General features: G+C 34.0%; 1 pseudogene; it reads right to left on the reverse strand.

The window, feature by feature from the left end:
• Positions 1-34,371: 34,371 nt before the first annotated feature.
• LOC120071159 lies at positions 34,372-35,334 on the reverse strand (annotated as a pseudogene).
• Positions 35,335-72,089: the final 36,755 nt, after the last annotated feature.

Genomic DNA, 72,089 nt, shown 5'->3' on the forward strand with positions numbered 1-72,089 from the left:
GACCATTGGAACTTCCACAATTGTTGGACGCATGCTGGCCACCATGTGCTTGGAACTACCTTCAGCTCATGCGACTGATTGCCCTTGTATCTTGTGGTCAATACTGGCTTTTGGCGCATCGCCTACACTTCAAAATTGTTTGCAGCTTGGTCGCACAAGCTACAATATTCCCAAGGTAAAAGGGTTGCCTTCGAAAATACAAAACTCAACAAACTATTAGTTGCCAAGTCTCCGGCAACGGCGCCAAAACTTGATGATAGAAAATATGGAAGTGCAATATATGATGCATGTCTTAGATTATGCGTTTGTTCTCATGCGTCGATGGTCATGCATTGGAATGGAAAGTATGCGTTAATCTCGTATGTAATGACCATGTGATCCTATCCCAAGTTTTCTTGGTCTCTCGCCAAGTATAACGAGATCGCAAGTTTCAAGGTCAAACTCAAGGACTTTTAGCTAAATGTTATGTGGTAATGTGTTTGCGATGAAGAATAAAAGAATGTTGAAGGTTATGGACTATGCACTACTCCTACTCCTAGCTAAAAGATTAAGCGGTGGAAGTATGACTGTGAGAGAGAGAGAGACACGACAACTATTAACGCGTAGTAAAATGCATGGGAAAATAGGTAAAATGGTGAGGATGTCTCATCGCAACAGTAAGCTCGACCGCAAGGGTAACCCTAGCCAACGCATGCTATGCGATCATGCTATACACATTTGACGAAGACGCATGCGATGTATATGCAATAATGTCGAGAGGCCTTATTTCTAAGTCTCTATTCTCGCTCACGTGCTCTCACACATAAACAAGATGACCGCATACCACCATATCCTACTTAAAAGGTGCATACGCTGTGTAGTAGCAAATGGAGCTTATTCCTAAGTCCCCGTTCTTGCTTATGCGATCCAATCCGCTCTCTCGAGTCTAGATTTGGTTTTTAGACTACTCTCTCAAGTATGTCTAAATGATGAATGATGCGCTCATAAGACAAGGTAATCGCATAAACATGGTTGACGTAAGATTATTCCTATCTTTAGTGAACACTTGCTTACATTGCTTAATGTGATCAACTACTTACCCTCCCGGGCAGTTGGTTGTTGTTGACTCTAGTCATAGACAAGCGTTGCTATAGCTTCACACTAAGAAAATAGGATTTTCTCACAACACCCGCGCAACGCACACCTCTCGGTGGTTTGCTACATGCTTCATATGTCTATGCCGCATGATTAAGTATGCGATACTCTAGCAGTCTTACTTAAGGATGCAATGAAAGTAAAGGATGCTAAGTAAATGAAAGTGGAGATGGAGTCGAAGGAAAGTATAGAAATACATTGATCACAAAATATATTAATCTCTTAAGCCACAATGTAATACAATACAAATATAGAAGAGAAATGGAGAGCCAGATGGAAGCAATGTCTTGCTTCCATCAGATGTGTGTCAAGGTTGTTGGTGGTGCCATGGATGGGCGGTGGAGTAGACTCTCTTGAGCTCTAACTCTGGCGAAGGCTCTGGTCGTCACTTGGAATGGATGAAGAAATGAAGAATGTTCAAGAATATCTTCTCACGCTTTTGTCTGGATTACAAGGATATGCCCTCAGGCAGAAAACCCCAGATAATTTGAAGTTATGCTCTATGACTTCTATTTATAGAGCTTGATTGCCGACAACATTAATGGTCATTGTCTGAAATTCTACAGCTAACAGCGTGATGGACCTGCTCTGAATCCCTACTGCTAACGGTGTGATAGGTGAAATGTTAACATCACCTTTTGATGCTCCCGAGGTATGCGTTCATGCTTGGTTTCCAAAGTATCAATGTATTCCACCACCCTTGCACTCATCCCTCTATTATTGTCATTACTCTATAGCCGCAACTTTTATGCGATGGACGCATGCGGTTAATGGCCACAACATCCATGCATCGAATGTATGTGATCGCGTATGCAACACCTCTGCAATGGCGAGATTCATCATATGCAGTCGTCTTCGCGATAGCCTGGCTTTCGCGTATGCGATTGATTCCTGCGTTTGCTACAAAAATAAACAATTGAACGCATAATGATGCATAAAAGTGGGTTAGCCGAGATTCTTAATGTTGATCGTCGCAAGCTCGTTTTCTCATGAAGTCATAGTATAATCGCCGTATCTTCTACTTAATAGCCTTCATAATTCTAAATAAAAGGCCTATAATGACGTGCATTTATGCCCGACATCACATACCTTTGTAGAACTTCTGAAATCTTGACTCTCAGCTGCAAACTTCTCCAAATCTCTTTGTAGACCACCTCAAGATCTTTCCCACTATTCTCTTGGAACTTTAGAATGAGTTTTGAGACTCAAAATAAGCTTGAATGAAGGGAACTTAGAGAAGAACTCACTGCTACAACCCACTTGAAAAACAACTTCTTCAACACGAATTTTCAGCAAAAACTCTATATTTGCATGCCCCAATTCCACTCCAATCTTCTCAATATATTGCAGGCTATCGTGTAAAGAAGATGGTTGCATGAGATGTAGCTCATGCTTGGAGTTATTTAAGCCAAAATAAGTGGGTTTGGTGTGAGCTAGTTGTAGGTTTAATGGAAAAAACCAAATTTTCGTTTTGTGTTGTTTTTCCAATTTTCCAATTTTTTTTCCAATTGATTTCAAAACTTGAAAATTTTATTAATTTTGAAAAATTAATTTTCTAATAAAATTAATAAATAATTATTTAAAAATTTAATTAATTCTAATTAATTTAATATCAAATATTAAATTAATTTTACAGAAATCCTCCTTCATATTTTTAATTCATATTTAAATATTAATTCTCCTATTCCGTTTAATTCTTAAAATTAAATGTGTAATTATATCTCATATAATTATTAATTCCCTTAATTCTAATTTGAACGTTTCAAATTAACAACTTACTCCTTGGAAGGGCTTGGTTGCATGAGGCCAGATCCTCACGCTACTCTAAAGCTAATCCATTTACGAGTTAGTCGGGGGACCTCGCGAACCTACAGATCATGGGCTCCAACGATCCGAGATTAATTGTCTAAACTCATTACACTGAATTAACCCCTATTCATTAATTAATGGGTCACTCCACTAAAGCTCATAGTTGGACTCCCCTCACTATAGATATATTATGTCCACATGATTTAACCATAATTAGTAAGTCGACCTTTCACAGGTTGTTCGTAATAATGACTGGGTTAAATGCTTGTTTTACCCCTTAGATTACGTCTTGTTCCTTAAGTTCCTACTGATCTTCTAATGAACAATTGGTTTGTGATCCAGTCACTAAACCAAATCTCTCTTAGCTCATTGAGAGGGTGAGGCCCCTTGTTCAAGACCTAGATTTAGTACTTGAGAGAATAACCTTTCTCCTATCCTTAAAACGGGTAGGCATGAATTCTGTCTTGTACCCTATGTCCCCAACTATCTATTCAGTCTTACGCCTGAAATGGGAGGCTTAATGAGCCGACACTGTTGAACCAACCTTCACCTATGAAAATCTAATGATAATCCCGAATAAACATGAGTTCATAGTTAGCTCAGGATTAAGATCGAGTTACCTAGGTTATCTAAGTGAAATGTCAGTCTTATACAGTAAACAACATTATAAAGTAAGAGTGATTTATTTCTTGGTCCGATCTTATGCATCTCATTTCATAGGACGCCTCCACTCCTCATGTCAAATACATGAACAAATCTAGATCACTTCGTTTGTAGTAACTTTACAACAACTTGTAAAAACTACAGAGTAGGCCTCATCTAATAGTGTTACCAGAATAAGGTATCTAAAATTAATCATGTACTATAGATCATTTTTTCTATTTACTCGAACTTGATCCATCTTTATGTCTCTACATAAAGTTTCAAGTGTTCATATAATAGCCATGTCTCTTAGTTTATTGGATTTATACTTTTATGTATGCAATTTATAAAATCAATAACAAGTTTATTGACTATAGAATATTATTATCTTTTTACAAACTGTGAGTTTTAGGACATAAAACCAAACATGTAGATGACAGTTGACTCGAGCTAGAGGATCATGTAGATGACAGCTAATGAGCTAAACGATCGTATAGACGATTGGAGTGGAGCTAAATGATTGAGTACACGATGTGATAGGAACTACATAATCATGTAAACGATACTTTAGTAAATTCTAAACGATTGTAGATTTAGAAAGAAAAGACACATGAGTGTAAGTGGTTCAGCCAAAGGCTTAAGTCCACTGTGCATGTTGAAGAACGAGTTGTTGAGGAAGAAGCTGAAGAAGAAAGTTAAACCACCATTTTTTGCTTGAGCTATTTAAAAGAGTTTAGGTAGTCCTTTGAAGCATTTTTGCAAGAGTTTGGATGTTGATACTAACAATTTTCTTATCTCAAACTATTTTTTGGTTTGACATAAATATATTTAAACTACTATCAGTGTCTATCAATGTTTAAATATATATTATATACTTTTGAAGTCTATCAATTCCATAGTTTATTGATAGACATTGATAGACTTCTATTAGTGTCTATCAACTCTCAACTCAATTACTATAATACTATAATGCTTCTATTTTTTATGCCAAAAAATGAATCAACCATGGATAATCCTAATATTGCAACAACTTTTACATAAAAAAATGAAATCAACATATAAATTTTAATAACCAAAACTGATATACTGTATCAGATGATAAAAAAGAAACACTGACTTTCAAATTGACCATTGATAAGTTCAGTATCAATATCTATGATCAGTTCATCAAGTATCTTCATTTTTCAGAATAACAATGATATACACTCAGTGGATATCAACACAATGGTATATCAGTGTGTATAAATGATAGACACTGATAGAAATCTATTAGTGTCTATCAATATATATCAGTGTTTGTATAAATGGGCATATCACATGTTTCAATATGGAAAAGGAATATAAACAAAGAAATACTGTTAGTGATGGTAAGCTCAATGATAGAAGTCTATAAATGTCTGTTAGTGATGATCTATTAAAAAAGAATATGATTGTAAGCTCCATCTCACTTGGGGAAAGAACTGTTCACTGAGCTCTAATACCACTTGTTGTCCCAGATGACTATGATCTTCATGTTCACAATCACAAAACACTCAGATTTAACGATCAATAACAATTCAAGAGTCAGGGGAGGTAGTATGTTGAGGCTTGAAATTCTTTTGTCGTTTACCAAATGGCAGCTCGATCTTGTAGACGAAGCTCAAAGAATTAAACGATAGTTCAATTATGTAAACGATTGGATGAAACGCTAGATGATCGTGTAGACGACAGTTGACTGGAGCTAGACGATCGTGTAGACGACAACTGATGAGCTAAACGATAGTATAGATGATTGGACGTAGAGCTAAATGATCGCGTACACGATGCGATAGAAAGTACACGATCATGTAAATGATATTTTAGTAAATTCTAAACGATCGTAGTGTCTATCAATGTTTAAATACATTCTGTAGCAAAAAAAAAAAAAAAAACCTAAGGAAAGTTGCAGCCCAACCAAAGCCCAACTTTTACATAAAAAATGAAATGAGGGGGATTTTTATCTTCAACATTTCATCTCCTTTTTCAGCTCGACTTCGTTCACTTTTTTTCTTCTTCTTCTTCCATCATGCTGCTTCACGTCGACTTGGTTATTTTCCATCATGCTGCTTTAGTCGCTTCTTCAATCGAAGTTGATTGATCTTCCCCAACATTTTTCTATTTAGGTCCTTTTCTTTAATCGACTTCGTCCACTGCTTTTTTTCCCTCTATTTACATCCCTTTTTCGTCCGCTGTCTTGGTCCTCTTCTTCTTCCTAATCCTTCCGCTGCTTATTTTACCACTATATCAACAACAAAAGGTATAACTCTTTTCTTTTCGTGATTATAGTTATTAAGTCTGATTTTGTTTACTGGTAATATTTATTAACCCTAAATTTTGTGTACAGATGGTAAACAACATCAAAAGGAAGACTGTTAAAGAAGAAGGATCATCAAATAAACAAAAGAGGACAAAAACTCAAAAGGGAGAAAAAGGGAACCTAAAACTAAAGGTATAAACAAACTATGATAGACATTGATAGGGGTATATCACTGTCTATCAGTGATATAGACATTTTCTCATATATTTTATGTTATCTATCATTCATACTATGTTTAGTTGGGCCCACTTACAGTTGGTGTTATGATATTTCTTTTATAGATAGATAGCGTTTTTATCATTCATAGGCTACTTACAATTATCATGCTTTAGTATATAAAGAGACAATTGACAGTGATAGAAGTCATTAAATGATAATAGGGAGTGATAGTTTATGATAGAATATAGACATATATCACTTGTTTATTGCTGATACTTGTATGTTTAAACAGGTAGAACAAGAACATGAACATCAAACAATAATGTAAAACCAGAACAAGCATTTGAAGATAACAATATGTATCTCATTAGATGTAATACAAATTCTTAAAAACCAATTAGATGATAGGAATTTAAATACTTTTAGAAATGGCCCTTTTGGACACTTTCTAGAAATAAAAATTGAGAAAATGCCCACAAGATTCATAAACTACTTTCTAAGAAGACAATGCATAAAAAAATAAGCCAAATGTCTTGGCTTTTAACTTTAATGGCATATAGAAGAGTTTGGATTGAAAAGTTTTGTTTAATCACAGGTTTAAGTGGTACTCAACTACCATCAATAGATTTAGAAGAAAAAGATCAAATTTCTGAACTTAGAAAAATAGCTTTTAAGAATGATGATTCGATTGATGGAAAAGACATTGAGAGAAGCTTTAAGTTCCTACATGATTCTAAAAGTAATAGTGTCAAGTTAAGTTGGCAAACCTCCTTCTCTTAGAGTCCTTTTTAATCCCAAGGCAAGGTCACAATTTTGTTAAATGGAAACATGTTGACATATTGGACAATGAAGAAGAATTTAAAACCTATCCTTGGGGAAAATTGTCATATAACTTGACATATCAATTTTTCAAAAAGGTTACTGAAAAGGATTCTGCATGCCTTCAAGGTTTCCCTTTGACACAGTTTATTGGGCATTTGAAATAATACCAAAACTTTCAACAATAGATATTGGATTTGGAAGAAAAATTTGCAATCAAAGTCCAAGAATAATATCATGGGAGTGCTTGCAACCTGATCATTGGAAAAATCTTGAAGAGAATATCTTTCAAAGAAATGATGTAAGTATTTTCTATAATTTCATAGCCTTGTTTTTAGTACTTGCAATGGTTTCAAACAAAAGCAGATAATAGTCTATCATTGATAGACGATGATAGATTTCTATCGCTGTCTATCAGCAAAAACACTGATAGACATATATCATAAAAAAACTTGTTAGTGTTTTTCTTGTTTTTGATCTAATGATTTAACATGTGTTTAAACTTGTAGTTTTGTATAATTCCACTAGTTTCAACAGAAGAAGAATCACAATCAACCACTATCAAATATTTGATAGATTTGGAAGAAAAGGAGAAGGAAAAGATAGAAAGTGAAAGAAAAAAAAGAAGAAGAAATAAATGAAGGAAGAGATTTAATTGGAGGAAAAAAGGAGCATGGGAAAAATATAATGGAGGAAATAGAAGAACTAAAAAATGGCCAACAAAGGATAGAAAAAAGCAGAAAAGTTTGAAACAAGGCCAAGAAGAGATCATCAGAACGTTAAAAACCATCATAGAAAGACTTCCAATTGAAAAGCTTTCACAAGAAGAACAAGAAAAAGAGGTTGAAGAGACCATAGAGAAAAACAAAGCTCCTTCTTGTAGCTTACAAATTCTTGAAAGAAATTATGAAATTGACAAAATGGTGAATTATGCTGCGAATTATGTAGCTCAGGTAAGTCTTTTGCAATGTGTTATTTTATTTTTAAATGTAAACATACATTTACTAACTAAACTAAAATTGTTTTTTTCTTGTAGATTAAAATTGGGAATAAAGGAAAGGTTTGTATACAAGTTTTTGTACTGATAGAGTGACATATCACTGCCTATCAACACATTTTTCTTCCATTTGTTTTGTGTCTTTTATTATAGGAATCTCATTCTTTTCATTATCTTTGTATTTGATTTATGTTTTTTGTTTTAGGAATCTTATACACAAACACAAGATCATTTTGACGATATAGAACCTCTACCTTTGGAAACCCCAAAGACACAATAATTAACAACAATGTTCAAGGAGGATGGAAAGGAAAATGTTTGCTTCTTCTCTTAAGCTATGTGTTTTCTTTGTTAAGCTACATATTGTCTCTGTTTAGCTACATATTGTCATGAAAGTCAATTAGATCTATCACTACGCGCCCATCAGTGATAGACATTCATGATAGAAGTAAATGAGGTCAATCACTGAAGTGATAGAATTCTATCATTGTACGATATACTTCTCTAACTTCCTTAATTCTCATGTTTACAGGAAAAAGAATTTGAAGATGATGAACATATGGAGAAAAATGATCATGTTCAGCAAAAAGGATAAGGTAAAACATATAGACACTATGAACGAAAATAAAGTAATAGGTTGTCTTCTTAAGTATTATAGAATTTTGAATCTATTGCAGGAAGTTGAGCTTGAAGAAGAAGAAGAATTTGATCTATCTGACAAAGAAGAAAAACAAAAAAGGGAGAAAAGATCAAAACTAAAAAAATGAGAAAAAGGTAAATATAATTAATTAAGGTGAATGATATTTATAAAATATTATCAATGTCTAACCATATACTATTACTTTATTTATTACAACCTGTTGATAAAGGAAAAAATGTTGTTGAACAAGAAGAGCATGTTGAAGAACAAATTGATGAGGAAGAAAGTGAAGAAGAAAACGAGAATGAAAAGAAAAAAAGACTTGAAAATAAAAGAAAATGACAAATAGAAAAGAAGGTAACCGAGAGTTGTTGTTGTTAGTCATGATATGTAGTTTTCAAAATCTAACATTTAACTTTCTTTCTTGTTACTATTATTTTAGGTTGTTGAAGTTGCAGGAAAAGGAAAACGTACAAAGTTTAAACCAAAAGTATTAGATGATGACAAGAAAATTGTTAATGAGAGGCCTTAGAGAGAAAGGAAACAAACAACAAAGGCAAAGGAAATGAAAAAAGCATCTCCTAAAAAGAAGAAAAAGACTAAAACGACTTCATTGATGGATAGTGCTCCAAGATTCAGCTTAAACATCTCTCAACTGAACTCTCAAACTCAATCTCAACCCTCTCAATCTGAATCTCAGCCTTCTCAAACTTAATGATAGAACTTGGTTTTATAATGTTATCGAAAAAAGACTACAATACTACTAACAATGAACTATGTTATTTTGTGAATTATATTTTGTGAATGTTACAACTGACGATGAACATTGATGGTAGAACTACATCTATAAGAATTCTAGTTTATACTAATGATGTTATCTACTGTGATTGTATCAATTTTATTAACTTTTGTATATGTGTTGGATAAAATTCTATCAGGTACATGGTGAATAAACCACTATCAAATATATATCCAATGTAATTCTATTAGGTACATCATGAATTCTATCATTGATAGACAATGATAGAAGTCCATAAAGGTCTGTTAGTGATGGTCTATTAAAAAAGAACATGATTGTAAGCTCCATCTCACTTGGGGAAAGAACTGCTGACTGAGCTATGATACCACTTGTTGTCCCAGACGACTATGATCTTCACGTTCACAATTACAAAATACTCAAATTTAACAGTCAATAACAATTCAAGAGTCAGGGGAGGTAGTATGTTGAGGCTTGAAATTCTTCTGCCGTTTACCAAATGGCAGCTCGATCGTGTAGATGGAGCTCCAAGAAATAAACGATAGTTCAATTATGTAAACAATTGGATGAAGCGCTAGACGATCGTGTAGAAGACAGTTGACTCGAGCTATACAATCGTGTAGATGACAACTGATGAGCTAAATGATCATATAGACGATTGGACGCGAAGCTAAACGATCGAGTACACGATGTGATAGGAACTACACGATCGTGTAAACGATACTCTAGTAAATTCTAAACGATCGTAGTGTCTATCAATTTTAAATATATAGTATATACTTTTGAAGTTCTATCAATCCCATAGTTTACTGATAGACATTGATAGACTTCTATCAGTATCTATCAACTCTCAACTCAATTATTATAATGCTATAATGCTTCTAGTTTTGATGCCAAAAAATGAATCAACCATAGATAATCCTAATATTGCAACAACTTTTACATAAAAAATGAAATCAATATATAAATCTTAGGAAAATTATTTCAAATGGTAAAAACTATTAAAAATATTTACAAGATATAAATTTTTTTTAGAACTATCAATGATAGACGCTATAGACAATGATAGACTTCTATCAGAGTCTATCAATGTCACTGATAGATACTAATAGAAGGCTATCAGTGTCTATAGCGTCTATCATTAATAGTTATAAAAAAGTCACTGATAGATACTAATAGAAAACTATAAGTGTCTATCATTGATAGTTCTAAAATTTTGCTATATTTCGTCATTTTTCTATAATTGATAAATTTTAATAACCAAAATTGATATACTATATCAAATGGTAAAAAAGAAACATTGACTTTCAAATTGACCATTAGACAAGTTCAGTATCAATATCCATGATCATTTCATCAAGTATCTTCATTTTCAGAATAGCAGTGATATACACTGATTGAAAGATATCAATGGATATCAACACAATGGTATATTAGTGTTAAATGATAGAAACTGATAGAAGTTGATGCGATGATGTGTGTATGCGATGATCATACAAGTCATTCGATCATGCTATACAAAAATATTAGTACTACATTTCTCAATGCATAATGCCACATTTCTTATTTCTAGGACGCATGCGATGTGTACGGAAAGCAGTAGATAGAACTTATTTCTAAGTTTCTACTTTTGCTTATGCGATCTAATCCGACTCTTTTAAGCCTAGATTCTATCTTTAGACTACTTTCTCAAGTACTTCCAAATGATGAATGACGCATACATAAGACAAGATGGTCGCATAAAATGCATAGCTTATGTCATGCTAGCTAAGTACTTCTCAACCCATTCATAAATTTAGTTACTCATGCATGGTGTGGAGAGACTGAACATAAATTGAAATGTAGTTTCCATTTTTTTGCAAATAAAATGTTGTGTACAAAATAACAAATGGATTGAGAAATAAGAAGCCAGGTAAGCAATGTCTTGCTTTTCGTGGCCTTTTACACTGCTCTTTATCACTTCAACTTTGTTCCAGTTTGCGGATTCTTGCTCTCGCAAGGGTTGGACTTTTCTCCTTTGTATTTTTTTTCGACAGTCTCTCGATCTGTTCGGAAAGCGATTTCTCTCAGCTTCGCCTCGTCTTCTTACTGAGCGATTCTCCTGGCATTCTCAGTTGGTGGGAAATATTTCTTCAAAAACTTCTCTATACTTATTCCCAGGAAGTAATCTCCCCCGGTTCGAGAGAATACACCCATTTTCGTGCCTGATCACAGAGAGAAAATGGAAACAAAGTTAGTCGAACTTCTTCGGTAGAGATATTCAGGAACACAAAAGTGTTGCAAATTTCTATGAAGCTCTGGAGGTGGGCGTACGGGTCCTCGCCACGCCTTCCTTCAAATTGTCCAGCAGTTTGGATCATCTGCAGTATCACCGGTTTCATTTCGAATCAAGATCCATCAAGAGCAGGCCTCATGATTCCTGGGGAGAAATAGTAGAGGTGGGGTGATGCATAGTCCCGAATGGGTCTATTGTGATCATTTTGTTAATAGAATTGGATTCACCATGACATTGTTTTCATTTGGTGCTCCATTTTCAGGCTGCTCCGCCATGTCATCTTTATCTGGTTTTTATTGTTGCCGGCTATCTCTCAATCTTCGTCGGAACGTCTTCTCAATCTCTAGGTCGTAATTTGCCAGAGATTGAGAGCTGCAAAGAAATCAGAAAAATTGTCGTTAGCACACTGAATTGTCGAAGTCCCCAGCAACGACGCCAAAAACTTGATGCATTATTTTATGCGGTGAAATTAATGAAATAAATTGTGGTGATGGAAATGCGTTGTGCAACAAGTTTTCTCAGCAGAATCCAAGTATAAATCCTACTGAGTTTTCTGGCAAGTCTAGGGTCGAACTCAGGGACTAAGGAAAACAGTATGCGACAATAATTTTAAGAAGACTTTGCGGTAACCAATAAATCAAAGAGTTGTTTTTGGGTTGTTGTTTGCGGTATAAAAAGTATGCGGCAGAGTTAAGAAAAGAGTTGATAATACGAAAGATACGATGAATATGTAGTGGAACGAGTTGAGAAGGGGTTCAACTAACACTTCCTAGCATTGCGTTCATGTTATGCGATCATGCAACACACATACAATAGCAAATCATCTCTCAACGCAAATGCTACAGTTTCTAGTTTTAGAACGCATGCAATATATACGATAAGTCTATAGGACCTACACATAAGCCTGTATTCTTGTTTATGCGATGACAATTGACATTCACACATACAAGCTGACCATATAATATCCTACCTATCTCTAGGGTGCGTGCGATGCATGTTAACAAACAGAGCTTATCTCTATGTCCCTATCTCTCGCTTATGCAGATCTAATCTCGCTCTCTCAAGTCTAGATTCTAATCTAGCTCTCTCAAGTCTTAGGTTCTTTCTTTAGACTCTCTCTCGAGTAGCTCTAAAGGGGTGTTGGGTACAACATAAGACAAGATGATCGCATGCAATGAAGATCCTAGGTCATATTAGCTTAGTCCTTCTCAACCCATTCGATAGATTTAGCTACTCATACGTGCTTTTAAGAGAGTGAACATATATAGATAAGCAAGTTCCATTTATAGATATAGAATTGAAATACAGAATAACAATGCGAAATAAGAATAAAGAGTCTGGTAGCAATCTCTTACTTCCCAAGGCTTTTACACTGTTCTTCTCTACTCTGCTCAAAAGATAATCTCGCTCTCGCGAGAATCGGCCCTCTCTCTGTTTTTCCATGCCTCTGGGTTCTCTTTCGAGCTTACCAGAGCGATCTTTCGATGTCTCTTCCCTTCTCCCATTCCGCAATCTAAATAAAAGAAAAACTATGAATAAGGCTACTTCTATCTAAGGGAAAATTATCTAACTGTCCGAACTGCTTCACTGAAGGTTGCCTTCCGTATTTATAGAGCTTCAGGGTGAAAAGCTTCTTCTCTCTTATGATTTCACTGATGGGATGACATTAATTCTCTGTCTGATGCGCCGAATATGTGTCACCGAAAAGTTGAGCGTACTTGCTACAGTAGTTCGTTAGCGGCTTGTCAACTTAATTCGAAATCGATTGTCATCAGCTTTCTGTCCCATCATAATTTATGATGCTTTTCACCTGGATGTGCCCACTAAGTTACGCCGGCTTTATGCGGCAACCTTCTTGAGCAGAGATTTGCGAGCGCAAATCACCGCATAGCCTTACGGTAACGCAATCTTTTGATGCGCTCGACCGTTGATTTCTTGTGATCGCATTTTTCGCCTTGCGTCAACGCATATTCTGCACAAAAATACATTTTCATACGATGGATGCATGCGACCTTAATACTATGAACTTAATGCTTTTTGGACGCAATCTTATATGTTTTTATCAATGCAACCTTACATTGTTTTACAACTTAGCACTATAATAACAAGCATTTCTGCCCATTATCAGCAATATCTTGTTTGTATTGACCTTTTACACTGCTCTTTATCACTTCAACTCTGTTCCAGTTTGCGGATTCTTGCTCTCACTAGGGTTAGACTTCTTTCTTTTGTATTGTTTTCCGGCAGTCTCTCGATCTGTCCGGAAAGTGATTTCTCTCAGCTTGCCTCGTCTCCTTGCTCTCTCTCAGTCTCTATGTATCGTCTCTCTCTCTGGCAGCATTGGGTATTTATAGATTTCAAGGTGAAACAACTATTCTTGCTAATGATTGAAATGATGACGATGGGCAACATTAATTTCCCTACTCTGTTGCACCATTTAAAAGTCACTAAAAGTTCAATGTACTTGCAACAATATGGTTTTTAACGGCTTGTCAACTGAATTCGAAATCGACTGTTATCAACTTTACATCTTATCATGATTTATTATGTTGTCGCCTTGATGTGATGTCATTATGCAATCGCTTTTGAGAAACTTCTCACGATCGCATGACTTACAATTGCAAATTCAAGCGTGCTGCCACATTGTGCCTTTGGATTGCAATTTCAGATGTGCCATCGCATTGTACCTGCACAGAATAGGCAAATTAACTGCTTCTATGCGATGAGTACTCACGATCGCAATTCCTTTTACTTTGGCGCTTTTAAACATAATATTGCCTATTTTACCATCGCTTTGTCCCATTGTTTTACTAATTTGAGCTGTAATAACTTGTGTTTCTACCAGTTATCACACCCCCAAATTTAAAACAATGATTGTCCTCAAGCATAAACTAAATATTTTCTTTAAAATTTCAATCGCCTTCACCCTACCTAGGCTTCTCAAGGTGCCTTATTCAAATTGCTGAATCAATGCCTTCTTAATTTCCATCCTAATCTCTTCCTAAAACATTTCTAATCTTTAGGGACCGCGAGCTTAATTTTCAAAAATATCTTTACTCATTTCCATGACATCGCATGATTTATTTTAAACTTTATCAAATCGGGGTGTTCAAGTGATTTTGACCCTCGCACGATTCAGATATTCGTTTTTTGATCTTGTGCTGATCCGTGTGTCCAACCTTCATTTTGGCTTGCCCCCACGAGTGTCATGTGAACATCCAACTACGAGCAAGGTGCTCTTTTTCAGTCAAAACTTATGCCCATCTCTTTATTTGGCAGTGGAGTTGCGATCACTTGGTTTCTGCGTTGATCACGATTCCCACCTTTGTTTTGGCTTAACCCCACGGGTGTCATGCGGACATCCACCTATAAGCCTGTCTCTTATACACATCTAGATGTGTATAAGAGACAGGTGTATGACATATATATTAGAAACCCACCTTAGGTTGTGCAATCATTCATGCATCATGTATTATAAATGTTATAATATTGCATGAAGAAATTACCTGAACGCATGCACATGCATCATGAAATATAAGAGTTATATTTCTGTCTCTTATACACATCTAGATGTGTATAAGAGACAGGTACACGATCATTGCTAAACAATCGTTTAGCTCTGAGAGTGTTGGTAAACGATAGAGCGAAGTGTTTGTTCTTTCGTGTAGACGATCGCAGGGAGTTTGGTACACGATGGTTGGAGACACGTTGCTTCACCCGGATGGTTCAAGACCCGGTTCGCCTATTTGAACCAGAGACTCCTTGGTTTTGTAATAGTTACCTTTATTTTTTGTGGATTTGAGAAAATTTTACCCAGTTCATCAATATTTGTTTATTATACATGTGATGTATGGTGTTTATATGGCAAAGTGTTTGACATATAGTTTAAAAACCCACCTTAGGTTGTGCAATCATTCATGCATCATGTATTATAAATGTTATAATATTGCATGAAGAAATTACCTGAACGCATGCACATGCATCATGAAATATAAGAGTTATATTTTGCATGCAGTGAACATTATCATGCATCATCCTTTTATTATAAGTGTTATAGTCTAAGGGTGTATGGATGCATGTTGTGCTTGTTTCGTTGCTATTTTTTTATAAACGTTATATAAAAGAAGTAGCAATGAATGAACAATGCATTGAGCATGACACTTAGGCTGTTTATAATCGTTATGAATGCTTTGCATGTGTTAGCTTTGCATTGTGGTTTTGGTTCTTTCCGTTTATAAGTGTTATAAAGGAAATTAGAACTAAAATTAATAAAAAAGAGTTGCATCGGACTTAGGGTGAACTCAAGTTTTTTAAAAGGGTTTTAAAATTGAATTGAGATAAACCTAAGTTCAAATGATTCTAAAAAGTTTAGTAACCTAGATTAATCTTTTAAAATCGGTTCAATAGGATTAAATTGATTGGCATAAAAGATTAAATTTGTTTTAAATCTATCTATAAGGGACCTTTTGTCTAAGGCAGTTTCTATCTAGGTTGGGGTTCTTAAGCTGACAAAAACAGAACACCCCTACCTGGGAACCTACTTGGAAAGGTGAATTAGATAGATTTTCTACAAGCATGTGACAATTGGTCAAAGACTCCATTAAAGAGTTTAATGGATGATGATCAAAAGTTGTTTAACTATTCAAGGTAAAAGTTACTCTAGGGCAAACCTAAAAGTCACTTAGTTAAAATCCTTAGCTGTGTTTTTTCTAAGTAATTTAAACACTAGGTTATAAAATACTCAGTGGGAAGAGATGTATCTGATATGTTTATGATTCCACTCACGTTTCTCCCTGAATGTTCACACTGTGAGATTCATGCTTGGCCTCGTGGTGCCCTAGGAGCATCCCCTTTCGGATGGTGTTTGCATGAGTCAATATCAAGGTGGATAGAGAGAGTGTTTATAGTAAGTGGGTGAAGTGTGTGTGTCATCCCGTCCTATGGTCTCTGTTATTAGTTTACACGGTGAGATCATTCTGTACTCCCTTGTGGCACCCTGGGAGCATCCCCCTTCGGATGGGTTTTGTGCAGTTGGTCAAGATCAAGGTGAACTCCGGAAATGGATAGGGTCGCTTTAGGTTTTGCCTCATTCGGATTTTTTTCCTTTGGATAGGTTGCTTGGGGCGGATCTCTAGGGCCTAAAATGGCGGGTTACACTTACGAGAAATTGTTAAGTAAATTAATGATCTCTTGGCCAAATCAATGATAGCTAGTTGTTATAGGAGCAAGAATTATTCTGGTATTAATGGCTAGTTGAGAACTTCTCAATTTAGAGGAGGGATAATTGACCTCCCTTCGGCGACTTTTGTCCTAAACCTTTGAAGTGTCATTGCGAAACTAGATGTCATACGGGGTTCATATTAGTTTTGCTAAAACCTTATTGGATGTTGTTTTGTTTTACAACAGGTATTTGTTTAAAACCTAATGTAGGTCAATTTGCTTTTCTTTTCAGCAACTCGTTAGTATTTCCATTTAGTGCTTTTAATATGACCGATTTCATACAGTGGAAAGAATCGTGTGAGACGTATTTCATGGCAAACGAATTTGTCATGGTTGAGGAATGTCCTCAAGTCCCGACCCTTGATGCACTACGAAGTGTTCGCAATGCATATGAAGTGTGGATGAAGGCTAATTCATTGGCCCAACTTTACATTTTAGCTAACATTCCTGATGTTTTGGCCAAAAAGAGTTGAGCACATGGTCATTGCACGCAAGATCATGGACTCGCTGCAAGTTCATTTGAACGTCAGTTCTTACTTGTCGAGCACAAAAGGATGGATGACGAAACCAGTAGTGTCAGTTGTTCTGACACTGATCCCACTACTCTCCAAAAGAGAAGGATAGACAGTAAATCTGATTTATTGGTCTTGGAGACGTGTTTGGTAGAGAATGACGATTCTGTTTGGAGCTTAGATTCGAGTGCTACCAACCACGTCAGTTCCTCTTACTAAGGATTTAGTCCTTGACAAACAATGGCAGAGAGAGAGATGACTCTACGAGTCGATACTGGTGAGGTTGTTTCAGCTATTATTGTAGGCAGGCTGGAGTTATTTGTTGACAAGAAACATTTTCTGTTACTGGATAATGTTTTCGTAGTTCCTCATATTAAAAGGAACTTAATCTCGATTTCTTGTCTCATTGAACAAGGGTATAATGTCTCTTTTTATGGGAATAAAGTGTTTATTTTCAAGAATGGAACGAGGATTTGTTATGGTTCAATGGAAAGTAACTTATATGTTCTAAGGCCGTTAGTCATAAAAGCCTTGTTTAACATTGAAATGTTCAATACGGAAACAACAGCTAAAAGACCAAAGGTTTCTCCTAAGAAAAATGCCCATCTTTGGCATCTAAGGTTAGGTCACATCAACCTCAATAGGATTGAGAAGTTGGTAAAAAGTGGACTTCTAAAGAGTTTAGAAGAAAACTCCTTGCTGGTATGTGAATCATGCCTCGAAGGCAAGATGAACAAACGACCTTTTACTGGAAAAGGTTACAGAGCCGAGGAAGCCTTGGAGCTTGTACATTCAGACCTCTGTGGTCCAATGAATGTTAGAGCTCGGGGTGGGTATGAATATTTCATCTCTTTCATAGATGATTATTCAAGATACGGGTATCTGTACCTAATGCAACGTAAGTTTGAAGCCCTTGACAAGTTCAAGGAGTATAAGGCTGAAGTTCAAAACTTGTTAGGTAAGAAGATAAAAACACTAAGATCTGATCGTGGTGGAGAGTATATGGACCTCTATTCCAGAACTATATGATAGAACATGGGATTGCGTCCCAACTCTTGACCCCTGGTACACCTCAACAGAATGGTGTATCAGAAAGGAGAAACAGAACCTTGTTAGACATGGTTCAGTTTATGATGAGTTTTGCTCATCTTCCAGACTCATTTTGGGGTTTTACAGTGGAGACTGCATGCTATATCCTGAACAACGTTCCCTTGAAAATTGTTTCTGAAACATTTTTTGAGTTGTGGAGAGGCCGTAAAGGTAGTTTACACCACTTCAGGATTTGGGGCTATCCGACACATGTGCTTGTGACTAACTCTAAGAAGTTAGTATCGCGTTTGAAGGTTTGCCTCTTTGTGGGCTACCCCAAGGAAATGACAGATGGATACTTTTATGATCTGAGTGAGAACAAAGTGTTTGTTTCTACAAATGCTATCTTCTTAGAAGAAGACCACATGAAGGATCATAAGCCACGAAGTAAGCTCGTTTTGTGTGAGATTTTCAGTGAAACTGAGACTATTGAGGGTTCAACAAGAGTTATGCTGGGGTTTGTGTGAACCCGGAATCCTAATTTCCCTACTTGAGTATGTTCCCTACTAAGACTAGTGTGTTGAGTAGGTTGATGTGGAAACTAGTGTGTAATGGTAGAGAAAAGGGTGGAAATTAGAAGAAAAGAGGGAATTTGGAAGCTTGACTTTTGGGGAAAAACTTGGAAAATTTAGCTAAGTATAAAATTTTGTGGGGGATGCGTTAGAAAGGATCAATGCGGCTGAAGGAAGTGAAGGCATGCGTTGGAAGGGACCAATGTGACTGAAGGAAGTGAAGGCATGCATTGGAAGGCTGGCATGCATCGATGCCAAGCACCCCTACCTATGCATTGAGCGGCCAGCTTATGCGTCGAACGCCCTGTCGAGCATCAAGCACCCAGCTTACGCGTTGAGCGCCCTGCCAAGCATCAATGCATCGAGCGCCTTGCCAAGCGCCCATGGGGCCAAGCAAGCCTTGCGAGTAATGGCCAGCGCCTATGCCAAGCGCCATGCGCCCATGCTGAGAGAGCCCTGCTATGATACCTAGTGAGCCATGCGTCGAGGATGAGCGGCCATCCTATGCATTGGTGATGGCTGGCTGTTGCGATGGTTAGGACTTGTGGTGACTAAGTGAGTTGGCTTGCTATGCATTGATTATAGACTATGCGTTGATGGCTCTATGTGTTGAACATCCAAGGGGTTGTGGACGCATATGAAGGATGAGATCATATAAAGGACGTCATCAAACATGTGTCTTCTTAGGAGGAAGCCTTAAGCCTTAAGGAATTGAGGTGGTTGCATAAGAGGACATGCAATTTGAAGCCCTTGCATTGGCTAGGTAGGAGAAGGACACTTAGATTGCGTTGATCAAAAGTTGTGTTGTTAGTGTGAGGAGGAAACACTTGGACATGCAGCCAAGTAGAAGGTGTCGACCTTGGAGAGTGTTTGGACGCCTATAAATAGGACCAAGGACTTTATTTTTCAAATCACAATTCAAAAAGACATTAAAAAGAGTGGGAAAGCTGAGTAAATATTGCGTTGAGAGCAAAATCCATGCGTTGATCATAGAACTTCAAAGGGGACGCATTCGACAGTGAAGTCTGGAAAACAACATCAACTTGGGACGAAGAGTTCTCCCAGGTTACTCGTGCGTTTGGAGTGATTCCATAGCTACTTGAAAGCTCTGAAAGTATAGTTTTCAGGGTAGGGCTGCTGGAGAAAAATATCTAAGGGATCGGGCTGGAAACTGAGAAAAGGCTAGAAGGGTCAGGCTGTCGGATAAGCTTGGGCCAGTCTTGAAGATTTTGTGATTCCAGCCAAACCACGAGAAGTTCTGAGCTAAGATTTTAGGGTGAGCTTTCTGAGACATTTTAGAATATTTTTGTATAAGAACATATCTCAAAATAAGGCCTAGAACTATGAGTAATCGAAGTGTTAAATTGAATCTGGATTCTAGGGGTGTAAAAGGGAGCCCGAGGTAAACAAGGAATTTCTAGAGAGAAAGGTTCCTAAGCGATCGAGGTGAGTGACTAAAACGTTTGATTAAAACATTTGACTAAAATGTTTTATTTACAATTTTTTAAAGAAAGCATGTTTTAAAGAAGATTATTCTCATGTCAGCTAGTTTTACAAAGTAATTTCCAAGCAAATCATGAGTTATGTTTTAAACGCATGCATGTGTGGGAAGTTTGTTGAAAAGCTATTTATATGTGTTGAAAAGACATTTAAGAAGGTATCCTAGCAGCTTGATACTGAAGAAAATTTGAGAAGGTATCTAAGCAGAATTACCTAAGGTATGACGGTACTTAGTATGGCCACGTGCACGTAGGTAGTTAGAGTTAGAGATTGAGCAAAAGAGTTCTCTCTTGACTAGCAGTTTGTGTTGGGATTATTTTTAACCACAGCAGGGTTATTCTCAACTGAGAAACAGTTTTAATGTTTTATGATTAAAACAACTTTATATGCTTTATGCTTGGAAAATGTTTATACTGCAGTACAAGGTATCGTAGAATCTTATATTTCAGTTTAAACTCTTTATTGAGATTTTTGCATGAGAATTAGTTGTCTTTCTTAAGTCACTCATTGGGCTAGTAAGCTCACCTAGTTTTCAAATGTTTTCCTTTCCCCCAGATAGCGGTCAAATCCTCAGAAGATAGCTCTGCATCTGCTCTGCCACTAAAGGATAAAGATTTAGGTGGTTACTGTAAATATTGTACACATGTTACTGATGTTCATATAGGGACTAGGGTTTTGGGCTTTGGGACTTGTGGATGTAGTGTTGTAATGACTCTAAACATGTTATGTTTCTGAATTAATAAATTTGTGGCCTGTAAGGCATTCCGCTGTATCTGAGTTATATCTTGGTATCAGAGTTATTCTGCAAGAGTTATTAGGCAGTAAGTGTCAACAAAAGGATTGATAATTGCTGCAGTCATGCCCTTTCCTAGGCTAAGAGGGTGGTCTAGGGTGGGGTGTGACAGTTTGTGTCCGAAAGTCTCGTGTCCAGTAGTTTGTAAACAACTTTGTACGAATACTTGTGATGTATAATATAAATGATATTTACTTCACTACTTGACTTTGCACATTTAGATTTTACCATAAACCAATAAACTTAATGTCCCTGGTTATCTGTATGTAACTTAAGCATGTATGTGGTGACATACAAGTGGATCATGTCTTGAGTGATAACTAAAATGGTCTGTAATATATGGATATAGGAGGAAAACCTTATCTTGGTAACGCTACGGATGCAGCCTGCTTTGTGGAATGGTCACAAGTGTTGTGACTTGTCACAGATGGTCTGATTCTGATCATTCGTGTAGGGGACATACGAGCGAGGGCGTCCTATACAAAGAGTTTGTATAAGACCTGACCACGAAGTGTTAATATCTCGTTATATAACATCGTTTATAACTAAGACTTCACTTCACTAGGATGACCATAGGTAACATGGCCTCAATCCTGAGTGAGTTGGGAATTCCTACCATTAAGACATGGATGAGATTTGAAAGATGGGCTTTTTTTTTTCCGCTTTTTCCCGAAAATTTTGCACCTTTCTTCCACTTGTTTTTTCCTTCCTTCTTATGCCTTATTTCCCATAATTTTTAATAGCTTATTTTAAAACCTGCTATCTTCCAAAGCTATATAAAGTAGTATTTCTTGTAGTTTAACTAAGGGGAGATTATCTCTAAAAAGAGATTTTTTTTTTAAAAAGAAAGTAAAGAAGGATTATCACGATTTTTTTTGGCACGGGATCACAATTTCTTTTAAATAGATGTTTTTAGTTTAGATAAAAGTTTGAAATTAAGGTATATCAAATCATTTAAATAAAACTAAAAATATATTTTTTAATTTAGAGACAGAAATTTGAATTAGAGGTTATTAGTTGTTTTTTAGTACAAATAGACTTATGAGTTATATTCGTGGGTTTAAGTTCTAAAAATAAATTCTCCACAATTCTCTCATAATTGAAATTATTTTCACAGTTTAAATAAGATTTTACCTAATTGGTGACATTTATAGATTCACAATATGTTATAACAAAAAAATCTAGAAAATATTTTTCTTCAAATTTTAGGGAATATAGATATATAAAGAAATTAAATCATTTGTAACTGCCTTTAACTTATCTTTGATTTTAAAATATTGAATATTATTGCTTTTAATTATTTTTATATTTATTTTTAAACTTTCACATCAATTTTTATTTTTTTTTTTATTAGTCATCACATTGACCAATTAAAAAGATTTGTCTCTTAATTTAATTTATCTTTTTTATCTTTACGTTCCTTTATTTGAGCTTCTAAATTTTGTAAGTTCTCTTATTCATAAATTAAAGTTATATTATTAAAGTTTTATAATTCAATTATCTTTTTAAGCTTCCCATAACACCACATCTGCAACGTAGGTAATAACAAACTTTAAGTTGATGGGCCTAAACTAATAATGATGAAATAGACATGTCTTGAGATATCTTGACAAGATTTTTCAACTTTTCCAACCTTTTTTTTATGTGGACCATTTTTATAAATATTTTTATTTTGGGCCAAATTTATTTTATGATTGTTTCAAAAAATAAAAATTATTAATGATCTTTGGATTGGCTATATATAGCAATTTCAAACTATTTTTGTTATTATTAAATTTTTAAATAAAATTAGGTCCAAATTTTGGACATTTTCTGAGTAATTAGTGTTGTAAATTGCACCCTCGGATGGTAAACCATCGGACGGGGAACTTTGATAGCACTGAACAATTAGGAAATGGCAGTCGAAAAGAAAAAATGGAACCTGTAAAAAAAAGCTCGTTGCAGGCTAAGTTGCAGATCTCACTCTCTTTAAGATGTTTCGCAGCTCTGCCCAAGTGTGCAAGCAGGTCAACGATGTTGCCACTCATCCTCGGAATAAAACAACCAAAAAATATCTCGATTGAAAATACACCGTCACCGATAAAAAAACTCACACCAATCATTTTGATTTGCTTAGAAAACAAAAACTGGAAACTGGAAATAAAGGGTTTGAGTGGGTGGAGAGAGTTGCTGGGAGAGGAAAATAATGAGAATGAGATGATGAGGAAGTTAAAGGCTTGCGCCTTTTAATATGTGCAAAGGACCAACAGAAGTGGACGCAAACAACGCCCAACCACAAAACGTGTAGATCCGTAAATCGTGTGGAGCCACAGAATGTGCGTGCTGAATACTTAATACACTCATCGCGACACATGGAGCGTTGAAAAAAGTAAAAAATAGTATAAAAATAATTAATAATAATAACTTTTTTTCCAAAAATAATCACACGCACGCCTCACCTTGCCACTTCTGACCGACCGTACAGTGGCGGGTTGCGCGTGTGGGATTTTTACCGTACTCACATTGGTCTATCTCCTCACTCCCTCGAAAATATAGGTACCCCTTGGGGTCCAAACCCAAGGTCCAAGGTAAGAGTATATGAAGGAGAATTCATCCGATGTAGGATTTTCAAAAGCCATTTTTCTTTTTTAAAACTCAATTTTCACCAACAATCCCCCACTTGAAAATTTAAATGAATAAAAGTATTTTTTTCATCAATCAATTTTAGTCTATACAATACTATGCATAAGCAAAGGTGTCTTACGATTTGAACCTTTACGTAGTGTAGATGATTCATAATATACTAGAGTAACCCTTGGTTTTGAACTCAATCTCTAACAACATCTCACACATAATATCATTAGGGTGTAGATCAAAAGCCCACGCTTTAAGGCCTAGCACGTGTATTCCAGTTTAGTGAACACTCTAGAGAGTTTGCCTAAAATACTCCATAGGAAGTCGCCCTCATTTCCACATTCACATAAATGAGTCTATCAAGAGTACTTCTGTAGCTAGGCATCCCACTTGGCATTAAGTATAAATCTCATTAAGAAGTTTTATGCATGAGGAAGACAACTTAAACTTCATGCTAGTAGGTGAGTGGCATGGAAGTAGGTGAATGGCAAGGAAGTAGGTGGTGACAAAGCATGGTGCAAACACTCCAAAAGTTGCTAAAGAAGGAGGTATCATGGTTGGAGGCTTTGTGAGATGAGAAGGAACGATTTCTTGGGCCTATAAATACCACCACAAGGTCTCTCTTTAGTTCATAGATCCTCTTGAAAAATATTAGGAAGATTGTTTGAGAGCAGTTTCGGAGGAAACCATGCGTTGAACAAGAGGTTCCAAGAGAAGGAAATGTTTTCGGACAGTGAGGTCTGGAAGTTGCATTAACTTGGGACGAAGAGTTCTCCCAGACTACTCGTGCGTTTTGAGTAATTCCAAATCCACTTGAAATGTCTATGAGTCTAGTTTTCAAGATAGGGCTTCCGGAGAAGAAACTCCAAGGAATCAGGCTGGAGAGTAAGGAAAAGACAGAAGGGTTGAGCTCTCGGTTTAATTTGAGCCAGTCTTGATGATTTGAGAATTCCAGCCAAACCATGAAGCGTTCTAAGCTGAGCATTTAAGGTCTGCTTTCCGAGATATTTTAAAACATATTTGTAGAAGGAAGTATCTCGAAATAAGGCTTGAAACTATGAGTACTCTAAGCTTGAAGTTGAATCTGAAATTTAGGGTTCAAAAGAGAGCCTGAGGAAACCAAGGAACTTCTAAAGAGGAAGGTTCCTATCCAACCAAGATGAGTGGTGATTTCCTTTAAATCTTAAGCATATCTTATAGATTATATGTATAGGCTTATGTTGTGAATGAATAACTAGCATGAGAATGAGAATATGTGAACGGGATGGTCAGGGGGTTAATAGACCTAGTTCCTGAGTTCGAGAGCAGAACCTCACAGGATGGTCAGGGAACCAAGAGGTTTAGTTCCTGAGTCTGTGAGAGGAACCTCGTATGGCATGGTCAGAGGGTCGGCAGGCCTAGTTTCTAAACCCATAAGTGGAGATCTATGTACACATAGGAAACATAAGGAACGTAAGAGAGTAAACATTTATGACTAGTATCAGTTTAACTACCTACCGTGTGTATAGGTAGAGTCGAGATCAGACTCACTATGAGTAGTATCAATTTAACTATCTACCTTCCATGTAGATAGAATTGAGAACATACTTATTCAAGGCTGAGGTTTGAATATAACCTCGTATTTATGATATGCTTATATTATTACGAGTTGAAATAGACTCTAGAAGTTGCTTACCACTCACTGGGCTTCTTGAAGCTCATTTTTTTTTTCATGTTTTTCTTCCTAGGTAGCGAAAGGTGAGGAGTTCTAGGGTGCTGCTAAGGTCAAGGTCCACCACAGCCACAGTCACACTTCCGGTTAAGAGTTGTTATTGTAAAATTTGTAGTTAAGCCCGAGAGTTATATAAACGTTGTACTGTTTGTAATAAAATGAGCTTAATTAAACAGTTGTTGTTTACATCTTTGGCTTAAAGTTTTATGAGAGTAAAGAGGTTCAGATGGGCAGTAGGTATCACAAAAGGGTGGTATCTGCAGTCTTTCAAGCCTCCCTTCGGGCTCAGGAGGCGAGCTCGAGGCAGGGTGTGACACAAGCATCGACAACTTACTTGACGGTAAGGAAAAACAATATCTTCTCCTTCCACCATTTGAAGTTTGCTCCTTCGAATTGGAATGGATGGTTGAGGTTGGATGTCATGATGTTGTTGTTGCTTGTGAGGGCCATTATAGAATTGGCAAATGGACCGCCTTAAAATTGTTGTAAACTTCTACCCTTGGACAATGAACTTTGACAGCAGCGAACAGTTAGGAAATGGTGGTCGACAAGAAAAAATGGAACCTGCAAAACAAAAGCTCGTTATAGGCTGAGTCACGGATCTCGCTTTCTTTAAGACGTTTCATAGCTTGCCCAAGTGTGCAAGCAGGTCAACGATATTACCACATCGTCCACAAGATAAAAACAACCAATAAATATCTTGATCGGAAATGCACCATCACCGATCCGAAACTCAAATCGATCAGACTGATTTGCTCGAAAAAAAAATCTAAAAATTGGAAACAGAGAGTTTGAGTGGGTGGAGAGAGTTGCTGGGAGAAGGAAACAATGAGAATGAGATGATAAGGAAGCTGAAGGCTTGCGCCTTTTATAGGTGCAGAGGGCCAAAGAAGAAAACTTAGATAACACTTAGCCACAGAAGATCAACAAATCGCGCGGAGCTATAGAACGTGTGCGCTGAATACTTGACTGCGCTCATCGCGACATGTGGAGTGTTGAAAAATATTAAAAAATAATTATTAATAATAATAATTTTATTTCCACCATACCCACATTGATAGGTCTCCTCACTCCCTCTAAAATATGGGTACCCTCTGGGGTCCAAAACTAAGGTCCAAGGTAGAAGTATATGAAGGAGAATTCACTTCCCAACTTAACCGATGTGGGATTCTCAAAAGCCATTTTTCTTTTTTAAAGCTAAATTTTCACTAACAATTAGTTCCATCCTCTGTTAAATAAGTTATTTGATAGACCTTGATTATTATAATATGAAATTATAATAATCTTTGGAGTTGAATAATTTGTGTTTTGATTGCAGAGTATTTCAGTTTGAGTTCAGAAGTTTGTATAGTTCATGAGGTTTGCGTTTGAAATGCCGCTTTGAAAACATAAATAGTGGTATATTAAACATCATATTTTAAACAAATAGAAATAAAAATATTTGTTCCACCAATTTGATAAAATGGTATACTTTAAATACATTATTTTTTGTCCATTTGACCATCTTGAGATGAATACTGATGTTGAACATGCACCAAATGTGTGAGATTAGAGTTCAAAGTTTAGGGGTTTGATTTAGGATTTTGTTTATTGGGGGGAAAAAAAAAAAAGAAGAAGAAGAAGAAAAGAAGGGTTAGGAAATTGTGGTTCCTTTTTCTTGTATTTTTGTCTATGTTTCGGTTGCCTTCATTATAGTTGGTCGCTTGTGTTTGAGATCATTTTATTTTACTAGCCATTTTAATAAAAATATGTAAAAGAATAATTTTGTAAATTTTGTGATAATTGTCTCTTAGTTAAAAATATTGTTTTTATATGAATGATTTGAGTATATCTTAATTTCAAATTTAAATTTAAATTTAAAAAATATATACTTCAACTTTTCGTCATAAACCTCTTTTAATTTTTTAAAATATATTATATTATTTTATTTAGATACCCTCCTAATTTTAACTTTAATTTATACGAAAATATTTTTTTCGTTCATTTTTTAAAATTTCGTTATCATCATCTCTTAGTTTAAATTATTTATTTATTTATTTATTTTGATTTGAATGATTTTATTAATCTTATCACTTTCAAAGTTTCATTTTACCCAAAAGATCATTATTTACTTTTTTTTTTTTTTTTTTTTTTTTAGTTTCATGATAATCCTCTCTGAATTTTTTTTTAAAAATTATTTATTTATTTATTTGAATTTAGATGATTGGATTATCATTTTAATTTTATTAATGTTATTATTTCATGATACTTCGTATGGTGAAGAAAATCTTTTTAATTTAGATTTGGATGATGTCATTATCTTCTAATTTTAAACTAAAATGTTACTTTTTTTTTATTTTTAATATTATTTCTTTTCTTAGACATAAACCCTAAAAATTATTTGCAATGTTTCTTCTTAATTTTTAAACTTTATTTCAAATAAATATTACTTTTTTATTTGATAATTTGATATAACACCTTAATTCCTTTGGTTTGAAAAATTCACAATTCAGTATTCGGTCCAGTCTAAATCTAAAATCAAAACTCAAAACTTAGTGTATATAATTAATCAAATCTAATTTTACACCCAATTATAAAAAGTATACAAAAAAAAAAAATGGTGAGAGGATGAGATTCATTTTAGTATTACCAAATATGGAAGAATAGTTGGAGTTGGAGTTACGACGTAAACATAAAGCTTCAAAAAAATGTTTTTAACAACATAAAGTAAAAAGGAAAAAAAACATGAGAAAGAAAGAGAGGAAGAGATAATCTATGAAAATTTGGAATGTAATGATTGAATTTCGAAGAAAATTTGATTTGAATTTAAATCAAATAAGAAAATAAATCAAAATTAAAATTAACTTTTAAAAAATGAATTGAGATATCATTCACATTAAAATGAACTAAATTTTTTTAAATATTTAATACCACTAGGAGAAAATTAGACGTTCTACTTTTGTTTGTGATTCTAAAAAATATGGGCAAAATAATATATCTAATGATTTTAAACCTAAAATGATGAGCTAAAAGGGAATCCAATATTTTCACTTTTAGATAGTACAGATTTTTTCAAATCCGAGGTACCTATTGCAAATTATGGAGGAATCTTCGAACACATAAACTTGGATGCCTTAAAAAGAAAACCATAGAAGTTTATGTATACAATAATATTTATTTATTTTTATTATTTTTAATTTTACAAAATTTATACGAAAACCATATTAGGATTATGAAAATTTCACCATATATTTCAATTCAAGGCAAAGATTGCTACAAGACTTACATAATTTGAATGTTGTAATCTTCAAAAAAAAAAAAAAAAAATGTAAGAATTTTTATTCTTATTATTTTTTAAAAATGGATGATTTATTTTAGAATGGTTTTACTAAAATGTAGGAAGTAAATAATTTTCAATCTAATACCAATTTTTAAAATTAAAACTGAAATCGGAGTTTTTGGGATTGCATTCCCACACATATAGAGATTTCCCTAACAAACAAAAGCCAAAGCTTAGTTAGCCTTCTGGGACGAAGGCCTTGGATATGGATATGTCCGATGGTGAAAGTGGATATGAGCCAGAGGAGAACGATTATGAATTGGGGTAGGGATCTTCCACCCTTTATTGGTATAAAAATCTTCTCTAAACTTGTTATTTCCAATTTTCCTTACGGTAGGTTTGTTTGTAAATCTTGGAATGATCTAGTTTTAGATTAACGCTTCATCAACTAAATTTCAATTCCTTACGAATGCTTTTCTTCTTTTCACCTCTAAGCATGACGATCCCCAATCTACAAGTAGTCAACGTAATCCTAAGATGCAGTGTATCAATCTTGATTCTAAAAAACATTTGGATGATGGTGATTTTGATTTGGAATCAAAACTTATTAAATTAGGCTCATTGCAATTTGATGGCGACTAGTCCTTTTTCATAATGTCCAATTCATGTAATGGCTTGGTGTATACTTCTAAATATACTTATTATTGTTGGTGTCGAAGGCATATTCAATCTCATGACTAATGAGTTCATCCAAGTTGCTGAGAGCAATGTTGATACTTATTTCTTTGGATTAGGTTTCAGCCCTATCACAAAACAATATAAATTATTTAGAGTTGTTGCTCGCCCGATTATTGTCCCTAATACTCCAGAATCTAGGATCGTAATGGACATTTTGACTTTTCGTAGAAGTGGAACCAACCTTAGTCCTATCTGTAACCAGTTCACACCCTGTCTTTTGTAATTGAAATTGTTCATGGTGGTGCTTACATCAATGGCATCATTTATTGGTTGGGAAAAGAAAAAGATTGGTCGATAAAAGAAAAGGATAAAAAAGAAAAAGTATATTATATATGCTCTCGATGTTGAAACTGAACAAATTGAATTGACTGCCGTCTTGCAAGTTAACCCTAAGGTGGGACTTGGTAGGATACATCAAATTAATGGTACCATTTATGCAATCTTTTACGTCAACTGGTAGTAGGACTAGGACTATTTAAGTTTGGAGGATGCAAGAGAAAGATTCATGGATAAGAGAATTTGTTATTGATGATATACCAAATTATTGGAAATCCCTACAGTTCATCAAAATCTTTGAAGATGGAGAGATATTATGTATGATCAATATCGATTTTTTTTGCTTCTATAATCGGGTCACTAAGAGGAAAAAGATCATATTTGTCAAATAGAATCCTGATATTTTGGAAGGAATTAGAAGTTGAAAAGATTTATAATGTTTTTTTAGGTTTGTCAAATATTTATTTATTTATTTATCTACATTCTAAGAGCGGAGTTTTTTTTCTTATTATTATTATTATTTAACTATATCGAAAATTTGATATACAATTAAAGTCGAAATCTTGCCAATATATTAAATGAGATGCATTTCGATATAGAATTTGTTATACTCTTTTAAAGTAAAAGATAATCAAAGTGCATTGTATAGGTATTGACCCTGAAAAACATTAATAAAAGATAATCAAAGTGCATTGTATAGGTCTTGACCCTAAAAAACATTTGGATGATGACATTGATGCCTTTAGATCTTGGAAGAAGAAAGCTAGAGGAAGCTAGAGCAACACGAAAAAACCTAGATCTTGGGTTGGGCCGATTATAACAAAACTTTTTGGGCTATTATAAACTAGTTGGGAGACATTACAATGCACGTGGTTTAAAATTCTTTTCATATAAGTATTTAGAATATATTCCAAATTGTAATTTAATAGTTTTTTTTACATAAAATTTGAATAAATGTTTAGAATAGAATTCAAAATGCAATTTAATAGTTAACATATTGAGTTTGATTAATAAATGTTTGACATGAAAATAAGTAATTTAAAAATAGTGTAAATTTTGTTTTTTTTTCTTCTTTTCAAATTAATTGACGATGGATGATATATTTTTTATGTTGTTAAAATTTTTTGAGAGAATTTTTAAAGGTAAATAAATTTGCTAAATGAATATACTTATTTGTGAAATAAAATTGATATAAAAATGACATAGTAACTCTATCTTAATTATTATTCATGAAGTATTCTTTCATAGTTATTTGAAGGTGGTAATTTTGAGGAAATTTTTCTAGATCAAAAGGGTGAAAATATTTGTTGGTTATCTATTTTCATAAAAGCGAGCTAGCATCAAATTATTTCTTTTTTTCATTGTATTTGATTTAAATTGTCTATAATAATCCTTTGATATATGTGCCCGAAATTTTAAATAGTACAATCTCTAAGTGAATAAAATTATAAGATCATTTTATTTCATTAATATAATAAAATTAGAAAATACTTTAATGTATTATAAATTTATTTTGTGGTGAACAAATATAAGAAAACTTATATTACTGAATGAAAAGAAGAGAAAGAATGAAATAATTATTAGGACACAATAGAAATTTGAAAAATGAAATATAAAAAACTAAACAAAAATATGTAAATATTCAAAGTTGAAATAACGACATTATCGACATATGTCGAAAAAGTTACCTAATGACTTTCCTAATCAAATAAATCTTCATCTAATTAAAATCTAACAAAAATGATTTTAATAGTTAGAATTCTAAAAAAAAATACAGTGGATGCAAATAAAAATTTAAACAAATAAAATTGGATCACAATAACAACATTAAATAAATTAATGATTCTCAAGGCTGATTATTGAAGATAAAAAAAATCATTGACTTTAATGGCTGAAAAAAAATTAAGATAATGGATAAAATGATCCCAATGACTTTAATTTCTTAATCAACTTCCTTTTTTCGTTAACAAATATTCAACTTTCAAAATTCTCAAGTTTATCGGTTGGATTTTCATAATCAAATAAATGTTCATCTAATTAAAATCTAACAAAAAAAAAAAAACTTTAATTTCAATGATTTGAAATCTAAAAAATATTAATTAAGAGAAATAAATTAGTATTTAATTTTGAATAATTATATATTAATAAGTAAAAACTTGCTCACTGAATAACAATATTTAATTTTGATTTAATCACCCAATATACCAATAGATGATTATCAAATTTATAGATACATTAAAATATTATTATGGATGTTGTTCATGACTAAATAGTAATATTTAATTTCGTTAACAAATATTCGAAAATTATGAGATTATGGAGATGGAGAACCAATAAATGATTGTATTTTAAACTTAAGAATTAAAGTAAATGAATTTTTAAACTCTATATTTTTATCAATTTCGCCCTTCATTTCTTACTATTCCCTAATTTTCTCTAATCTCTCCCTAATCTCTCATTCCCCTATTTTCTGTTTATTTCTCCTGCAATCCAATGATTATCTTCATCATCTTAATCAACTTTCTTTTTTCTCTTTACAATATGAATACCAATTAAAAGTAAGCTTATCTCAAATTGTAATTAAAAAAAATAATAAAACGTATCAATAACAATAAACTCATTGTAGTAATATATCAAAAACTACAATTGAGGATGAACAAACATATGTCACAAAAACTCACAACCAGAATAAAGAAAATTACAATATTGTATATCAAAATGTCATTAAAACGAAAAAAAATAATTGTATCTTTTTATTTTGATTTAACCACACAATATACAAGTAAATGATTACCAAATTTATAAATACATTAAAATATTATTAAGGATTTTGTTCATGACTGAATAATAATATTTAATTTCGTTAATAAATACCCTAAAATTATGAGATTATGGAGATGGAGAACCAATAGATGATTGTACTTTTAAACTTAAAAGAATAAAATTAAATGAATTTAAACTCTCTATTTTTATCAATTTATCCATTCATTATTTAGTATTCTCTAATTTTTTCAAATCTCTCTACATCTTCCATTCCCCTAGTTTCTCTTTATTTTTCTCCATTTCAATGATTTTCTTTATATCTCAATGAACTTTCTTTTTTCTCTTTACAATAATAATGTCAATTGAAAATAAACTTACCTCAAATTGTAATTTAAAAAACAATAAAATGTATCAATAACGATAAAGTCTTTGGTTAGTGGTATATAAAAAACTACAAATGAGGATGAACAAACATATATCCCAAAAACTAACAACCCGAAATTAAAAAATATCACAAAATTGTATATCAAAATATTATAAAAAAAAAAATTAATTGTACCTTTTTAAGCATTAGAGTGAGAATTTCCAGGATTGCATAAATATCAATGAGAAGTAACATATATTTGCAACCAAGATACAAAATAGAAATCTACAAATTATTGTTGTGGATGAATAAAAAGAAAAGCCATGATATAAAAGCGAAAAAGGCGAAATAGTTTATAACATAACCCCTATATACATGAAAGATTTAAACAAAAATATGAAAATTTAATCTAAAAAAACAATCTTATAAAAAATCTACATCTCAATAAATAAAAATCAATCAAATCAAACCCTGAAACCTAATCTTCATAATACGATCACAAATTTCAAAAGATTTGTTTATCATTTTCTTTTGCCAAAAAAAAAAATAATAAATAAATAAAAATCAAATCCATGAAAATCCTTAATTCACACAAATTGAAAATTTGTGGCGTAGTAATAGAGTAAGAAAATTTGAATTAATCGTGGTAATGGATTAATCATATGAGAATCCAATAGTCATTCATCCATATGCATCATCAAAATTTTCAAAATTATGAAATTGAGTGAAACAACCAATAACCTTTTAGAAATTTTGAACATCGTTCTTGGGATCTAACAACTTTTAAGGAAGGAACTATCATCCAAATTTTATGAAAGTTCTTGACCGTGTTATGAAAAATTAGTTGGGGTTGATAAAGATTTTAATAATGAAAGGGTATGATGCTTTTAAGAGCAGTTATTTGAAGTGGAAAAAGTGAGTGTTTAATAAATTTTACGTGAAGAGGAAAAATGAAAATTAAGGGCAAAAGTGCAAAAAAGAAAATTTTGAAAAGAAGCAAGGGTAAAATGGAGAGTTAAAGATTCTCCTCTTTTTATTACATTTATCATTACTGTTTAAGGTCAAATAGTAATAGTAATAGTAATAGCAATAGTAATAGTAAAGTTGTCAAAATTCATAATTTTCCTAATAATAATAGCAACCATAACGGTAATAATACGACGCAACTTCCCGACGCAATTGGATTGAGCATGCTCCGCTCGTCAATAAATTTGGGTTTTTATTACAAACGTGGAAGTGTGTCACATGTGTCTATGGATGCATAACACAAGTAACAATACCCAAGTTAATCAAATGGGACCTACTTTCACATTATCATTGATTTATTATATTTTCACTTGGGTAAATATTACCTAAATGTCTAATTTTAATTTCTATCTTTGCAATAAACATTAAATTTAATCTTTGTCAAAATTTAATTAAATGATAATAAGGGTCCATTGCAAAGATTACCCTCATGTATAGTGTTGGTTGCAATTATACTCTAGAATTTCCTCAGCTTCAGAATGAAGTCTAAACGGATCCTTTTCCCTACAAAGTTCGCAAACACAGTCAAGCAAAGCATTATATGCCGTAGTCTCTAACACAAACCCGCCCCTGTACATCTCACCCGCCAGCCTTTTTGCTTCATCAAGTTTCCCATCAATGCACCATCCTTTGATCAGAGTATCGCAAATTGCTTCATCGGGGAAAAACTCGTTAGCCAAGTTTTTGACCATCTTTTCTGCATGGCTCGGGAAGCCATTTTCACAGAGCTTCTCCACCACCAGCCTAAGTGACTCTTTATCCCTCTTAAGCCCGTAATTATTCTCCATCGTCTCAAAAAATGAGATCAACTTAGTGGATCGCCCAGCACGAGCGAACCGATCAACAGACGACCGCAGGGTTTTGGCCCCTCTAATACCTAAACCTTTCGCAAGAACTTCATGAACCGCATTCAATTCCTTTCTACCACCAAAATAATCAACAAAATATGAGATAGTTTCATCCGTGTGATGAAAATTAGAATTCGTTACTAACCACTCATTAAACCCTAACACCGTTCGAGCAACTTCCGATGAGAGATTGAGTGTATTGAGAACTAACTCCGAATTTGGTTTAACATGCGAAAAGCTAAGTTGAAGATGCTGCGTAATAGGAAGAGGATTCAAATCAGGGTCTTTGAGAAGCTCGGATGCAAGTGATTGCGATGTTTAATCCAGGTCATTGTCTCCGGATTCGGAAAAGAACAAATGAGAAAGTGAGAGATACAAGGGAGAAGAAAACATCAATGTCGTCCCATGGTGGCGGAAATGGTGGAAGAGAGACATCAAATTTCGATATAAAAGAACACTCCTTGAACAATCATTCAAAAAAGTCGAAGACGATGATGATAAAGATCAAATAAAAAGAGTTCGAAGTTGCAGATACGATAATGAGAAAAGAAAGAAGAAAAAAAAAAGAAGTTGATAGGTGAAATATTAGATAACTCACACCAATTTAAATTTGAGGTGGAAATGATGTGAAAATTCAATTAAAAAATTTGAACAAAAATATGTGGTTTCTTAAAAATAAAAATTTTTCAAGGTAAAAGAGAGTAAATTTTCATCGAACTAGCATAGTTAGTTGTAAAATAAATAAAATAAAAAAAAAAAAAAAAAAACCTCTAAATTTCGAGAAATTGAGAGAAAAATCGAAATTTTCTTCTACCAAAATTTCGAACGTATCAGACCTTGAAATTTCCCAATTTTAAGGTAGGATGCCAATGTTAACTAAATTCTGAAATAAAAATCAAAATGCATTTTTCCAATCTTCCTTGATATTTGTGGCTGGTTTAAAATTTGCCAAGTTCCCCTTTTTACCCTAACAAATTGAGGGGTGATGTCACCATTCACCAATCTTATTTCAGTTAGGTTTTAACTTTTTTGAAAATCACAATCTTATATTACTTTCCATGATTGTGTATTTAGAGTTTTTTTTTTCCCCAATTCAAACCTAATTTAAAATTTAAAATACAAACTTGATGATATTTTCTTTTTTTCTTTTCTCAACAAACTTCTTTTATAACAATTAGGAATAGAGAATTCAAACTACAGGCCTTGTAGTTATTAACACATGATCATGTTAATTGAGCTAGGCTTGATTTAGTTTTTTTCTTCCAAAATTTTTGTACGCATGACCCTTCCTAGAGGCTCTTTATAATTGATGACACACTTCTTACAAAACGCATAAAATTTAGCATTATGCTTACGTCATTGTGCACTACTACTTTTTATAACTTACCGTGTTAGAGATATTTGTCATGTATATCATAGCCCTAATGCAATGGTCGTGCCAGAGATATTTGTCATATATATCATATCCCTAATGCAATGGTCGTGCCAATTGCGATCCATATTATCCTTACACTTTGTTGTGCTGTCACCGTGAATATTGCGTTTTAGTGGAGAAAAAATAAAGATCGTGATAAACATCATAAACATGATGACCATCACATTAAGACTACAATAGACATGCTCATCCCTAACGCACGAACGTAGTAGTGCGCTCTAACATAAGCAAAATGCTAGATTTCATAAGTTTATGAGAGGTAGAGTGTCACACCCCGCCCTGAACCTGCCTCCTGAGCCCGAGAGGAGGCGTGAAGGACCGCAGATACCACCCTTTTGTGATACCTACTGCCCATGCATCTGAACCTCTTTACTCTCATAAAACTTTAAACCAAAGATGTAAACAACAATTGTTTGATTAAGCCCATTATATTACAAATAGTACAACATTTAAACAACTCTCAGGCTTAACTACAAAGTTTACATCGACAACTTTAAAATCGGAAGTGTGACTGTGGTTGTGGCAGACCTTGACCTTAGCAGCACCTTGGAACTCCTCACCTTTCGCTACCTGGGAAGAAAAACATGAAAGAAAAGAATGAGCTTCAAGAAGCTCAATGTGTGGTAAGAAACTTCTAGAGTCTATTCCAACTCATAATAAAACAAGCATATCATAAATACGAGGTTAATACTCAAACCTAATCCTTGAATGAGTATGTTTTCAACTCTATCTACATGCACGGTAAATAGTTAAACTGATACTACTCATAATGAGCTTGTTCTCAAACTCTACCTACACACACGGTAAATAGTTAAACTGATACTAGTCATTAACGCTTACTCTCTTGTGTTTGCTATGTTTTCTTTGTGCACATAGATCCCCACTTATGGGCTCAGAAGCTAGGCCTACCGGCCCACTAACCATCCCATACGAGGTTCTTCTCATAGGCTCAGGAACTAGACCTCTCGGTCCCCTGACCATCTCGTGAGGTTCTGCTCCGAAGCTCAGGAACTAGGTCTATTGACCCCCTGACCATCCCAATCACATATTTCATTCTCATTCTAATTGCTCATTCTAACATAATCATATACACATATCTAAAAGATATTCTTAAGACTTAAAGGAAAGTACCACTCATCTTGGTAAGGTAAGAATCTTTCTTGTTTAGAAGTTCCTTGGTTTCCTCGACTCCCTTTTAAACCCTAAATTTCAAATTAAAATTTAAGTTCATATTACTCATAGTTCCAAGCTTTATTTCGAAATACTTTCTTCTAAAAACATGTTCTAAAATATCTCAGAAAGCTTACCTTAAAATCTCAGCTTAGAACTCCTTGTGGTTTGGCCGGAATCCTCAAATCATCAAGACTGGCTCAAGCTTACCCTAGAGCTCGACCCTTCTGCCTTTTTCTTACTCTCCAGCCTGATTCCTTGGAGCTTCTTCTCCGGCAGCCATGCCTTGAAAACTAGACTCTTCGTGATTTCAGGTGGCTTTGAAATCACTTATAATGCACGAGTATTCTAGGAGAACTCCTTGTCCCAAATTGATGCTACTTCCAGACCTCACTATCCGAAAGCATCTCCTCCACTTGGAACCTCTTGTTCAACGCATGGTTTCCTTTGAAACTACTCTCAGACACTCTTCCTAATATTTTTCAAGAGGATTTCAGGTTATGAATTGAATAGACACCTTGTGGTGGTATTTATAGGCCAAAGGAACTGATCCTTCTCATTTCTTAAGGCTTCCAATGCAAGACACCTCATTCTTTAGCAACTTTTGGAGTGTTTGCACCAAGTTTTGCCACCACCTACTTCCTTGTCATTCACTTACTTCTATGCCACTCACCTGCTTGCATGAAGTTGAATTGTCTTCCTCACCCATAAATCTTTCTTGCATGAAACTCTATTTGTCCACCTCCTACTAACTCACGCTCAACCTTCTCTCAGTTCAGCCACTTATCCGGGTGAATTCATCAGCCTTGCATAACGCAAGCCTCAGCACCGTATAAACACTTGGTCCATCGTCTAGTCCATCATGTAGCTCTTGCACCCATCGCATAGCTTCATTGTTTAGTTAATCTCTTGCTGTCGCTTAACATCCAGCCCTTTCGCTGTCGTTCATTATCCAGCCCTCTCGCTGTTGCCAATCGTCTAGCACCTATGCTCATCGCATAGTGCCTATGCCCCATCGTATAGCTCCATCATTTAGTGATCTTTCACTGTTAACGATCTCGCTATCGCAATTTCTCACTATAACGATCTCGCTGTCGCTCATCGTCTAGCGCATAGCCTACCGCATAGCTCCTACGACTATCGTATAGCGTCTGCATCTATCGTGCAACGTCCATCGTCTAACGCTTTGCCTATCGTGTAGCGCTCATGCTTATCGTGTAGCGCTTGCGTCTATCGCTTAACACCCGCACCTAACACACTGTCTAGTGTCTACGCTTATCATCTAGCACCCGAGCTCATCATTTAGCGTTATCATCTAGTGCTATTGTCTAGCACTTATGCTGATCATGTAGCGCCATCGCCTATCATGTAATGTTATCATTTAGCGCATCGTTTAGCACCACATGTAACTACACGATCGTTTGCGCGTATCATTCCAACGCCCAACGCCTTGCGCTCATTGTCTAGCCTTCTCGCTCTCGCTCACACATCCTCTTATCATCCCAACGCATGAGCAACCTTTGGGCATCGCCTCTTGCCAATGCTTCGGCCAACATGCGTCCCTTATCATGCAAACGATTGGCCAAACTTCATACACTCAACGCATGATTGTCCTTTGGCTTTAAGGCTTTAATTCCTTCTCTACAAACTTAGTCTCATTAGAGCCTCATGCATTAATGCTTCCTAATACCAAATGCATGGTTTCTTTTGACTTTATACTTAGCCAAAATTTTACTAGTTAAGGCTCAACTCAAAACTACCCAAGGAAAATCTAGTCCAATACGTAGAATTTTCCTTCTCTTCAACATCAGGTTTAACTTATACTTAGTTAATTCCCTTAATTATCTAAGTAGGGAAATTAAAATCCAGGTTTCACAATTACTTCCCCATTAAGAAAATTTTGTCCTCGAAATTTACTCGAACTAACTTTGGGTTTCACAACAATCTCTGTTGTAAACTCTTATAACCTTGGCTATTACCACACTTCCACTGCGCTACTATGATATTAATTCCCTCAGTTTGTCCAACTATACTTCTCCTAGTCGTCTCTTAGCTAGTCGTCGAACCAAACTGTCTACAAATAACTTTTCTACCTCAAGCTCTAATTGAGAATAATTTAATTCATTCTTACCTTCCTCGGTGAATCTTCAGGTAGCGTTGTGAGTTCCAGCTCCGATTGTCTGCTAGGTCCTGCCACTTCCGTTATTCCTTTTAGTCTCAATTTGACTAATTTCTAGGTTTCTCTTTAAACCTATACTCTACCATACTTTCCTCTAGTTTTACTGAACTCAAACCTCAGGTTTTCAACCCTCCGGTTTTCCTGAAACTTTATACTCTGATACCAAACTTGTATCAACTCAATCTTACAATAAACCTTACCCTCAACCTTTCTCCAGGTTTTACGTAAACCTTTACTCTGATACCAAGTTGTCACATCCAGCCCTGAGCCCACCTTCTAAGCCTGAGAGGAGGCATGAAGGACCGCAAATATCACCCTTTTGTGATACCTATTGCCCATCTGAACCTCTTTGCTCTCATAAAACTTTAAACCAAAGATGTAAACAACAACTGTTTGATTAAGCCCATTTTATTACAAACAGCACAACATTTAAACAACTCTCAGGCTTAACTACAAAGTTTACATCGACAACTCTAAAACCGAAAGTGTGATTGTGATTATAGCAGACCTTGACCTTAGCAACATCCTGGAACTCCTCACCTTTCGCTACCTGGGAAGAAAAACATGAAAGAAAAGAATGAGCTTCAAGAAGCTCAATAAGTGGTAAGAAACTTCTAGAGTCTATTCCAACTCATAATAAAACAAGCATATCATAAATACGAGGTTAATACTCAAACCTCAGCCTTGAATGAGCTTGTTCTCAACTCTATCTACTCAAGGAAAATCTAGTCCAATACTTAGAATTTTCCTTCTCTTCAAATTGGATTTAACTTATACTTAGTTAATTCCCTTAATTATCTGCTTAAGTAGGGAAATTGAGATTCGGTTTCACATAGAGGTAGGTCATCGGTTATAAAGGAGCCTGTAAAAGGGTCATCCATACAAAAAAATTCATTTTTTTCAACAAACTTGATGAGAAGTTTCATTAAGAGTCAACTCAGCAATATGGATTTTTTTTTGCTTCTATAATCATTTCAATAAGAGCTTTGATAGAAAATTTGATATACAATTAAAGTCTAAATCCCGCAAGTATATTAACTAGGATGTATTTCGATGTATTATACTTTTTTTAAAATAAAAATGAAAGACGATAATCAAAGTGCATTGTATCAATCTTGATACTAAAAACATTTGGATGGTGATATTTATGCCTTTGGATTTGGTTTTAGCCCTACTACAAAACAATACAAAATTGTTTAGAGTTGCTTACTCAATTGCTTACCCAAACACAATAATCTAGAACTATAATGGACTTTTGGTAGAAGCGAAACAAACCCCAACCCTAGCCATAACCATAATGGAGGCATCTTCACTGCCTATCTTTTGACATTGTTCGTTCAAGTGCTTACTTGAATTGAGTCATCTATTGGTTTGAAAAAGAAAAGTATGTTATATAGGCTCGTGATGTTGAAAGTGTCCAAATTGAATCGAGAGTTGTTTTGCAAGTTGGCCATCTGGCTCAGAGTAGGGTGGCATGAAGCAATATGATGGTATCATTTATGCAATTTTTTGCACCAATTGGGCAACAGTTAGTAAGACCATTCAAATCTAGAATTAAAAGAGAGGAGTACTAAAGATTCAAACGGTAACGAAACGACTAGAAAATATTAAAAATTCAAACCCATCAACCAACAATAATAAAACGACTAAAAATTAGAAGAGAGAGGTATTACAAATTGAAATTCACCTGATGACACTATGCATGTGGGGAAAGTCCTACTTTCACTACAACCACATTTTGAAAATTTTCTTTCAAGCCTTGGTACTTAAACCTTTTTTCCAATTCAAAATCTTCCGATGTATAACAATGTTCATACCTTTCTCCTTTTTTCATTTTCTTTAGCTACGGGCCAAAGGCCCAAAATCATTCTCAGTAATTCAATCAAATCTTCTTAAAATTGAAAACGAGGACTATAGATTTTCATTTTTTACCATCAGAAAACGAATAAAGGGAATAATATATCGAATCAATATATCTATACTATCTAAAGAGGCTATAGGGGAGAAATATTCTACTTCCTCTTTTGTCCCTTTTAGTAATCGGTTATAGAGTTTACATTAAAATTAAAAAAAAATAGTTTATAATTCACGTAAATTAAATTTATCTCTAATATTTTATTCCAAAATTTATCATTCAAAATAGTCTCATTCACGTGGATTTTATTGGTTTATATTTTCCTCATCTCTAATATTTCATTTAAGATCCACAATTTGTCATTAAAAAATAAAATTGCACGTGAATTAAGTTGATTTAAAATTTGATTATCTCAAATATTTGATTTAGCTTCAAACTTTATCATTAAAAAGATATATCATTTACGTGGATTCCAAAAATAAATCACTTAAATCATTAAATTAAATTTTAAAAAACTCCAAATAATAACAAATACTCTACATCATCACGTTAAAATGAAATTAAAAAGCAACTCTACATCACGTTAAAAGCAAAAGATTTATATAGTATCTAAATCTAAAAGGATGTTTGGAAAAAAAGAATTATATAGTTTTGATATCTAAATTTTCTCCACAAATAGCTGAATTAAATTTCTCATCTTGAGGTAAGTCCTCTCTTCTTCTTCTATTTCTTTTTGTTCTCTGAAATTTATTTGTTTTATTATTATTTTTTTTAAAAAAAAATTGTTTAAGCATTATGGTATTTTTATTTTTGTTTCATGAATAGCAATATTGTTCCTTTTTTCTATACACGTAGGTTCACCTATTGAAGAAGGTGGGATATTCGAAAAAGACAAGGTCAAAGAAATTTGTGTTGTATCAATATAGAGGTTGGCAGAGAGACAAAGAAGAGAGTGATTGACCATTTTATGTTTTATGTTTTTGTCCCTTTTTTCCCTTTTTAAATTTTGTACATGCCAACCAATGACTTTAAGGATTTATAATAGTTTATTATTTATTCATTTCTTTTGTTATTTTCTCATTTCAATTTTGTTGAACTTACATAATAATTTATGCCTTTATAATTTTGAAACAAAGTTTAAAATCAATCGGATAATCATTGTAATTCTAAAATTAGAATAAGTTTGGGTATATGTTGGCATAAAAGAATAATAATATTTTGGTTCAAAGTAAAATTTGAAAAACATTTGAAAACTATGAGCATAATCAAATACTCTTTCTATAATCTTTTTTTCAATGAAGAAATGCTTTATGGAAAAATAGAAAAAAATAATATATTTGTAAAGAGAATAATCAAATCATCTAATTCAAATTAAATAAAATATAAAAAATATTAGTATAATCAAATCATTCAAAAAAAATAAATAAGGATTATCACGATTTATCTCTCATATTAGTTTAAATCAAGTATAAATTAAGAAGATAATCACAAGTAATTAAGTAGGATACAATTATCATGAAATTTGTAACAAGATTAAAAAAAAGTGTTTAGGTTAACATTTTAAAATTAATAGGGTAATCAAGTCCTCCAATAATTTTTTTTAAAATAAGAAAGGATTATCGTAATTAAAACAAGGTTTAAATCAAAGTTTGAAAATAAGAAGTAAGAAACAATTATCTCTATTTTTTTTTCTTTTAATGTAGAGAAGGATTGTCATGATACTTTTTGGTAAATGATCTCAATTTAAAAGTGTATATATATATATATATTCCTTAGTTTAGATAAAAGTTAGACATTAAGGTATATCAAATAATTCAAAATAAAAATAAAATAATTATTTTTAATTTAGAGACGAATATTTGAATTAGCGATTATTAGTTTTTTTAATATAAATAGACTATGAATTCTAAAATTGAATCCTCCTTAATTCTCTCATAATTGAATTTTCTCATAGTTTGAATAATTTTATAATTTAAATGAAAACCTCTCCATGATTTTACTAATCGACTAACATCTCTAGATTCACACTAAATTAAAAAAAAAAAAAAACTATCAATAGATCTCTTGACTAAAAATTACGTATTATTCTTAAAAGTAGTCAAAATTTTATTTTATTTGACATATAATAATGTACAAATATTTTTTTTTTCAAATTTTATGGATATATAGATATAGGGGATAATTTTATTTTCATCATATAAATTAAATCATTTGTAACTTCCTTTAATTTATCTTTGATTTTAAAATCTTGTTATTATTGTTTTTCTAATCATTTATATATATATATATAATTTTTACGTCAATTTTTAATTTTTTTATGAACCAACATATTAACTCATTCAAAAGTTTGGTCCTTATTTCTATTTTAAGTATAAGGATTAAATTATTTACACATTTGAATTTATACTTGATTTTAAAAATCTCGATTTTTATGATTTTTTATAGCTAGTTTTAGATTTATTTTTCAATCTTCACATTCATTCATTTGAGCTTCTATTTTTTCTTTCACACTATCTTCTTCGTAAATGAAAGTTATCTTATTAGATTTTTATAATTTAATTCTCTTGTTAAGCTTCACATAACACGTGCAATGCACGTAGTAACAAATTAGTTTAAACCAATAATGAATAACAAATATATTTTTCACCATAAAAAAAACGAGGACATGTATTTCTCTACTTAATATATTTAAATAAATAACAAATGAAATTAATACTAGAAATTGGGGACAAGTGAAAGTATATTAACTAAATTTGTACAAACTTGAAAGTATGAAGACTTAGATGATCTTTAAGACATTGAGTTGGTTATTATACTTGGTAGGTTAAAATAGCTTGTGTTTGAAGTATATATTATTTTAGTATGAGTTATAATACTATGTATTATGAGTACCGTCTATTGTAGTATGAATAGAAAATAGTTGAGGGAAACATGGTATGGGTAGGAAATAGTAAACACCGTAACAAAAGTGAGTTAAAAATAGTAATAATATGTAATTAATTGCAAGTTATAATAATTGAAAACACCAAAGACCAACAAAGAGTGAACTATAATAGTGGATCCCGCTCCTAAAATGTCATTTTAACCTAAAATGATTACATTATATAAATAAAAAAGTCAAGAGAGAATTTTGTTATATATACACACATATGTGTGTATATATGTGTATATATAAGAGAAATTTACAATGCATGGCAAATCCAAAATGTATAATTAGGGGCATGCCTTAAACATACGAAAAATTATAGATATGACAAAATTCTCAAATTTTCGCTTATTCCGTATTTCAGTTTTGCCCTTTTAACAAACCCACGTTTTTTTGTTATATCAGTAACTTATATACCACATGCTCTTCTTTTCTCTCTATCTTATAACATTAAGAAATATACTAAATTTGAAAGAAATTATATAATACAACTATTAAAATTAAATTCATAAAGAAGAACCACATGCAACGCACATGTAGAAAATCTAGTGCCAATCAACCGAGCCCTAGGTTTGAGAATAAGGTAGGTTATTGCAATCTCAGTGCCTTCTTAGATATTTCAAACCTATTCTATTGCAGACTAAAGGTAATATCCTGTGGTATAGTAGTAGTGTAGTAGTGTGGTAGTTGAGACTCCGCCCCTATCTCTTAAAGCAACATGCATCAATCCTCATCCATCACCTATTTGACCTTTTTGGGTGTATAGCTCAATATGGCATCTTTATAAGGTTATAATATGCTTTTCTATGTAATGTATAGAACATATACTGATGGTAGGACGGGTTAAAGGTGCTATGTGGGAGAAAATTTTGATTTCCCTTTTAGTAATCGGTTATAGGGTTATATAATATAGTTTTACATAAATTAAATTTATTTCTAATATTTGATTCCAAAATTTATCATTCAAAATATTCTCATGTGGATTTTATTGGTTTAAATTTGGTCATCTCTAATATTTTATTTATGAAGAATTGTTTTATTATTATTTTTTAAGAAAAATTATTTTGGTATTTTTTTTTTGTTTAATTAATAGCAACATTGTTCCCACACATTGGAGTTCTCATCTTGGTAATTTTTTTTATGCACGTCGATTCATTTCAGATAAGACTATTCCTTATAAGTTAAAGAAATTTGTCAATGTTTAATCAATTTAGAGGTTGGGAGAGACAAAGAAGGGAGTGACAGACGCTTTATATTTTATGCTTTTGTGTTTTTTTTTTTTTTTTTTTTTCATTTTCTAAATTTTGAAAATGCACACCAATCTATACTATTAGGAGGGGCAATAAGGGGAGAATTTTTATCTTCCCTTTTTGCCCTTATATCTCTTAAATTCATATTTTACCCTCACAATATCACACCTTTTGAATTCTCTTGGCATCAATTCATAAATACACATACCTTTACAAAATTGCATCACTTCATATAGGCACATTCCTTCACATCATAACTACAAAATTTTTTAAATAATAAATACAAAATTTTCTACTTTCATCTGGCCCCATCTCTTCATTTTTAGAATGTTATCGAATGAATTTTAGAATCAATTTTTCGTTCTCCATTTCATGATGGTCTCGATCCTCCTTATCTCAGTTGCATTTACTTTTTCCTGTGGGTTTCTATTGTCACCAACACTCAAGGCTCTCTAGTGAAGTATTCTCTAGATCAAGGTGATTTTTTTTTTTTTTTTTTTTGACAAGGGAGAATGTTTAATAAAAAAAGACTGACAAAAATAAAATACACTACTCAATTAATATCAAGAAGTGGTAGAAAGGAGAAGAGAAGTAATAGAAATTTGTTATGGTGGATTTTCTTTGAGATTTACTTGGTCATTGAGATATGATATCAGTATTTATGTATATAAATAGTTAGAGTAAATATATTTTATTAAATATATAGGTGTGAATCTCTAAATATATGTATTTGGTTAGGTATTTTTTTAAATCTTTCCTAAGTTTTTTCTTATTTCAGTACACATTCGGCACATCAATCTCCTCTCTTCCACTGTCATCGTCATGTCGCCGTTAATCTGGTCAGTACAAAATTAATTAATGTGAGAGGGAAGGGGATGCAATTTAAAATTTTAGGTAAGTATTCTTTTTTTCATTTAATTTTATGTTCATTTTTTATGTGAAAAATTTTCTATTTTTTCCCTCCCTCCATTTTGAAACGTTTGGAAAAACTACATATTTATTTTACACATAATTCCAATAAATTAAATATGTATTTCGTATTCATCCTCATTAGGGTTGACAACTGGGCCGGAGCGGGGTGGGGGATTCCCCATCTCATGATGGTATTTTCCCATCTCGTCCCGTCCCACCAATTGAAGGCAGGGAGGGGTTTCCGCTAGGAAACAGGTTCCTACCAATTGAAGGCGAGGACAGGGTTGGGAAACTAGGTCCCCGTGAGACCCATCCTCGTTTTTTAAAATATATATTATTATATAAATATTTATAACTAATATATTTTTAGGTATATATAATTATATATTATATATATTTATTTGCAAAATTATATATATATATTTAATCTTTTTATATGAATTTTAAGGAGATGACCGAGAGAAATTACAGTATGTATTTTTTTTTCTTTTTCAATTTGCAGTTGGTCAATTATTTAATATATAAAGTAGAATTTAGATTGAAAAGGAAGAGGCGGAAATAAACCATAATTGAATCTTTTAAGAAGAAATGAAAATGAGTTTGAATGGAGAAAGGAGGACAAATAAGAGATGTCAAAGTAAAGAATAAAATTCAAGAGGTCGGGTTAACCATGACGATTATTTTATGTTCATAAATATACCAATTGCAAATTGGCCTCACAGCAACAAAGGCATGAAATGTAAAGAATGCCACAATTTTATTTATTATTATATGTACGTTATTTGTGATAATATGAAACTTTTTAATTTTCAAATTGTCAAATGGATCTTTTCCTAATTGGAAAATTATTTAGTTTATTTTAATTCTTTTTTCTTTTGGTAGTGCATAATTATAATGAGTATCTTCTTTTTCAACTATAAGAAAGATTCATTTATAATGTTAATGCTGAGCATGTAGTCTTTGTTAGTTCGTGAAATTTTATATTATTGTTATTTTATTGTTTTAATTTAGATCTTTGATTGGATTTCTAATCTATTAAAATCTTAAATATCTTATTTACATATTTGACAAAATGTCTATTTGGTTTTTATATATTTGAATTTAACATTTTTTTTTTATTCAATTAGGTTAGGAGAACTACCCATGACAACAATATTCTCAAATTTACTCTAATAACAAAAGTTGTGCTATTTTTGTAGGAAGAAAATAAATTATGTTTAATCACATAAACATACTAACAAAACTGATAATTATCAAAATTTATGTTCCAAGTATTCCAAATATCAAAAAAAAAAAAAAAAAAACGTAGAACTCATTTTATATTGTTGTGAATTAACCCAAAACAAGACATATATAGTTTTGGTCATCAATTATTTTATTTTAATTATCATGTTAGATATTTGTTATTTAAACTTAATAAAATCTAAGTTCACTTGTTCTTGAAATTTCATGAACAAAATTGATGTTGTAAAAATTTTAGCCACGTGCATTATAAGTGTTTAAGAGCTGTGAGTTTAAAGGTTTATAATAATTTATTATTTATTCATTTTTTTTTATTAATCTCTTTTCAACTTCGTTATAGTTACACAATAATTCCTGCCTCTAAAAAAGAATTTAAAATCAACCCGATATCATTCCAATTCTACAAAAAGGAATAATTTTGGGTTTATATTAGCATAAAAAAATAATAATATTTTGGTATAAATTAACATTTGAAAAATTTGAAAACTGTGAGCGAAATCAAATACTCTATTTATAATCTTTTTTCAAGGAATAAATGGTTTATACAAAAATAGAAAAAATATATATATTTGTGAAGAGAATAATCAAATTATCTAATTAAAAATAAATAAAATATAAAAAAAAATATTAGTGCAATCAAATCATCCAAAAAATTAAATAAAGAACGATTATCACGATTTTTTCAAATATTAGTTTAAATAAAGTTTAAAATTAAGAAAACAATCAAGTCTAAAGTAATTAACTAAGAGACAATTATCATGAGATTTGTAACAAGTTAAAAAAAATATTTTTGTTTAGTTTAATATTTAAAACTAATAGGATAATCAAGTCCTCCAATAATTCTTTTAAAATAAGAAAGGATTATCATAATTTAAAAAAAAATGGTTTAAATCAAAGTTCGAAAATAAGAAAATAATCAAATAAATTGACTAAGCAACGGTTATCTCTAACCAGAGATTTTTCTTTATATGTCGAGAAGGATTATCATAATATTTTTCTGGCAAATGATCACAAATTTTTTAAAAATATATATCTTTAGTTTAGATAAAAGTTTGAAATTAAGGTATATTAAATAATTATTTTTTATTTACAAATGAAGATTTGGATTAGAGGTTATTAGTTTTTTAGTACAAATAGACTATGAATTCTAAAAATGAATCCTCACTACAAGAAAAAGAAGTTCTCCCGACGCCTAAATAGAGCGTCGGGAACGAAAAGATTACCGTCTCTCCCACCGTAGTTAAGGCCCGTCGGAGTTTCCAGAACTCCCGATGCCTAAAGGATCTGTCAGAGTTCCCCGAGGAACTCCTGACAATTAAAACATGGACTCCCGACAACCATTTGTTAAGCCATCGGGAGTTCTACCGACGCCCGGTGCAGTTATTAGCTGTGAAAGGGTCTAGTTAAAACCCGACCCCCTCCTTCTTCCCCATCTCCCATTTTTTCCCCATTTTCCCAAAACCCTAACCATCTTCTCCACTAACCAATGCCGCCTCCCATTTTCCGCCTTTCCCTCTCAAATTTTTCCCTCACCGCCCCTCCTTCTCCCATTTTCCTTATATCTTCTCCAACATTCTCCCTCCCTCTCCCCATTTTCCCATCTTTACACCTGCCGCCCATTTTCCCCATTTTTCCCATCCCATTTCCGCCCTCCCCGCGCCCTTTACTGTTGCCGCTTCTTTAACAATATTCACAAAAGAGTGTTTTCCACCAACTCCTCTCCCTCCCTTTCCCATTTTTCCTCCATTTTCCGCCGCTGCCACCGCTCCTCCCTTCGGTCAGCAACTCAATCAACTGCCCGCCGCCGTTCGTCTCCTTGCGTAATCTTCTCATTTATTTTATTCTTGTATATTTATTTAAATCATTATTCACATTTTTTTGTATAAATAATGCTCATTAAAAATGTGTTTCAATATTTTATTTGCTTTTGTTAATTTTTGAAATTGTTGTAAAAAATCATGTCCATTAAAATCATGCCCATTAAAATCTTCTCTGAATTTTTTTTTTGTACAAATCATGCCCATTATATCTCATCAATTTTGCATAATATTGTTTTTACAATTCTCTGAAATTGTTGAGAGTAATTTTATAACGAACATGTCATAATTCGTTAGAGATAAACATTATAAAATTCTTTTAAGTTTCAAGTTGATTATAACACTATGTTTATGTCTACAAAATGATATGATGTTGGTTATTTGGAGCCTAAGCATGCCTGATTAACATTTCGAACTTTCCTTGAAAGGATAAAGAAAATTAGTACATAGATGCTATTGCTATTTTTAGTATATAAACTTTTTATACTTATATGTTTGTCTAATAAATCTATAAATCTAAAAATATAAACTTAAATCTTTAAACCTCCAATTTGGTACTTAGTAGGTCCCTAACACATTTAATAGTTTAAAAAAAGTTTAAAGAATCTACTAGACATAAAACTAAATTTTGTGTCTAATAGAAAATTGAACTTTAAATTTTGTGTCCAATAGGCTTGTAAATTTTAGAAGATATTGAATAGATGAAATGCCTATATTAGACACAAAATTGAAAGCTTGGAGACGTACTAAATTTTGTGTGACCACTTCGAGAGTAAAGCGTTTCAGGTAGAATATTTGTGGCATGTATCATTTGCTTCATTTACTAATACATCACACTATTGACATATTTTTTTTCTTCAAATATAGGAAATGTCTGTGACGAATAGGAAAAATAGAGAGAAATTACTGTTCGATCACGTAGGTGGATCGAAGTCATTCCTGCAAATTCAGGCAGAGTTGCAGGTAAAGGAGGGTCGAGAAATAGGACGTGTTGGCCTATTTAGGGAAACACACTCTAAAGGTGGCAAGTTTGTGAACGAGGCAGCTGAAAATGCACATGTAACATTTTTTTTCTTTATTATCGTAGTTTTTTTTCACTTTTAACTTTAGTCGCTCGTTCTTACCATTTAATTATTATGTCTAGCATCAAATGTTGGAATAACAATCTAGCCTCACTCTAGAAGGTTCTCAACCACTAATAGGGGATGAAGTTTGTGAGACGGTTTTGGGTAGACAACCCGGATATTCAAAAGGCCTAGGTTGGGGCCCTAAGCCTAAGTCAAGAAGAAGTAGCATCTCATCAAGCTCTTCATCTACTCAAGGAATGGAGGCAGGAATGGAGGAATTGAGAGCGAATTTCCAACAGTCTCAGTCGAGGATTAAGGAACTTGAAGACGTTCAGAAAAAATGCAAAAGGATTACGTAAGACAAATGGAAGAAATGACAAAAATGATTGAAGACATGATACGATCACATAGAGGAGACCCATCAAATTAGGTATGATTACTACATTATTTAGTTGTCTAATATGTTGTTATCCTGTAGTTATGGTAGCAAAGTAGTTATGTTTTAAGTAGTTTTATGGTAGCAAAGTAGTTATGTCTCAAATAAATTAATAAAATAAAATATATAATAACTACTTTATTATATATATACTATATGTTATATCAAATATAACACATAGCCTATAGTTTTATATTGCATCAAATACAAAATAAACTATAGTTTTTTATTCTCTCTCAACTATACATGGCATTTAATATAAATCACATTTATATTAAATCCACTTATATTTAATATAAATGATATTTGGACCATATCCAAATATTTTATTCATCTTAATATAAATCATATTTATATTTAATTACATGAATCTCATTCATATACTTGGTAATTAAATCATATTCAAATTCCTCTCATATATAATATATCAAATATATTATAATTAATTATATCAAATATAATTAATTCTCCCAATTAATTTGAACACTTCAAATTAATCCAAAGATTAAATCCCTGTTGAGCTACAGTGGGAACATTATGGACGTGTAGATTGAAGCTCCAGCGATACTCGGATAATTAATTAAACTCTTTAATTAAATTACCCAACATACGTTAACTACCAGTCACTCCACTAAAGACCGATAACTGCACTATTTGCACTACAAATATATTTCTGTGTCTATTGGATATAACCAATCAACAGTGCAATGAATCTTCATAAATTGCTCGTAAGTATAGTTGGGCCAAAATACCGTTTTGTCTATGTAGTTACATCTAAGTACCACCGATGCCTCTAATGAATATAAGTCATAGTCCCACTATGACCAAGTCCTCTCGGGCCAGGAGAGGGTGTGGCCACTATGTTCAAGACTCGGAATCAGGCCTTAAGGGAGCAATTATCTACTTGCCTCTACATTAGGGAAGGAGTGAATTCCGTCTTGTGTAGTTAAGTTCCCAACTCCCTAGTCAGACGAATACCTAAAATGGAGGCTTGTTGAATTGGCAATCTGGCCACTCTCACCCATACAAATCAAATGATCGATTTCATGAGTAGGAGTTCACAATTCACTCAGGATTCAGGTTATGTCACCTATGGTCATCCTAGTGAAATGTAAATCTCTATTATTAACAGCATTATATAAAGAGACTAATCATTTTGTGATTCGGTCTTATACAAATTTTTTGTATAGGATATCCTCGCTCGCATATCTCCACATGAATGATTAGGATTAGATCATTTGTAGCACTTTACAACACTTGTAACACCTACAAAACGGGTCGTATCGTAGTGTCACCAGGATAATGTACCCAATCTTATCCATCTACTACAGACCATTTAGGTTATTATTTAAATAAGATCCACTTGTATGTCTCTGTTGGATCGATATGGCAACCCTAGAGGGGGTGAATAGAGTTTAATTAAACTTTTTTTCTAAATTAACCCAATTAAACTAATTAATACACTTTTTATAAATAATAAGAAAAATTCAATTTATGCAACAAATAAGATGACAAAAAGTGTGATAATTTAATTCTATCAAATTTTAGCAAATAAATAATAACAAACTAAAACATACAATAAATTGCTTAAATTAATTGCAAAAATAAAAAGGAAAGAGTTAGAGAAGAAGATGTCGTAATTTTTATAGTGGTTCGGTCAAACTCGACCTACTCCACTCCCCAAGCGCCTCTTGGGAATTTGAATAAAATCTTTCCAACTCTTTCCATGGATTAGAGCCCAACCATTACACCACCGCTCCTTTTACAGGTTCAAGAGCAAACCCGATCCTTTCCATGGTTTAGGATCAAACCGTTACAAATGTTGGAATTTTTGAAGAACACAATACAACTCTCACTAGAGTGGATTTACAAGTTTAAGCACTCAACAAATTTATTCTCATAATACAATAACACTCTCTCAAGATAAGATGAAAAGAAAAAAAATTGGGAACTTAGAGAGAGCAACAATGGAAACTTTTGAGTTTTGGATGATTATAAAATGTAAAATTTGTTAGTTCAAAATTTGGAGAGGAAGATGATTTATATAGAGATGGAAAAATTTTTAGAAACCACAATTAATTTGGACTATTGGATTTTGGAAAAGAAAAATCAATGGTGGTGATTTTAAACTAAACTAGTCGTTATACAAACAAAATATAATATTAAATTCCTTTTCTTTTGAAATTCATTTTCTTTTTAAAATTAATCCAAAAAATAAAAAAGCATACCATGTGTCAAAAACTAGCGTCAGATACAAAAATAAAATAATATTAAATTCATTTTCCTTTTAATTCATTTTTTTTAAATTCATTCTTTTTTAAAGTCATCCAAAAATAATTAAAAAAATATACCATGTGTAAAAAACTAGCCGTTAGATACAAACATAAAATAATATTAAATTTCTTTTCCTTTTAAATTTCTTTTAAATTTCATTTTTTTTAAATCAATCCAAAAATCAAAAGTCCATCATATGTTAGTCTCTTAATGATCCACCATTCAACCAATATGCTGCCACATGTCTACATGCAAATGGTTGGTTATGCCACGTCATCCACCACGGTATTTTCTCTATAGACTTGTTTCGGTCATATCGTCTTCGTTTTAGCTCTGATTTGAGTGATTCAAGAGGTGTTGGAATCGTTGTTCTGAGCTCTACGCTATGGACATATTAAAATACTAAAATTTTCAGTAATTAAAACTTGAGTTTGTTATCATCAAAACATTGCTTAATTAATTAATTAAAATTAATTAATTTGAGATTAAGGGTCAAAAAGCCAATAGTCTCTACATACTTATTTAAATTACATGAAATAACTTCGAATCTTAGTTTATTGGATTGAGTATATGCTTATAAAATAACACTTATTTTATTAACAACAATATGTTTATACATAGTTTACAAACTACGAGATTACAAGGTGATTTAGGACATCATTTCTAATTGCATGCATGTAACAAATCTATCTAATTTACCTTTCCAGGTAGGTTCCTAGGTAGGGGTGCGACGTTTCCATCGATTTAAGTACCCCAGCCTAGCCAAAGCCCGCCTTAAACAAAAGGTCCCTTATAGATCTATTTGTTACATATTTAATCTTTTATTAGGAATCAATTTAATACTATTAAACTGATTTAAAGGATTAAACTTACATTTCTAATCTCATTAGAAATGTGATCTTAGGTCTATCTCAATCAAATTTTAAAACAATTTTAAAAAATGATTATAGCCTAAGGTTTGCATTGAACTCTTTATTATTGATTTTAGTTCAATTTCATTTATTATAACAATTATAAGTAAATGAAACAATTAAAACCAACCATTGCATGATAGACATACATAAGTCATTTATAACATTTATAAATTAACCTACGGTAATGTCATGCTTCATGCAATGTTCATTCATTACTAATATAAGATTTATATAACTAAGTAATGAACCATGCTATAGCATACATCCCATACAACCATTCAACCATATATTATAACACTTATAATATAAATGATGCATGGATATACTATAATGCATGGATTCATTTACTATAACTCTTATATTATATGATGCATGAGCATGCTTTATGTAATTTAAATCATGCATATTAGTATATTATAACACTTATAATATAAAATGATGCACGAAAATAAATGCATAACCTATGTTGGATTTTAATTAAACTATATGGCATACATTATGACATATAATATAAAACATACATCACATTTATATTTAAACTAAAAGTTGATGGACCGGGATAGAACCTCTCAAAAAGGAAATAAAAGGCTAACTATTACAAAAAATGAGTCAACCAATTTGGAACAAGTGAAATGGGTTTTGAATCGCTCGAACTGAACACCTTGTAGTGGATCGTGTAGCAAACCTACCATGCGTCAAGCAGCTATGCGTCGAGCATGAAGTACTAAGAAATTGTGTAGCTAATGACTATGTGATGAGCATGATAGTCGCATAGATCGTGTAGCACATAAGTATGCGTCGAGTATCCAAATACTGCACGATCGCTCAACCTATGAAATCATGTAGCCAATCTAACACGATCGTGTAGCAAACTCTACACGATCGTGTAGCATTAGCTATGCGATCATTTAGCAAATGCTACACGATCGCATAACAAATGCTACCTAATCATTTAGCTCTAGCTACACAATCTGGAACCTTTGTTTCGTCTTCTCCATCAAAACTACAAACTGCAACCCTTCTTTGAAGCCTCACGAGCACTCAAACTTTATAAATTTACAGACTCGATTGCAAGAATAATGCCCAAAAACACAAGGGCTCTTACAAAGCAAATTTGTAAAAAAACAAAAAGCCTTAAACCAAGAGTTCTATCCCGAAACATCCATTAACAAAGCCATCCAAAAACATTTGTCACATAAATAGAATATAGATCATAAAACCCACTAGTACTGTAAACGATTCAATACAAGAATGGAATTTGGAATCAGAAACCTACAACCTGGCTCTGATACCAATTGAAGGAACTCGTATAAGGAGAACCTTTAGTGGAAGCGGATCGACCAAATTCCATAATTTATCGAATACAAAATTTACAGTAAACATACAAATAGATATGCATTTAAATTAAATTTACAGCATGCCGTTACAAGAAAAGAGTTCAAGATAAGGGATGTTTTACTTTTGGTAGAAGTAGAACCAACCTTAACTGTAGCCTTAACCAATGAAAATATCTTCACTACATGCCTCTGTTGACATTGTCCGTTCGAATGTTTACTTGAATGGAGCCATCTATTTGTTGGGAAAAGAAAAATAAAAAATAAAAAGTATGTTGTATATGCTCTTGATGTTGAAATTGAACAAATTGAATAGAGTGTTATTTTGCAAGTATGCCTCATCTTTGAGGAGGGTAGCATTGTCACACCCCGCCCCAGACCACCCTTTTAGCCTAGAGAAGGGTATGACTGCAAGTAGTTATCAACCTTTAGGCTGACACTTACTGCCTAAAAACTCCTGCAGAATAACTCTGATACCAAATAAAAATTATATGCAACGGGACGGCTGTAGGCCTACAATTTATTAACTTAGAAACTTAATATGTTTAGAGTATTTACAACATTAGATTTACAAGTCCCAAAACCCGCAATCCCTAGTCCCTATATGAACAATAGTAACATGTGTACAATATTAACAGTAACCACCTAGCAAACGGTTACAAGTCTTTTCGTCCTTTAGTGGCAGAGCAGATACTGAGCTATTTTCACAGGATTTGATCACTACCTGTGGGGGGAGGGGGGGGAGGGGGGGACAAAAACATTTGAAAATAGGGTGAGCTTACGCCCAGTGAGTGATCGAGAAAACATAGTAAATTCTCATGCATAATTTCAGAAGATAGTTTTATCTGAATTATAATTTAATGCAGCATAAACAATTTCCAAGCATAAATTATATAAAGCGGTTTTAAACATAAAACAGTAAAATCATTTCTCAAATCAAAGTACTGTATAACTGGTAAAATAATCCCAATACCGACTACTAGTCTAGAGAGAACCATTTTGCTCAATCTCTGACTTTATTCACCTGTGGCCACATTAGGTACTACTGCTCAGATACCTTCTCCTTGTACTTCAGTATTGAGCTACTAGGATACCTTCTCTAATGTACTTCAGTATTCCGTTGGCTTGGTATCTTCTCAACGTACTTCAGTACCAATAGATACCTTCTCCTTGTATTTCAGTATCTAGTTGGGTGGATGCATTCTTCTTGTACTTCGGCATTGCATTTTACCAAAACTATTTATAAACAACTTTTCTCTTTAAAGCATGTACAGTATAACACATATACAACATGGCTTTAAAGATGGTAATGCATGCTGGATAAAATCAATACATATACATATGTAAATAGTTTTTCAACAATATGCATGCGTTCAAATCACAATTCAAACTTGCTTGGAAACCACTTTATAAAACGAGTAGGCATGAGAATTATTTTCGCAAACATGCTTTATGTAAATGTTGTAATTAAAATAGTTTAAAACGTTTTAGTTCGAAAACATTTTAGTCACTCACCTCGAACTCTTAGGTACTTTTCACTCTAGTAGCTCCTCGGGTCCCTTTTTCACCCCTAGAATCAAGATTCAACTTTCAACTTAGATTACTCATAGTTACGAACCTTATTTGAAAATACTTCCTTCTATAAACTTATTCTAAAATGTCTTAGGAATCTTACCATAAACTTTCAGCTCAGAATTCCTCGTAGTTTGGCCGGAATCTCAAAATCTTCAAGACTAGCTCAGACTAATCCGACAGTCTGACCCTTCTGCCTTTTTCTCAACCTCCAGCCCAGTTCGTTTGAGCCTTTTCCTCTGACAGCCTTACTCTGAAAACTAGACTTTCAGAGCTTTCAGATGGCTTTAGAATCACTCCAAACATACGAGTAGATTGGAAGATCTCCTCATCCAAATTTGACACATTCCTCTGAACCCTCATTGTCCTCTACTTTCTCTACGAAATTTATGATTTTTGTGTGATTTGAAAATGAAATCCCAACTCCCTATTTATAGGCGTTCAAATTGCTCGTGGGATTGACAGCATCTACTTGGCTGTATGACCAAATGTTTATTTCTCCCTTTATCAACATAAGCTGACTTCACCTTGGTTCAATGTATTCTTCCCAAACACATCCAACACAATTTCTTAGGGTTTAAGAATTTCTCTTAATCGGACACCTAAATTTTAATTGATGTTTGCCCTTACGTATTCAAGCTTTGTTTGTATTCAAATTAGGGTTTTTAAATGCATAATCCACCCCAACGCGTCCAAATACATCGCCTAGAAGCTTGCTCGACCCTTTAATGCATAGACGAGGTGAGGCGTGACGTTCAGATCGGACAAAGCAAGGTTAACACATAGGCGTTCTCGCTCTTTCCGCTCTCGGTAGTGTCGCTCTCTCCACTCTCGGCAGTGTCGCTCTCTTCAACTTTCTCTCCCACTTTTCTCTTCACTCTCGCTCTTTCCAGCTTTCTCTCCAACTTTTCTCTCCACTCTCGCTCTCTCCAACTTTCTCGCTGGTCTCGCTCTCTCCAGCTTTCTCGCTGGTCTTGCTCTCTCCAATCTCGCTCTCTCTCTCGCTCTCTCCCACTTTCTCGTTCAAAATCTCGCTATCTCTACTCTCGCTGGTCTCATCTCAATGATCTCGCTCTCAACGATCTCGCTGATCTCACTCTCAACGATCTCACTCTTAGCTACTGCGAACATTGTTTGTCTCCGTGCGATTCCTACACGATTGTGCCACTAGTCACTTGCCTTCCAGTGCTTTATGCACAACACGCATTTCATATAAATTTTCCATACTTAGCCAATTTTTCCCAAATTTCCCAAACTCAATGTCCATATTTTTCTTTTCAAATCCCCATTCCTTCTTCACCATTTCACACTAACTTTCTCATCAACCTACTCAACTTATTTATACAAATTTAAATAGGGACACACAATTAAGTGAAAAATTAAGACAATTTAAATAAGAAAACACACTTAAGTGTAAAATTGGGATTCGGGGTTCACAAGCATGCAGCAATATAATGGTATGCAATTTTTTTTACACCAACTAGGTATTAAAAATTCAAACTCATTTGACCAACTGACGAAAATACGCGTTTAAAAATAAGCATGTAGAGTGTCACACCCCCTCCCAAACTACTCTCTGAGCCTAGAAAAGGACATGACTACAGCAGTAATCAACCTTTTTGCTAACACTTACTACCTAATAACTCTAGCAAAAATAACTCTAATACCAACATGCAACTCATACACAACGGATGCTTCTATAGCTAAAAACATTAAGTTTACACAAAATATTTAGAGAGACTACATTACCAGTTTCATAAGCCCTGATGCCCAAAACCTTAGTCCCTATATGAACAACTGTAACATGTGTACAATATTTACGGTAACCACCTAACAGACGGATTACAATAACTTTGTCCTTTAGTGGCAGAGCAGATGCAGAGCTACCTCCTGAGGATTTGACCGCTACCTGGGGGAAAAGAAAATATTTGGAAACGGGGTGAGCTTGCTAGCCTACTGAATGACTTAAGAAAGAAAACTAATTTTCATGTAAAAATCTCAATAAAGAGATCAAACTAAAAAATAAATTTCTACAGTAACCTTGTGCTACAGTATAAAAATTTTCCAAGCATAATCATATAAAGTTTTTTTCATTCATAAAACATTAAATTGTTCCTTAGTTGAGAATAACTCTGCTGCGGTTTAATCCCAACGTCAGCTGCTAGTCAAGATAGAACTTTTTGCTCAATTTCTGACTTTAACTACCTACGTGCACGTGGCCATAACTAAGTACCATCATACCTTAGGTACTTTTGCTCAGATACCTTCTCAAAACTTGTCCCTCAATATCGAGCTGCTTGAATACCTTCTCAAATGTCCCTCGGTATTGAGTTTCAAGTAAAACTAGTCATACTATGACTTTCTTTTTAAAGCATGTAAAGCATAATGCATAGAAAACATGTCTTAAAGATGCTAACGCATGCTTTGTGTAATTAAACACACATAAATAGTTTTCCAATAACCTTTCATATATGGCATGCGTTTAAAACATAACTCATGGTTTGCTTGGAAATTACTTTGTAAAACTAGCTAACATGAGAATAATCTTTCTTTAAAATATGGTTTCTTTAAAACATTGTAAATATTTAGTCACTCACAACTTTTAGAACTATTCCTCAAGGGTCGATATGCTTCTATTACTGGTGTCAATCCTGTGGACACAAAAGCATATATTAGCTACTAGCATAAGTCTCCCTTTTGAGACTAACCCTTAAGTAAGTTTTGCGTTTAGCCTTCCTCTTGAAGACTTTCACAACAACGCACCTTGTTGTAGGTTTAGACACTTAGGAATCTCTTTGAGATTTGGCTCATGCAAAGCTTCCAACCGCTCTTCACAAATGCAACACCACTTATGCAACCAACACTTTTCTCTCTAAGTGTTCTTACAGCTACATATGGTCGTCCTCAAGGTTGCTTATGCATCCAAGACTCTACTGCAAGCTCTCCTCAGCCTACACAGCAGGTCCAACGCACGAAAAAACTCAGCCCTTGGTCTGTCCAAGCGTTTCCTTCAAACTGTCAGCTTAATCAACTCAAGCAGCTGCCTGCTTATTCATGAAATTCCAAATTCATCTTACGAAATTAATAACTCGAATTCTAGAGCTCATCTCAAGAACTTTCCTTCTACAAACTTGTTAATAATCGTCTCAGAAATCTTATCTCAAAATTTCAGCTTCATACTCCTCGTGGTATGTCCTAGAGACTCAATTATTTAACGATGGCCCGGATTCACCGAGAACAGAACCTCTGGTTCTTTTTCTCCTTCTCCTTCTCCGACCTTAATCCGATGAGGACTTGTTTCGGCAATGTTACCTCTGAAAGTAGACTCTTAGGGCTTTCCAACGACACCAAGAACTTTAAATTTTCACGGAGGAATTGATCAAACTGATCGTTTGAAGTTCGACCTCTCCTATTTATACTGCTTTCCACCGCTTCTCATTAAATGTTAGCCCGACACCTTCAACTTTCATGGAGTCTTGTCCGATGCTAAGTACATCTAGTATTTTTAACCAGTGATTAATGCCGATCAATACAAGTCCAATCGTTTAGTGACCTCACGTTGATGCTTGTCACCCGACGATCTCGCCCAACGCATAGCACATTGATGCCCATCGTGTAGCGCTGATGCCCATCATCTAGCGCAGGACGACTATCGTCTAGCGCCATCGCCCAGTGTCATCGTCTAGCGCTGATGTCGATCATGCAGCGCCAATGCCCCATCGTTGCTATCGTTTAGCACAACCCTTCGCATTGTCTAGCACTGCACATTGTCGTGTGATCGCCTACCTCGTCGCCTAGCGCTGCTCATTTAAGAAGCTGCGAAAAGCTAAGTCGAAGAAGGTGCGTCATTGGGAAGAGGATCCAACTCAGGGTCTTTGAGAAGCTCGGATGCAAGTGACTCTGATGTTTTATCCACGTCATTGTCGCCGGAAATGGTGGAAGAGAATTCGAAGAAGACGATGATAGAGATCGAATAAAAAAGCTTCGAAATTGCAGGTAAGATGGTAATGGCGACATCGTTGAGGATGAACTCTGAAGAAGAAAAGGAAGATCGAACTCAGCTTGGAAGAAGAAAGCTAGACGAAGCTGAGGTAGCTGGAGCAACACGAAAAAACCTAAGTGACGAGTCCAGCTATTGGGCTGGGCCGATTATTACCAATTATAACAAAACTTTTGGGCTTTTATAAACATGAGCTTTTGAAATTTGACTGATATTCTGATGGTGTGATTTTACCTATTTGTCCTTCGAATGAAAACTATAATATTATCGAGCCCGAATCGTAAATATAATTGGATTATTTTTTATCGCATTTATTTAGAATTATAATAATAGCAATAGATAATAAAGCTGCCAAAATGTATAGTATTGGTTACTCTCAAACTTATACAAGTCTTAAAATTTGACACTAAACTTACACAATCGTAGAAATTGTAGCAATTTATAAGTTTGAGAGTGGTCAAATTTCTAAAACTATTATAAGTTGGGAGTTCAATTCGGAGTAGTCTATCTATCTTAAAGAGTATGAGATGATCCCCTGATTTTTTCAATGTGGGATTTCACAACACGCTTCCTCAAGACGGTGTCTCTTTTAGGTTCACTATTCTCGATCCGATCATAATTTATTTTTTACTGATGGAATACCCGTTTTGATTTTATTTATCTAAAAACTAATTGATAATGAAAAAAAAAGTAACTCATGTCTTGTGACAGTGTCAAATCCTTAATCTTCTCCATGCGAGTTTTCTCAACATTAAATGCAACCATACGTTATGATGCAAAAAAGTACAACATATAAATATGTTTCAACAAAATTTTGAAAAAAACATGACATTTAAAATTTGATAAAAACGTACGAACATAGAAATTGAACTGATTTAAAATTTTAGGGGGCTGAAAGGACATTTAAAGCAAAAGTATTTACTGTCAATGCCAATTTTGACGAAATTCTGGAATAAAATCAAAATGCATTTTTTTCAAATCTTCGTTGATATTTGTGCCTGATTAAAAATTTACTGAGTTTCCTTTTTTGCCCTAACAAATTAAGGGATGATGTCACCATTCACCAATTTGTATTTTATTTCAACTACGTTTCAACTTTTTTTAAGACAACGATTTTATATTACTCTCCATGACAGTGTATTTCAGAGTTTTTCTTTCTTTTTTCCTTTTTTTTTTTTCAATTCAAACCTAATTTAAATTTTAAATAATACAGACTTGGTGATGTTTTGTTCTTTCCATACTCTTTTTTTTTTTTTTTTTTTTTAAATAACTATGAGTATAGTTCAGCTTTTTTTTTTATTTGAAAAATAGTATAGTTGAATTATAGCATACAGTCACATTTTTCAAGTTGAGATCTTGATCAATCGTGTATTTATCATTTTTTTTTGGCTCATTTTAGTGTGTATGTATCAAACTCCATCAAAATAAAAAAAAAAAAAACACACACACACTAGTGTGGTGTTTGTCACAAAACTTCTAATGCTTAAGTTAGTATTTAGCAAGAGAGGTAGAGCAAGCTAGAGATGGAGAAGATTAAATACCTTTTAGGGCTTCCATGCTCTATTTATATAGGAGTTCAAGAGTCTTACTTATCCCTTTTAGAATTTGAATCTATTTACTTTTCCTATATGGAAATGGACACTCATGGTTGGATTGGGGCCACTAGGGATGTTCCTAAATAGAGGGTCGATTCAGATCGACCACTCGCCAAGGGTTTATTGAGCTTAGCCTCAGCCGACCCCTAAGTCAAGGCGAGTCTGCTAGCTTGTTGAGGCCAAATTGGCCTTGGCCCAATTGCCTTTTCTCCCTATTCGTTAGGAACTCTCCCCCACCTACTTCATGCCACTCTAAGGTTCGTTTTCTTTTGGGATTAGGTAACTCTCCTGGTTTTACTCTTATCTTCATCTTTTACTGGTCCAGAATTACACATAGCATTAGTTCTTTACTCCCGTGTTGGGATTTTGAGGTTATTTTGTTAAGATTTAGGTGCTAAGATTCCAATTTGAGAGTATACTTGTTTTGTCATGGTATGATAGTACAACAGGTGTATTCGCTTTTTGGCGTGTCCATATTTGGACTTGTAAATGCTCTACCTTCAAGATGTGAACTTCTTAAGTTTTGAGTTGAGCATATGGTTATTGACATGGCTTAATTTAGTAAATTCCCAAGCGACCCTTAGATCATTTTTACTTTGGGAGTAACCTATCAAGCTCATCAGCTGATTTTTTGCTCTTCTTGCCATAAAGGCTATGGGGTTCTTAATCCCTATGTTTTCCACGGTATGACCCTATTAAGCCCTCTCCTAGGTTGATTTTAGGCTTTCCTTGGTGAATTAACTGACTGCAGTTCTTCCTATGGCATAGGCTCTATTTAAAAATTAGTTTTTCTTGGCCTCGATCTTGCCTAGGTTCATTTCAACCTTGGCCTGACCTAAGTTTACTACCTCGGCCTTGGTCTAGCCTGGGTTCACCTTAGCCTCACCTTGTCCTGAGTTTACCACCTCAGGCTTAGCCTGGCCTTAGTTCTTCTTGGCCTTGGCCCAACCTGTCCTCACCTTGGCCACGACCTGGCCTAAATTTCTGACTTCAATCATTTTTGTGTCATTTTTCTACCTAACTCACTTTTAGCTTACTTAAAAAGAATTAGCATGTCATTTTTTTAAAAAAATAATTACAAAATTTATCAAGCATTTTAAAATTAACATATTTAGTCATTAATAGTATATGCTTAGGTGTTCTACATTCTACGGATGAGGGAGGATCTTTACTGCGCAATCACCTAATGTGTAGGTCCCACGCTGAACTTTCTTAACAACTTGGTAAATGTCTTTCCAGTTTGGGCTAAGTGCTCTTGTTTTTGAATCTTTAGCGTTTTGCATTACTTGTCTCAATATGAGATATCTTTCTCTAAAACTTTGTTTCTTTACTGTTGTGTTATAGTGACGTGCAATTATGTTTTTATACTCATCCATTCAAAGGTGTGTTGTCTCTCAATATTCTTCTAATAGATCTAGGTTTAACCTCATCAACCCCTCATTCTTTTGAGGATTAAATTGTTCAACCCTAGGTGAGGGGAGACCAATTTTCATTGGAACGATCGCTTTTGTTCCAAACGATGGGGAAAATGAAGTCTCAGCAGTGGAGTTTCGGGTTGTTGTTCGATATGTCCATAACACATTCGGTAGCTCTTTTGCCCCTAGACTTTTTAATTCTTCAAGTTTTGTCTTCAAGTTATGCTCTATAATTTAGTTCACTACTTCAACTTGTCCATTAGCTTGTTGATGAGCAGGTGATGAACGATGATGCTTGATTCTAAGATCTTAACAAAATTTCTTGAGCATTGTATTGTCAAACTATTTTCTATGGTTAGTGACTTTTGCATCAAAAAATCCAAATCAACATATAACGTTCTTCCAAATAAAACTAGTTGCTAGCACCCCGCTTCAACCAATTTTGTAAAGTAATCAACATCTACTACTACAAACCTTCTTTGCTCTTTACCTTGAGGAAGTGGTCCAATGAGGTCTATTCTAGTGCAAATTGCCGAGGACTAATAATGTTGATCAATGGTTCTGGCAGTTGCCTTGGGATTGAGGCAAAACAATGATGTTAATCACATGTTTTTGCAAATGTTCGAGTTTGAAACATGGTTGGCCAATAATAACCTTGTCTGGTGATTTTGTAACATAGATCCCTTGCTCCAAAATGTTTACCACATACCCCTTCATGAATTTCCCTCATTACATAATTTTCCTTGTCATTGCTAAGGCAGTTTAGTAAGGGCATTGAGTAACTTCTTTTGTAGAGCTTGCCTTATCTTAGTATGTAATGAGTTGCTCGTCTCCATACCTTCTCGGTCGCTGCCTGCTTTGAAGGAAACTCCCATTGTCTCAAATATCCCTTAACGGGTCCATTTAGTTCATTTTCATTCCAACCCCCTCTTTTGTCATAGTGTCAGTCCCCTGCCGAACTTCAATTTCGAATTTGATCTCATGTGTACTAGAATCCTTTGTTTTCAAAGCTTCCTTGTTAAGGATGCTTGGTTGGAACTGTTCTATTCAATTCTGTTTCATAGGAAGCTACTAATGGAGCCAAAGAGTCAGCATTAGCATTCTAAGACCTTGAAATTTGCTTCATGAAAGCTCTAAAAACGAGTTAATATTCCTAGCTTAATTCGGGCTCGTTATTGAATTTTATGTGTTTATTTTTCTATTTTTGTAGGTATCGAGCAACCGAGAGGTAGAATTGGCGATTTGAAGTTGATGGGGTTAATTTGAAGCAATTTGGAGGTGATTTGAGCATCCAGGCTTCAAAGGAGCCAAAAAGACCAAAATGCCCCTACTTCAGTGTCACAACGCTCATGATTCGGCTTGGCCTAATGCTCGCCCAACGCCGTAAGACAGAATGGGTAGCATTGCAATACTCACCAACAGCGTTGCAACGTTACAATTATGAACGCGGAGAAACCCTTGCGTGCGTGCAAGTCAACATTAGCCTAGCGTTGGACTTCTGTGCCTAACAATCGAGACCAGTTGCAACGTTCACACAGTGTCGCGACACTGTCCCTTTTTCTATAGATGTAATTCTTCTAATTTAGGTTAAGAGGGTGCTGAAAATTAATAGAAATAGGTCGAATTTAGATGGAGGTTAAAGAGAGGCCTTATTTTCTTTCTTTCTCTCTTTATTTTCAGTATCATTAGGATAGTTTTTAGTTTGATTTTGGATTATGAACATGTATTGGATCGTATCTCGTTATTTGTCTATGAATTGATGAGGTTATCTAGTTCTTGGATTGAGCATTAATGTAAATTTTTGAGTTTCCTGCCCAAATTTGTGTTTTAATTCGTAATTGTGTTTTCTTTGAATCTTGCTTGATTGTGAATTACATTTGTATGTTGGATTGACGCACTTATCATGATTGCAATTTTTATCGCTAGTTAACCTCAAGCTCGCACATATCCTAGTAGATCATCCATGCTTTGAGTTTACCCTGATAGCATCGATTAAATGTGTATGCTTAGGTTTATAGGTTGAACTTGAATCTTTGCATTGCATGTCTAATTTAGTTTTGAAGAATATTTGGTTAATTGAACATGGCTTTTCCTGAAAATTAATGAATATAGTTGAATCCTAAAGCTTAATTGATGCGTTATTTTATGCGGTGATATAATGAAAGGAGTTGCGGTGATGAAAAATGCATTGTGCAACAAGCTTTCTCAGCAGAACCTAAGTATAAATCCTGCGGAGTTTCCTGGTAAGTTCAGGGTCGAACTCAGGGACTAAGGAACATAATATGCGGTAATAATTTTTAAGATGACTTTGCGGTAACCAATAAATCAAAGAGTTGTTGGGTTGTTGTTTACGGTATAAAATGTATACGTCGGATTTGAGAAAAGATTGATTATGCTGCAGATACACTGAGTATGCGGAAGAACAGGTTGAAAAGGTATTTAGCTAGCATTTCCCGAGGATGCGTTCAAACTATGCGATCATGCTACACTCATGCGATAGAAAATCATTTTCCAATGCAAGTGTAGTAACTCTTAATTCTAGGAAATATGCGATGAATGCGATAATGTCCATAGAGCTTATTCCTAAGTCTCTACTTCTTGCCTATGCGATGATGCAAGATGCACACAAAGATAAGGTGATCGCATACAATCATAACCTATCCTAGGATATATGCGATGCGTTAATAGCAAACAGTGCTTATTCCTAAGCTCCTATCTCTTGATTATGCATTTCTAATCTGACTCTCCCGAGCTTAGATTCTAACCTGACTTTTCCAAGCCTAGATTCTATCTTTAGACTACCCTCCCGAGTATCTCTAACGGACGAATTATGCATACATAATACAAGATAATCGCATAGAATGAAGATCCCCAGTTATGCTAGCTAAGTGCTTCTCAACCCATTCGACAGATTTAGCTACTCATGAGTAATGTACAGAGAGTGAACAAATATAAAGATGTAAATTCCATTTCTATAGATAAGTTCAGAGTACAAAATGACAATGGAAGATAAGGGTAGAGAGCCTGGTAGCAATTCCTTGATTCCCAAGGCTTTTACACTGTTAACTCTATTCTGCTCAAAAGATGTTCTTGTTTCCTCAGGAGTTGGCCCTCTCTTTGATATCAACACTTCTGGCACTCTTCCAAGTTCACTGGAACGATCTCTCGGTACAATCTCACTTCCCTCATTTTCGCTTCTAAATAAAAGAAAAACTAAGAACAAGGCTACTTCTATCTAAAGGAAAAAATTCTCTAACTGTCGAACTCCTTCATTGAAGGTGACCTCTAGTATTTATAGAGCTTCGAGGTGAAAGGCTTCTTCTCTCTTATGATTGCACTGATGTGATGACATTAATTCTCTATCTGATGCCCCAAATATTTGTCACCAAAAATTTGAGTGTACTTGCTACAGTAGATCGTTAACGGCTTGTCAACTTAATTCGGAATCGACTATCATTAGCTTTCTGTCCCATCGTGATTTATTACTTTTTTCACCCAGATGCACCCATCAAGTTGTGCTGGCTCTATGCGGCAACCTTCTTGAGCAGATATTTGCGAGCATAAATGACCGCATAGCCTTGTGTTAACGCAATCTTTTGATGCGCTCGGCCGTTGATTTCTTTGGATTGCATTTTCCGCCTTGCGTCAACACATATTCTGCACAAAAATACATAAGTTAACTGTTTTATGCGATTGACGCATGCGACCGCAATATTGTGAACTTAATTTGGACGCAATCTTGTATATTTTTATCAACGCAAACCTGCATTGTTTTATAACTTAGCACTGTAATAACGTGCATTTTTGTCCGTTATCACACCCCCAAATTTAAACAATGTTTGTCCTCAAGCATAAGCTAAAGATTTTCTTTAGAAAGTCGATCTCAATCTCTTTTCCTAGATTTCTCAAGGACGCCTTATTCAAATCCTATACACCAAAATTTCCTTAATTTCTATCCAAGTCTCTTCTTAAAATATTTCTAGAATTTAGGGACCGCAAGTTTAACCTTCAAAAAGACTTTACTAGATTCCAAGACATCGCATGATTTATTTCAAAAAAAAAAAAAAAACTTTTTCACTAGGGTGTTAAATTATTTTCTATCCTTGCGTATTTTAGACATTATTTTTTTTTCTCTGATCTTATGCCGATCCAAGTGTCTTGCCTTCGTTTTGGCTTGCCCCCACGTGTGTCATGCGAACATCCAACTACGAGCAAGGTGCTCTTTCTCAGACTAAACTCATGCCCATTTGGTAGCGGAGTTGCAGTCATTTATTTATGCATTGATCACAATTCCTACTTTCGTTTTGTCTTGCCCCCACGTGTGTCATGCGGATATCCAACTACGAGTAGGATCCGATCGCAACGTTATGATTTTTTTTTTATAAGCAAGGCTAAAAATAACAAGATCGAAAATGAATAACGCACCCACAAATTTAAAATGTGGCAATGTCCTCATTGCCAAAAGATTGAAAGAAATTATGTGATGTTCTAAGTAAGTGTCGTAAAGGATCAGTTTGAAAGAATGCTAGCAGACCATTAACTTCTAAAAATATTTCATGAGGTGGTTTGTCAAATCCCACTCCAGATTACCCTCTTAACCTAGATGGAATGGTGACTGCAGCAGTTACCAACCCTTTTGCTGGCACTTACTTCCTAACTAACCTGTTAACTTTTACTCAAACCCTGAATACATACACATCATCAATATACCAACATATTAACTTGGAACTTAACACATTTACATTACAAGGTTTCGCAGCATTGTTCATACATGAATATTACAACTTAGTGAGCCTCATCTAGTATACTAGTCACTAGATAGACACATGTGTACTAACTAATACAGGTTTTCAATTACACTTCCTTCAACTTGTTTTTTCGAGTGGCAGAGTAGCAGTGGAAAAGTCTTTTGAAAACTGACCGCTACCTAAAAAGGAAAACATTTGAAAACATGAGCTAGAAGCCCAGTGAGTGACTTAATAAAGACATAAATCTTATGCTTAAACTGAAAGCTTGAAAACATAATACTAGAACTAAAATGTACCAAGCAAACGTGTACACAAAACCTTTAAAACCACCATTAAACATCATTATTCCTTAGTTAAGAACGAGCATACATCGCTTTAGCTTCCAACGTCTGTTACCGGCCAAGAGACCCATACTTCGGCATCCCTTTGTTAGTATATAGACTAGGAGACCCATACTTCGACCTCCTTTTGTTAGTATATAGACTAGGAGACCCATACTTCGACCTCCCTTTATCCTTAGTTGAGCGTGAACTACTAGATCTAACCCTCAACGTCAACCTTAGTCGGGGAGAACCCTTTTGCTCAATCCTCAACGTAAACCTTAGTTGGGGAGAACCCTTTTGCTCAATCCCTCAACGTCAACCTTAGTCGGAGAGAACCCTTTTGTTCAATCCCTTGATGTCGTATTACCAACGTGCACATGGTGTTTTCTCTGTACCGTCAACACCTTCGGTACATTTATTCAGATACCTTCCTTACCTTCAGTATCCGGCTCACTTAAGCTATCAAGTTCCCGAAGAGCATTAAAATAATAGTTTTCAAATATAGCATAGAAAACTCTTTAGGATATCCTCCTTACCTTCAGTATCCCTTTTCATTTTGTTTAGGAATACCAATGCATGTACTTTGACAACCTTAGGTATTTAAAACATAGTATATCAAGCTTCATTCAACCTTAGCTTTAACCCTAATGCATGCTTCATACTTTGTGAAATCAGTTGGCTTAAAACATACTGAACTAGCTTGTAAAAAGCACTAGTATGCGTTAGACATGGAAAACCCATACACTAAAACATGCTGAAAACACCACGTGTAAACATCATGAAAATGGAGTTACTAAAACATGCAAAAAGTATTTGGACAAGATAACATATTTAAATCGTGTCAATTTTCGTGGAGAACATGCTTTACTTAGCATGAGAAATAGCTTCAAACATATGTTGCTTGGCACTTCATTTGAACACTTACCATGAGAAATATCTTCTAAGAAATCATAGTTTCTAAATCATAAAACATTAAATCATCACATAGTCACTCACAGCTCGTTGGCCTCTTAACAGGCTATACACCACTCCTAGCTCTTCTTGGCCTGAAAAGACATAATTCCCGGTTAACTATATAGAATTCTTAGCAAAATACCTCAAATAGTTCATTTACTAATGGAACTTCCATCATCAAAGACAGCTTTACTAGCGAGATACTCATCATGAGTGCATTCTTCTCATAAGCGAGATCCTCATGACCGAAATCCTCCTCGTGAGCGAGATCCTTCATCCTAGCGATACTCACCATTCCAGCGAGATTCATCCCAATTTCTAGCGAGATTTCCTTCTAGAGCGAGATCCTCATCACAAAATAGCGAGATCCTCAGCACAAAATTAGCAAGATTTTCTTCATAAGCGAGATCCTCATTCTCCATATAAGCTGTTTTCTTGTTCTTCCTAAGCAGCTGTCTGCTTATGCACAACTTCTCTATTACAACTTCAAAAATTCATCTTAAAATCCAGATCTCTTTTGAAGGAACTTTCTTCTACAAACTTGTTTAGAATTAATTAACTTTCTTACCTTAAAATATCAGCCAAAAATTCCTTATAGTTTGGCCTGGATCTTTCAATCTTCACCTTGAGCCCTGATTAATCCGAGATTCTGTCTCTTCTGCAAATTTTCCACTTTTGTTCTTCTCCTCTTGCAATTTTTCTTCGGCAAGACAACCTCAAAAACTAGATTCTTCAGCTTTCAAAAGGCACCACTTTCACTAAATTTGCTCTTGTCAATTGCCGAAACCATGCTTTTGAAATTTCTTTTCCCTTTTAATCTTCCTGCCGCCTCCCGAATTCAAGGATTAACCACCACGTGCCAAACCAATATGTGAGTTTCCTTATTTAACATGTTTTTCCTTTCCTTTCTCAACAACTCCTATAAATAATATGGATTTTCACTTATTAGATATTTAATATATCATTCTTTTGGCTAAACATGCTTGTTTAGGAAACTTAGAATTCGGGGTTTACACTTAGCTACACAAGAACTTATTTCTTCTTGATTCCATCCTCTATTCCTCCTAAACCATGGCTTCATTTAACTCACTAGAAGATATCACATTACTTACTCTTACTTAAAGTAATTAGGGCTCGGGTTTTACACGACTGTCCTAAAATTAAGTTGACTCTAGTGTATACGAAAAAATTGAAGCATGCGTTTCATCATTGAAAATCATAATTGGCAAAGAGAAATCATGTGGTGACTTACTAAATTGATCAATGTTAAATGATTGCGGTAACCAAAGAGGATGCGGTGATAAAGTTTAAAATTAAAATACGATGCGATAGTGCAAAATTTGGAATAAAGTCAAGGAAAGATACAACCCCCAAATTTGCGTTGTCGCCCGCATTACTTGTTGATGCATCCTGCTTTGCGGTGATCTACTTTCTTTGGATTGCGGTGACTGAATAAAGTAGTTGCGTCTTCGTGTAGTGCCTCCGCAATCGTTTAACTCGATCGTTTGCAAAAAAACATTGAGAGGGTCAAATGATAACAAAAAAACAAAGTTAACAAAATTTCTCTCTCTCTCTCTCTCTCTCTCTCTTTTTTATTTTTTTGATACAAAATGAAGACAGATAAACGATATTTGAAATAACATTATAGTAGTGAGAGTTCATGAATCATAAGTAAGGAACGGATACTCTAGAACACTTTGCGCCCCAGATGATTTTCTATCGCATGCCAGCGTAGGGGCCACTCGCTTTTCATTCATTCTGGATTTCTCAGGTCTACAGAGGTCTTTTCTCGATGAAAATCACCCCCACAATATGCCTTGACTCTTTGCCCATTAACCTTGAATGTACGGGTCCCTTCCTCATTAATCAGCTCAACCGCA

This window comes from Benincasa hispida, chromosome 2 (genome assembly GCF_009727055.1).
Source record: "Benincasa hispida cultivar B227 chromosome 2, ASM972705v1, whole genome shotgun sequence".
In the NCBI taxonomy this organism is placed as follows: domain Eukaryota; kingdom Viridiplantae; phylum Streptophyta; class Magnoliopsida; order Cucurbitales; family Cucurbitaceae; genus Benincasa; species Benincasa hispida.